Here is a 71,620-nt window from a genome sequence, read left to right on the forward strand (position 1 = left end):
GTTTTACAGTCTTACCATTTTCTGCCTCTTGAAGATCTCTCTATAGCTCATAGATATTTTGATGAATACTCGTAGATATGTTTCGGGGTAGCAGCTATTTGTCTAATTTTATATTCTTTACTGATTTGCCTCTTTGTTAATCATATAGCAGTACAACTGACTGTTTATTTCTTTTACAGGTGGACACAATGATTGTACAGGCCATTAGCTTGTTGGATGATCTTGATAAAGAGCTAAATACATATGCTATGAGGGTCCGTGAATGGTATGGTTGGCATTTCCCAGAACTTGCAAAGATTGTACAAGATAACATTCTTTATGCCAAGGCTGTGAAGTTGATGGGTGACCGTACAAATGCTGCAAAGTTGGATTTCTCTGAGGTAAGGAGTGGCTTCTTTTTAAATGCTTCAAATGAGTTGAACTAAAATAGTAGATTACTGTTCATTCAGTAATATTCATTAGTATGTTGGCTAGCTTGCTTGTTGGAATGAAGCTTGTGAGATCTTGTAGTCCAATAAGCAATCTTACTTTTTACAAGATTCATGCTTTATTCTTAATTACATGAGACAAAATTCACACTTTTTGTATGACAATGTTTACAGATACTCCCAGAAGAGGTTGAGGCTGCATTGAAAGAGGCATCCATGATCTCCATGGGTACTGAAGTTAGTGATCTTGATCTGGAGAATATTAAAGATTTATGCACCCAAGTTCTGTCATTCTCTGAGTACAGAGCTCAGTTGTATGATTATTTGAAGAGCAGGATGAACACCATTGCCCCAAATCTTACAGCTCTTGTTGGAGAACTTGTTGGTGCTCGGCTTATTGCTCATGGTGGTAGCTTGATGAATCTTGCGAAGCAACCTGGAAGTACAGTTCAGATACTTGGTGCTGAAAAGGCTCTTTTCAGAGCTTTGAAGACAAAACACGCAACTCCAAAGTATGGGCTTATATATCATGCATCTTTGATTGGACAGGCAGCACCAAAACACAAGGGTAAAATTTCGAGATCTCTTGCTGCAAAAACTGCATTGGCTATTCGATACGATGCTCTTGCAGATAGCCAAGATAATACCATGGGTTTGGAGAATCGTGCCAAGGTAATGTTTGTACTAATTATTATCTTTTTTTCAATCTTGCTCCTTATGTAGTCTGATTATTATCATATGCTACTTTTTTAGCTTGAGGCACGCTTAAGAGCCTTAGAAGGGAAAGAGTTGAGCAAATCAGCTGGGTCTGCTAAGGGCAAACCTAAGATTGAAGTTTATGACAAGGATCGTAAAAAAGGAGGGCTGATAACACCAGCTAAGGTTTGGGACTGTCCTTTCTTCTACGCTATACTTTCTTGGTTTGCTTCCAGTATTGACTTTTCTTTATTCAGGTTTACAATCCTTCTGCTGATTCTGTTATGGGACACACTGAGAATGATGAAAAGAAAATGAGTATAGATGAACAAACCGAGGAAGCAGCAGGTGAGGAATCCCCTGTTACTGAAGGAGAGAAGAAAAAGAAGAAGAAGAAGAAATCTGCTGAAACAGAGGATGGCGCAGAACCTGAAGACACTGGGAAGAAGGAGAAGAAGAAAAAGAAGAAACACGCAGATAATGAAGTGGAAAATGTAGAACTCGAACAAAGTAAGAAAAAGAAGAGGAAACACGCTGATGTTGATGAGGATGAATCAGAAACCACGGAAAAAAAGAAAGAGAAAAAGAAGAAGAAGAAGAAAGCTGAAGAATAAGTGTCACAGCGGAGACATTTTTAGTATCAACAATTTTGTTTTTGGGCATGGGCGGCGTGTTTTTAAGTTGTACAATGATGTCGTTATTAAGTTATTAGTGCTCTGTAATGCAACTTAGGATTCTGTTAGTTAAACACCATGCTTTTTAATCCTACTATGGATGCTTTATCGCTACTTATGAATATTTGCTATATGCTATTTTACATGTTTTAAGCCACATGATTTCAAGTTTAATAGTGTGCCACAATTGCGTTGTTGGTGAAGTGCCAAATTGCTGAATTATGCCTTGTTTCTATTTTCATGTTTGCTCCACTTCAATTGCATGGGGTGTTGTTATACCTTTTTCTTTTTCATTTGGTGTTTTGTTTTTGCATTGGAGCTATGACTAAATTCAAATTGTGCGTCCGATGGCCATTCTAAGGTGTTGCTTATGTGAAAGGTCCATCAAAATGAAGAGGAGGGAGGAAGAGGCCATGACTTAACATTTCATTTTTGAAAATGTAGTTATGTAGTTTGCTTAAACCAAACTAGAAAGTACATCTTTAACCACAATGACATGCTACAACAGCATAGAATTCTTTATCCCAATGATTTTATTTGTAGAAATTGAAATACTAATAATTTTTCCAATATAGTGTTTGATTGAAAAGAGAAGTCTTCTCAAAAAATTTTGAAAACTTTTGAGAAAAGCCATTTCATGTAGCGATTTACAATTATTCTTTGTAGGGAAAATTACGCGGATAAGTAAACCTATAATAGTTAATTAACTAACATAACTATAGTTTGAATTAATTACCACTCGCAACCTCTTTTTAGCTATAATTATGTGCACTTCTCTCCTCTCTTCCCCTCTCTCTCCCTCTTTCCTCTCTTATATATATACAAATACAAATTATACATATACATATACAATTATATGACAGTTATACATATACAATTTGCCTCTCTCCACTCTCTGCCCTATCTCGCTCGCCTCTCTCCTCCCTCTCCTAATCTCGCTCTCCAGATATATAAATACATATGTATACCAGTTACATAATATAATTATATGACAGATATACATACAATTTGAGAGGTATACAAATACAATTCACCTTTCTCCACTCTTTGTCCTCTCTCGCTTGCCTCTCTCCTCCCTCTAACATGTAGCTACGAATAGATGCGTATTTAGGATTTTGAGATGATGAGTGCACTATTACGAAAAGATGGATCTAAGAAATAAATTTGATTAGTTTAACATTTAGGTTCTTATCACTGAAAATCATTAAAATTTTAAAATTATAGGTCCAAAATTTTTTTTTATCTATCTAAACAAGATAAATGAAAGATTCAAATTTCTAGCCTCAGAGGTGCACCCAATCATCATCGCACGACATTATATGATACTTCAAGTGTGGATTCACATATCTATGTTTAGATATATTTTTTAAACTCTAACACTACTATATATAATTTTAGGAGGGGAGCATGGGTTCACGTGAACCCGGTGACCCCCTCCTGGATACGCCTCTGGCTACGAAGCATAATAAGCAAACTATAACTATGAAACCTAATTAAGTTATTTTCAGTGGCTATTTGCGAAATTTTCCTTTTGACTTTAATTTTTTCAACTCACACATATTTTTGGCCCTTTTCCTAATACAAAATTGAAACCAACCTTTATCTTTCGATTTCTTTTTTCTTATTTTAACTCAACTTAATAAGTTATATGGTGCCATTTTTTCTATTAAAAGCTCAAAGCTCCACGCATCTGAATTCTCATCCTCTCGTTCGTCTCTACAAATCGAAAAGCAAATTAAAGTTTAGCAGATTTCATTGAGCAGGAAGAAGAAGATGTCGTCTATTGGAACCTCAAAGGGTGTATTAGAGATAGTAAAGTTCGCAGTATACGTCTCAGTTCCAATTGGTCTCATGTACATATTCGCCAACAACAACAAAAATCTTCAGAAAATCATGGGACATGTAAATTTCTCCTCTCTTTTTTCTCCATTTATTGTAAATTTTCCTTCTTTGTGCTTATATTTTTCTGGGTTTCTAGTTTTCTTGGGGTTTATGTTTCAGCTCGAGTCAAAATCTTTTTTCCAATCAAGCTTTGTTGTCTACTTTGATTGATTGTGAAGCTGATTTGTAGAAACGGAGAAATTGTTGGAGGTGGAGTTTATTGAAGCTTAAAAATTCAATCCCTTTTACCTTTTTGAATGAAATGGTCCCAAATAATAGATACATATGATTTGTATATTGGATTGATAACTAGTTTGACATTGAGCCTTAGCTGATTGATTGAATGTAATCAGAGAGGGGAAATGGGAAAATCGCGCTCGAAATAGGTGTTTCTGCTGTCTAGGATTTTTTTAATTGAAGGAATTGGGAGGTGGGTTGGGGAGTTTGAAATGTAAAGTCTTGATGCATCAGTTAAGTCAAGTGAGGAGAACACTATGATCTTTCATAACAATTGAAGAAGATTATGTAAATTGGAATGTTTTGAGTGATCTGTATTTAGTAATTTTATATATGTGAAACAACAAGCTTGAACAAGTTGTTGAGAAATATCCTGGATTGACGAGTGTATAATGCAGAACCTTTTTTTGATAGGTAAAGTATGTATTTTTGGCATTTAGAATAGCCAAGCACTGAGCTAGTGCTGGCAGTCACCAAAAGGGTATGGGCCTTGTACTAGAGTGTATAATGCAGAACTAAGCAATGAAGAAACTGTGGAAGTGACTAGAAAGAAGCTACTTCTCTTGTCGCAATTTATGTAATGCACTTTCCCTTTTAGTTTGTTGCAAAAAGTGTGATATCTTAGTCTATCCCAAAAAGAATGATACCGTTCTATATTTAGAAATAGTTTAACTTCAACCGTTTTATTTTACCTATGTATAGGCACACAAATATCTATGGCTTGTTTTAAACCACAAGTTTCAAAAGTATTTCGTTCTTTCTTGAACTACATGCCAACTAAAGATCATCATATAAAATGGTATGGAGGGAGCATAAAAGAGGGTGAAAGAGCGACAAAGAGGAGAAAGTGTGGCATGCCACCGAAATTAAAATAGCAATAAGATAGCAAAGAAGATGAGTAGAAGTGTGGGAAAGATAGAGTTGTTGCTCCACAGAGGATTGGCCATTTTGACATAGATTCTATGTATATAGCTACTTCTTAGATCTTGCTTTCATTTTTGGATTTGGATAGACTATCATGTTCTTGGAAGATTCATAGGCTCATTAAAAGACTTCCACATGTATTACGGTCTCTGTACAGTTCGACACCTGAAATGTATGTCTGAGATTCTGGGCGGTAAATATTTTACTTGAATGTGTTTCTTTAGGTGTTTTTTGGTTAAATCGAAAGGAAGGAATACACAGGAAGTAGTAAGCCCGATCATTTCATTTAACTGACATGAATTATTTTACCTTCCCAATCCTTTATTTAACCATTTACACCTCTAAAGAGGCCAGCCACTATAAGTGTAGCTTAGCTATGAATACTGCGCGCAATTTGCGTGATCCTCAAATGCGATAAGTGCAGGCCAAGTATGTACTTTGAGTGGTGAAACGACAATGGTTACAAAGATGTTAAAAGAAGTCTGGATATTGTGAGGCTTAAAGATGATCATTTGTTCATAGTTAGTAAGATGTGTCTTCTACTTTTGGTGGGTATTATAGTTGGATCATCTATGCGCTTAGACCAACTATTTCTTTGTTTTACAGTTTACCTCACTGAAAATATATAGTACTAATTTTTCTAAGCCATAGTAGCATTATGAAGATGCATTCAGTTGTTTCTGGTGTCATACTGATGATGCAGCCCATCTTCAGTGCTTCCAAATCTCCAAATATTTTATTTCAAACTGATGATGCATTCATAAACATTTGCATTTTCTGTTTTAGGTTGGCTAAGTTATCTGAAACTTTATGTAGGTATGTTTTTCAGGGTGTAATCACAAATATTTTCAAGCTGCCATCAATAGCTTATTTTTCAGGTTTCATTTGTGTTCTCTTTGAAGTTAATAGTTATTATAAGCCCATGTAATTCCCAAGTCACGTGAGCCAAATAATTTCCACTGCTTTGGTGGTTTCGGTCTCGCATTGGACAATGTTTTGACATTGCAATGGCTTCTATAGAAGCACAACAGAACAACCACCCCTTTGTTGATAGACGAAGTGCTTCATTTCAGATCAATTCTTCTCTGCAATCCCTTTTGGTGATTGCTGCCAAATTGACTTTCAAAGTTTGTCCCTCTCCGTTTCTCTCTCACTCTCTGGTCTCTCATTCTAAGCTAATCATAAGTTGTATATACACTTGGAAAACCTTGGGTAAGCCCCTAAAGTAAATATGGAAATTGCTTGACTAATAATGAATTCCTGAACTGACAAAGACCTAACTTTTTTTGAAAGGTTATGTTGAAAAACCTATTATAACTCCTTAAATAGATAGTTTTAAGAAATTTACTGTCCCTTTCCACATTCTATTAGCTTCCTGCATATTTTAGTCATAGTTACCACAACTGAAAATTTAGGAGCTGATAAAAGAAATTTCTCTGAGCATTATATTTAAAGGGAAAAAAGGAGGTAAATTGGAAACACATGGTCATAAGAGACCTAGTTATGTTTTACAAATTACAAGCAAGGCAATTCTTGTGAGCTAGACTAGGTACGTTGGACGATGGAGATAGTTCAGATGTCATCAGGGTTATGATGTCACTTAAATATCAAAACTATTTAAAATTTAATTGATATGACTCCCCCCCACCCCTATATCCCCCATCCCCAAAAAACAAAGAAGATAATTTGGTGGATGTGTTTTATCACAAGAGAGGGCTTATGCTTTTCATTCTGGGCTTTAGTTATTCCAATTTCTCCTTTCAACCAATAGTATTCATTAAGATAATATTCATTTTTATGCATTTTTTCTGATTTCCTATGGATTCAACTTCAAGTCCAGTTCAATTTCAGTACTATATTCTATCAGTATGATGTAGATTTAGCATGAAGCTACCTCAATTGGAATTGGCTCTTTACTGAGCAGATGCTGTAACAACGATCATCTCCAAATCATATTAAATATCTGAATGAATTTTTACCATGCTTGGTGTTGTAACTCTTTGCAACACAGTTTCAATATATATCTTTGGCTTACAACTTCCTTGTTTTTTGCTTGTGAAGCGTGAATATGTAGTTTATCCTACAGAAACTGTAAGGCCCCAATCGCCCGAGGAACTGAGGGAGATTGCAAAAGAAATAGGTCGGAAGAGAGAGAGGGACCAAGCAATGCGGAGCTGAGGAAGATGTGCAACCCACAAAACGAAGAGGCGTAGAAGAATTTGTAGGTCTGTTAGTAATGCTTGCACAAAGGAACATCCAGAGTCCTTTCTGTTCAGCGAAGAGATGGATGTGCTAACTAGTGTTCACCAATAAGTGAGTTTGTTGCCAATAAAACTGTGTAGCAAAGCCAGTGATTGTATACTGCCATTTCTGTGTTTGATGTATCTTCTTTAATATACTTGTAGCAGTTAAACAGAAGTTGGAACACTCCCTCCCTTCACAAAAAAAGTGTTTCTGTCCCCTTTTTTTCTGTGATTATAAGTTCATCAAGCATTTTAACATCTCAATTTGTAACGTAGCATCATTAGTAGTGTGAACTATCTTCGACCACTTGCTCGAAAATATTTCAGACTATGGATGTGAAATGTTTGTATGGAGAAGACACATTCATCTAATGTTTCATTAGTTTTCATGATACTAAAAATGCAACCAGGATTGGTATCCCTTTGCTTTTGCCTTAATCAGGGATTTGGGATTCGAGTTGTTGGATTAGAAAACCTATCTATAAAGTGTTTCTCCACCTTTAATCACACTATTTGTTGAAATGTAAGACAATCTCTTCTTAATGAATATTCTGACTCCGCTACTGAGTTTGGCGTATGTCTTAGGGGAAAAGGCCCTTCTTTAATATTGACTGGACATAATTAAAAGGATGTCTACGTCTGTTTATCTGTATTAGATGCATGGGTTCCACACATGGAAATTTCAGCTAACCTTTTCCCATTTAAAGTCTCTTTTTTCTTCTGTCTTTTCATATTGATCACTTTCCTTTCACTTTCAGAAATTATAATTTGTGAATACAAAGTAATTTAAGGGAAGCTTACGTTACACATTTTAACTCTTAAAAAAATGTAAAAAGCTATGTCCTTACACTATAGCATATAGAAGAATAAAAGTAGAAAAAAAATTCCAATTTCAGTAAGTTGCTAAATTTTGAAAGTGCATCTTTTTTTTTTTGAAATCTATCGAAAATAACCTCTTTATTATGTTGTTTATAGAATTGTAAAGTTAACGCACTCACAATGGCCCCAAAGAAGATCTTTCGTGGATTGTTTTTTAATGACGGTGGTGTTCGTGTTGGCTGATGCAACATTCTACCAAGACTTAGCGAACACAAAATAAAACATTCAGATTTTTTTTTTATTTTGCCGGAATTTGAACTCTAGTCAACAATGAATTTACAACTTCCAATAAATTTTTATGGCATGCTTCTTCCAAGAAAATGAGATGAAGAATTTTAATTTGTTGTGTTATTTTCTTGGTATCCATTGACTTGCATGAGTCAATGGGTCTTTCTAAAAGTATAATTAAAATAATGAGTCTTTTCTTAACTAATGAAAATTCTAGTCATCATAAGAATTTCCTTGCAGCTTGGGGTAGCAGAAAAAAAAAGAGAAGGTAACTTCTTGTTTTTTTCCCCTTTTTTTCTTCTTCTGCACTGAAATTTTGAGATTTTTTGGGATAAATTGATTTGTAAAATCTTTCAATACTCAAAGTAATAAGTTTCTTGTGAAGTTTATGCCTTAATCAGCAATGGGGTTCTTCATTCTTGCTTTCAAATATTAAAAAAGGTGGATTTTCTCTGGTTTTTATATTTACTTGCTTGAGTTCATAATTCTTGAAGTTACAATTGTTAAGAAAGAGTAAGCCTTAGTAGTGATGTAGTTGTTAGTTATGTTGCTCGGACCCTCCAAAAATGTTGAACATTCATGTTGAATCCTCCAAAAAAAATTTTAGCTTTTTGAGGATCCGACAACATCTGGAGGTATTTTTGAAGAGTTAGAGCAACATAGGCTGTCGTAAAGTTACATAATTGTTATAATTTTGTTTCATTTCCTTTTGATTATCTTCAAAGTGTATAATTTGCACTCACTCATCTCTTAGTTCTTCTTGAAAGAATAAAAATCCATTTTTTTCCAGGTAGAATTGAACTTTGTACACATTTGTTGAAAGATTAGCATTTTTAGCTTCTTTTCTCTTGTTTATTTATATGCAAGTACCAAACTTTCATGAGGAATATTTACACTACTTTGTTGGTTTATGTAGAATCTCAGATTTTCATCTTCGGGAAAGCTGCTTTATTTGTCGAAAATCTGAAATAGTGATTAGTGAGTAGATTGTTGGAGTAGAGACAGTATGTTGAATGCAAAAGAACTTGCTTAGCTTTCATAGATTTAGTGATCAAGTCAGGAGAACAAGTGTCATTTGAATTTGATAGTTGTATCGTAATGGCGGAGTTAGTTCCAATTGGGACTATTTTGGCTGTGATTAGTAGTCAAGTAATGAAAACCGCTCAAGCTGCGAATGATGTAGTATTTGAGAAGGAGAGTTTTAAGGTTCTTGGGAACTATCTTTTGGACATTGAGCCTGTCTTGAAAGAATTGCAGCTGCAGAAGTTAAACGATTCCCCGGCTGCAAGGCAAGCTTTGGAATCCATTGAAGCTGACTTAAAGAAGGCTAATGACTTGGTTGAGAAGTATAAGAACCGAGCCCGTTTCTACTTGCTGGTCAAGTGTAGGAGCATTGTTAAGGAGGTACAGGAAGTCACTAGGGACATTGGAAAATCTTTGGCCGCATTATCCCTTGTCAACATGGAAGTCTTGTCAGGGATTTCAGAAGAGGTAACTAGGCTGCAGAATGAAATGCAAAGAGCTAACTTTGAGGCATCTCAGTCGCGGCTCCAAATTGTTAACAAGTTAAACCAAGGTCTATCGGATCAGATACATGACCAAGAATTTGCTAACAATATTCTTAAAGAAATAGCAAGGGCTGCTGGGGTGCCAGTGGAGCCAGCAGAGATAACGAAAGAGCTAGACAATTTCAAAAAAGAGAAAGAAGAAGCTGCTTACCGGAAAGAGAGAGCTGAAGTCTTGTTTTTGAATCAAGTCATTGAGCTTCTTTCACGAGCTGATGCTGCAAGAAATTATGAGGAAGTCAAAAGCCAATATTTCCAGAGAGTTAGCATTATAGAGGGATATGATCCTAGAGAAGAATACATTCAGCCATTTAAAGCTTTTATTTGTTGTATAACAGGAATTATAATGGTAGATCCTGTAAGCCTATGTACCGGTACTGCCTGTGAGAGAACTTCTATCCAAGCTTGGTTTGACTCGGGGGAGAAAATTGATCCGGAAACAGGTGAAGAGCTGCAGGATTTGTCGATCAGGCCAAACCTCCAATTGAGACAACTAATCCAGGAGTGGAAAGAGCTCAACTATTGCATCATAATCAGGGCTTGCAAGGGGAAATTGCTTTCTGGAGTGGATGCATCAATTGAGGAGGCTCTTGCACAAATGCAAGAACTAATGAAAGCAAATTCGATAAATAAAGAATGGGTGACAATCGGGGGACTCACTGAAGTTGTCATCTCCAAGCTTGGCATGTTGCGTAATGGATATCTGCAAGATAAAGTGATGATTACGTTAAAGGACGTCGTAGATGGTCATGCTAGAAACAAGGTGAGTGAATTTCTTTAAATATCAAAAAAGAAAATGTGAAAGTAAGCATACACTCTCAGAAATGGCTAATTCCATAGCTTATTCATTCATGTAATTCTGCTTTCACCTAGAATACTATGGCCTTTTACTTTTGTTCCTTATAGCCGTATCACATATATATTTCATGCAGGACTTAAGTATTTTGTCTGAAAAAAATGAACAGTAAGATTTTTGTTTAATTTCTCATTTAACTGTTTGCACTCTAGAATTATTGATTAGTTTATGCATTGTGCTGTGCTTTGCTTGTTGCTTGTGGTTACTAACATATGCTTGGCCTACTTTTCCATGCTTAGTTGTTTCTAAGTATAGGACACCAGGATAGTGCAGAACGGACGTCAGGGGGTGGGGGTAATATATGGCTTATCAGGTGGATCATTTGATATCATCTAATAGGGGCTACCGGAGTTAACAATGTTATTGACTTAATAATTTAGGTCCTATTTAGCGTTGGATTTTTGCTTTTGTCAATGTAGTTTTAGTCTTTGAGGTCACTTGTCCAAAGCAGAGTGTTGCATCCCACATTGGCTGTGGAAAGGAAAATTGGACTCCTTATATGGTCTCACACAATCCTCACTCCTCACCTCTTGAGCTATCTTTCGGGATTGAGTTAGGCCCGAGGTCCATTTCTCATGATGGTTTTCGAACCAGGTCTGTCCGTGTTTGGTCCCCATGCTATTTAGTCTACGGAATCACGGTCCATTTGTTATAATCCTGTCCTCGAGAAAGATGTCTTTTCTAGTTTTCCTGAATTTCCCTTGTTTCTCCTTAAGCCCGGGGCTAGGATCAGGATGTATGAGCAAATATGCATCCAAGTCTTAAGCTTTGTTCCTAATCAAACTGTTATTCCATATAATTTATAGGACGTATTCGTTGAGAACCAGGGGTTTGAGAATGTTGTAGCATGCTTCGGAAAAAACTATGCCACTTCAACCGCTGCAATTGAGCTGATATATGAGGTTCTCCAAGATCAGTCTAGTTGGAACTTGCCTTATTGCCAGAAGCTTTCTCAGCAGTCCAATTCAATCTTGCTTCTCGTCTCCTTTATCAAAAATCAGGCCAGTCCATCAGCTGAAAAAGCAGAACAAATCCTGTCTAAGCTTTGTGATGAGGAAGAGGAGAACATTGTTAAGGCTGCTCGAGAGGGATGGTATGGACCACTTATCGATACGTTACACCATGGTAAGCATAGCTGCAACACTCTTATGTGTTATATGTTACAGTTGCACATGGATATAGATAATAATCTTAATATATCAGCCTAGTTCCAGCATATACATTTTTTTTTTTTTTTGAGTTTTATGTTTAGTTAATATCGTTCAATTATCTTCAGGATCAGCATCTTCAAGAATGTCAATTGTTAGAGCAATTCTCGGTTTGGAACTCAGGGATGAAGATATGAAGCTTCTTGGGGAGAAAGGGGTTATTCTTCCTCTGCTTGAGATGACATCTGGAAATATTGAATCGAAAGAACTTTCATTATCTGCACTTGTGAAGCTATCAAGCTTTTATGACAATAAGATACTTATAGCTGCGGCTGGAGGGGTTGCTATCGTTTTAAAGCTAATGATTTCATCCCATGTACGTTCAATTATCATCGCTAAGTGCTGTGAAGTTCTAGCTAATCTATCTGGCAATGGTGATGGAGTTAAGTTCTTGATCGATGAAACTGGAAACCAACTTGTACTAGAGCCTGTAATCGCGTACTTGCTGGCTTTTCAACAGAATCTTACATCCTCCTCGGACCCTGTTCGTAGGCATGCTTTACGTGCACTATTAGGAATCTGTCAATCTCAAGCTGGACTTGTCAAATCAGCAGTTCTCTCTGCCGGTGGTGTTTCAGCTGTCCTTCCCCTTCTTGATGATCCGAACCAGGAAATACGAGAAGCAGCAATCAATCTTCTTTTCCTCTTCTCACAGCACGAGCCAGAGGGTGTCGTTGAGTATCTTCTTAAGCCAAGAAGATTGGAAGCTTTAGTTGGTTTTCTTGAAAATGATAGCAAAGGTGATGTACAGATGGCTGCAGCCGGTTTACTAGCCAACCTTCCTAAATCGGAAACTTCACTCAGAGAGAAACTCATAGAATTAGGTGGCCTAAAGGCAATCATTAACATCTTGAAATCCGGTACCATGGAGGCTAAGGAAAATGCTCTTAGTGCCTTCTTCAGGTTCACAGATCCAACAAATCTCGAGTCTCAACGTAACGTGGTTGAGCTTGGAGCATATCCTATACTGGTAAGCTTTCTCAAAGCTGATTCAATAACTGCACAAGCAAGAGCAGCTGCACTATTAACGGATCTATCAATGCGCAGTCATGAACTCAGTGCATTATCTAGGAAAGCTTCTTGTTTCTGTATTGGACGAGCACGTGCTCCTATCTGTCCTGCCCACGGGGGTGCCTGCAGCGTGAGCAAAACATTCTGTCTATTGGAGGTAAATGCATTGCCTGATTTGGTTAAACTCTTAAAAGAAAAGATACATGCCACGTCTTATGAGGCGATTCAAACACTCTCAACTCTGGTTTGCGAAGAATCGCCTCATAGAGGAGCCAATGTGCTGCACAAGGAGGATGCAATATCACCAATCATAGAAGTTCTAAACTGGGGATCAGAATCTTTAAAGGGAGAAGCTTTAGGGGTCCTGGAAAAAGTGTTTATGTCGAGGGAAATGGTGGATCTCTATGGACTAACAGCTAAGTTACATCTCGCGCGTTTAACAGGAGGTAGAATTTATGAAGATGGACATCTCCAAAGAAAAGCTGCTAGAGTCTTGTTACTTATCGAACGTCAACCTAGATCATCCAGATCTCTCATTGCAGGAATATCCGGTTAAGAAAAGCGTTGTCTAAAGTCGAAAAGCATGGCCTTTGATCTAAAGGCTACACTTTTATGGTGTTGTTTTTAAAGGCCAAATGTGTTTTAGTGAAATTTCATGATATGTTACTACGTTCTTGTGTTGTATGTATGTTGATCTTCATTATAACATAATTTGTTCTGTTTTGCTTTGAAACCTTCAGTAGAGAAGTCTATGCACACCAATATATATACCTCGATATCGCTTACAAAAATTCATGTGTATGCCAATGAAACTATGTAACGAAAAATCCTGCATACACCACTGCGGGTTTGCCCCTTGTCTCCCGCTCAAAGTTTCTTGTAAACCTGTCACAAAAGGCGTGACAGCTTCTAATAACTCGTTCATTTTTGTATTTTAGAATAGATTCCGCCCCTAAGGCTAGCTCCTACTCCTCCTCCTTCTCCTTTAGGATAGAATCCAACCATTACCAAACTAATACCTATTCCGTTTAGTACTTCAGGTGCTTATGTTGCGTATAATGTTAATCCCGTAGCGGAAGAAGCAATTAACTCATGGTTATTAGGAAACAAGTACCTGTCTACACAATCTCAATCATTATAATTTTGTGGGGGCAAATAACTTATCAATTTCAACAAGTTTTTTCTACAATTAGTTGTAAATCAGTTATGTTATTAATGTATTCACAATAATGGTCTATGTTGAACTGTTGCATGTCACTTACAGAGATACAAATTGCAATAAACACCTTTTTTTCTTTCTTTTTTATTACTCTTTAAATGATATATTTTGGTGAAACATCCACCTATAGAAACCGTTTAATTATTTATTTTTTAAAAAAACAAAATCGACCTTTCGAAAGTCTCTTGATTTTCTCGGGTTTTAGCGCAATTTTTTTTTAAAAAACCGACCTCTGAAGTCCAATCTCTATTGAGGTCGGCTTTTCTAGGTCAATTTTAGACGATTCTTTTAATAGTATTGACTATTCACAACAACTTATTCAGTATAATTCCATAAGTAAAGTCTGAAAAGAGTAAGATGTATACGTACCTTACTCTCTTTGTAAGGTAAAAAAGTAGTTCCGATAGATCATCCTCGACTTAAAAAAAAGAAAATTTATTCAGAGTGGATGATTGATTGTTTCTAGATACAATAATCAAAGCTTAGGCAAAGCAAGTTAATATCACAATCAAAGATGACTTATTTTAAGGTATTCTTTTTCCCCTCTCTTTAATTTATTTATTTTCCTTCCAAGAATAGATAGAACATGTCAATATTAGAGTGGAAGAAAATAGAAGATAGGAAGACCTTTTGTGAGATCTAGAAAACCTACACCTAAGTAGTTTTTAGGATAAGAAAATGTAACCATATTTTGGTTGAAACTATAAATTCTCATTTATTTCTTCTAGAGTTGAATATGAACACAATATAATGGGTTTGCCACATTATGGGACAGATGGGGAGATATGACTTCATCAAATCTAAGTCTAATTATTATTCATAGAAAAATAGTTTGTGTAACAAATTGGACCATGCATACATGTAAGAAACACTCATCATCATCAATTTCATATTAGTTGTTCATTTTTCTTTTTACACGCTCTTTAAAAAAAAAATATATATATATATATATATAAAGAATAACTCTACTAATTTGCCTCTTACTTAAAAATTATTTTAGAACTTTACAAACTTGTTTACACTTTTACAAATACTTAATATGAATAACTTTTATGAGACCGAGAAAATAACATTGAGTGCAAGCATATAACTTATCACCTACTTTGTGCACATGGAGAGGGATGGATCAATGTCAATACTTGTAAGTAAAATTTGTATGTCCCACAAATCACAATACTCTTTTCTTTTTGGGTGGGATGGGGTGGGGGTGGAGATATTTGTTAGGGTTTGACCCTGATTTTCTTATTTTATTTGAATTTTATTTTTTTCTAAAGAAAAGACAAAACATTATCAGAAATGTTTTTACTTTTCATGAAAGAAGAAAATATATTTTTCTTCCATATTTGGTTTATTCTTTCCTTAGAAGAAAAGTTTGGAACTCTATAAATTGAATACCCTCTTCTCATAGCAAGAACAAAATAGAATCAACAATGTAGTCGTTTAAGAGTCTTGTTTATGGGGAGATTTTCTCTTAAACATATTTATATTTTTTTTAATATTAATTTTCAATACGTAGGTCGTTTGACCGAATCATATCAATAATATATATTTAGTATACTTTTATTTGCCGTCTGATTTATCAACCATATATGATTTGCAATTGTAAGCTTCCGCATGACGTCTAATCACCTTCATAACTCAACAAGTGGTATCAGAGCACATGATTCAATGATCCAATGGTTGAACAAAAGTGAAGACAGATTCAGGTGGTTCAAATCAATTTGCAACAAATTCGATGATAATGGAGATTTTTGTCCAGCTACACGTGGAGAAAAGATTTAAACCATATTTTCAACATTTTTGTTGCTGTATCTTTAAAAATAAAAATGAAATATTTTAAAACCATTTTTAACCCATATATTTTAAACTTTATTTTTAACCATGACAAGCAGCAGTGTGATGAAGACTATGTGAAGAACAAAAATTATCATGCATGTGAAGAAGGTGGATCAAATTTTGTCAAGAAAATCCAGCAAAAAGGGGAGATTTGTTAGGGTTTTGCCCTGATTTTCTTACCTTATTTGAATTTTATTTTTTCCTAAAAGAAAAGACGAAACATTACCATAAATGTTTTTACTTTTCATGAAAGGAAAATATATTTTTCTTCCATATTTCTTTATTCTTTCTTTAGAAGAAAAGTTTGGAACTCTATAAATTGAATATCCTCTTCTCATATCAAGAACAAAATAAAATCCACAATGTAGTTGTTTAAAAGTCTTGTTTATGGGGAGATTTTCTCCTAAACATATATATTTTTTTTAATATTAATTTTCAAGATGTAGGTCGTTTGACCGAATCATATCAATAATATATCTTTAGTATACTTTTATTTGTCGTCTAATTTATCAATCATATATAATTTGCAATTGTAAGCTTCCGTATGACGCCTAATCACCTTCATAACCCAACAAGGTGGTTAAGCTACATTTAGTTAGTATATTCAATTTAAGATTTCAAATACATATTTTACAAAATTCTAAGGAAGTTTTTCACCTAAAAAGTGTTATGTGCAAAGTTAGATTTTGTATATGCTTCAAAAGTATGTCACTAAAAGAAAAAGAAAAAAGAAATTAGGGCCAAACAATTCTGTCGCTAAATAACAAAATTTTGTCCCTAATCCTATTTAGTGAAAAATTACTAAAAGATTCTACACTATTAGATACAAATTATTTAGTGTCCGATTAGTGACAAATTTCGTAACTAATTTTTACTTAAAAGAAATTGTAGTTTTAGTTGTTTTGAAAACACTCCATGTGATCTAATGCTATAAAATCTCCACAATCTCATATTTAGAGTTTGTACCCAAAAACAACAATGAAAGATAGAGACTTCTCCATATAAAAAAAGGTTATCAAAGATACCTTGCATTATTTTCTACACTTTCTTATTTAAGGATTTTTTTTTTTTCTGAAAATGGAGAAGGCAGACTCTTTAATTCATCTAAACAATTGAAAATGTCCAAAAAAAAATTGGTGGAAGTGAAGTGTTTGGATTAGTATCTTTAATTTTAGAACATGTTTATATATTATTTCTATCTAATAAGTCATCTTTTCTATATCCAAATTATCTATTGACTTGGCATTGCCATAATCTTCTCCTATGGAGTATCAATTTTGACTTCATGCTGTAAGCAATTGACTTCTTAATTATAATAACATTTAAAGTAGCTCATTAGTTTCAAAGAACACCAATTATCCCTAAAATTGGGGAGTGCTTAAATATTGACACCATCAATTTTATTTTATTTTATTTTTTATTTTATTTAGTATCTTTAATTTTAGAACATGTTTATATATTAAATGTAGAATTGATTCACATCTATTTTTGTTTATTTACGTATTTGGGTCATCACAAATATTGTACTATGTTTTAAAATCTTTTGGACAAATTAAATGTATACCAAAACCTCAAAAACCTTGTTGAAACAGTGAAGAAATAGGATTAACTACTTTGTATATATTAAAAAAAACTCACTGTAATAAAAAGAAGATAAAAGTTACAAAAAGGGTGAATTTGTACTTTTCTTAAAAAGAAAACCTCTAGAACTTTCTTGAAATTGCCAAGAAACTCACTCACATAAAACTCTCCATTCTTATTTAACAAACAAATGTCCATATTCAATACTCTTCCTTAAAAAATATTTAATAATAATGATGTAATATTATTTCCTCCGTTCATTTTTAATTATCACATTTTATATAAGAGTCAAATTACATGAATTTTTTATCAATATATCAAAATGTATTTTATCATATAACAATATAAGAAGTTTCGACATCTAAATTTTATTTTTTTATATTAAATTAAAATGATTCAATTTAACTCTAAGTATCAATTAAATTCACTCTAAATAAGTACCTTGTATCAAGTAAAAATGAAGAGAAAGAGTGACACCATAACAAATGAATAATAAATTATCACCCCCTTGTATTGAGAGTAATTACTTCCTCAAATATCAACACAAAAAATCATAAGAAAGAACTAAAAGTCACTTGAATATAAAAAAATACTTTAAAGCTTGATTTATAGCTTTATCGTAAAAAAGAACTGAAATTCATTCGACTAAATGAAAAAGATTTCGTGTGAATTTGAATATCTTGTCTGCCTCTCCAAACAAAAGTGTAGCACAATTTATCACATGAATTCCATCTTCCTACTAGCTCCCAACTACAAAATGAGTTATCAATAATATTACCAATTATTTATTAGTGTTATTGTTATCCCTATACGCTGTATATACGTAGCACATATAAGTCAAACTTTAATTATGAATTTCATTTTCTAATAAGCATTTAAAGCAACGTGTGATTGTGAACCCAACGTTATTATATCTGTCACCAAGATATATTACGTGGGACTTTGATAGAATAGATAAGATTTTTTCACCATGAATAGAAGCTTAGAATTGCGCCCAATTGCGAATGAAATATTTTCTTTTATAATTAATGAGTGCTTTTCAATTGCTTTTAATTGTAGATTAATATTTATTCAGGCGAATGCAACTTTATACTTTATAGTATTGAATTTATCTTCTAAAGTTGATATTTACGATACAACGTATGAATTTGTATGAAAATTCACAATAAAAATGCGTTCTAGATCTAGATTGGGATAATTTTAAATAACATATGGTTATTTCTTTGAAGTTTTCCAGTCAAAGGCTGCCCAGCTGCAGCACTACAATGTGCTCATGAATTTCATATTCTATCAGTATTTTTTTTATTTTTTCGTTCGATGTTCAATATTTATATTACAGTCTGATTATGTTACGATTGTGTATTATAGGACTCATTCTGGGGATAACGCTCTCAACAAAATTCTTTTCAAATCCAAAACCTTAACTGAATTTAATATGAGATCTCTGATTTAAGGATAAAGGGAAATCAGGGGTGTAGCTATAGCCACACCAGGTGTCCAACTAATGTTTTTTTTCTTTTATTTTAACGGCCACACACCATTATTCTTCGACACCCTTAATAAAAAAAATTGACTACACCGGTGACCCAACCATCCCATCACATCCTATTGATATATATACTCTACCCTTATTAAACTTGGGCTTCTTCATTCGTAATCGCATGTAAATACTGTTTTTATTAGTTTTTATTTTTCATGTTTTGGCTTAACATCTTTTAAATAGTAATAAATAAATAACAATTTGCTATATCATTTTTGAATATAATTCTAGCTTGGGTGTCACCTTCTCTTTCTTTAAAACAATTAATGGAATTTTCCTTCTCATGATGCTAAAATATAGTCTAAGGTGTCACCTTCTCTTTCTTTAAAACAATTAATGGAAGTTTGATTAATATTAATTTAATAAATAAAATAATACTCCATCTGTTTTTAATTACTTGTCCACTTTTGAATTGACACACTTATTAAGAATACAATTAATGACATAGTTAATTTCAATTATGAAGTGGATAAATCAAAAACTTAAAATTTTCAAAAAATTTTACCTTTTTCAAATTAATTAATTGAGGGTATAATAGGTAATTTTTTTTTATCCTTTCTTGATTTGTCAAAATGAACAAGTAATTAGGGACAACTAAAAAAGGAAAAGTGAACAAGTAATTAAGAACAAAGAGAGTAAATGATAAAACAAAGGCTACTTACGAACCGTCGTTGTTTAGAAGAACAAACTTAACCTATAGCTGCTTGGGAGTGTGTGTTGAACATGACACTAAAAATATGGGTGGAAACTCATTGGTAACCGTGTTTACACTAAATTATTTATGGTTACGTAAGATCTTATTTATTCTCATTAATGTTATTTCTATATCTAAACATTAAATAATTAAGATTTAACATTATTTATTTTTCAATATTTGAATGTCCATAATTTATATACTTTTAAATATAATAAATGTACAATTCAAATAAAAAAGTAAGTAAATATTAGAAAAATATTAAATTAATAAAATGGTATTATTATTATTTTCCTTCCTAGAATAGATAGAACATGTCAAATATTAGAGTGGAAGAAAATAGAAGATACGAGGACCTTTTGTGAGATCTTAGAAGATCTACACCTAAGTAGTTTTTAGGATAAGAAAATATAGCCATATTTTGGGTGAAAACTATAACTTCTCATTTATTTTTAGAGTTATTTAAAGAGCGTGTGAAAAGAAAAATGAACAATTAATATGAAATTGATTAATATTTCTTACATGTCCAAAAAAATTGGTGGATGTGAAGTGTTTGGATTAGCATCTTTAATTTTAGAACATGTTTATATATTATTTCTGTCTAATAAGTCGTCTTATCTATATCCAAATTATGGGCTATTGACTAGGCATTGCCATAATCTTCTCCTATGGAGTATCAATTTTGACTTCATGCTGTAAGTAATTGACTTCTTAATTATAATAACATTTAAAGTAGCTCATTAGCTTCAAAGAACACCAATTATCCCTAAAATTGGGGAGTGCTTAAATATTGACACCATCAATTTTATTTTATTTTATTTTTTATATTATAAGATTATCCAAATGATATATACATGTAAGTCTTTTAAAATATAAAATTTATAATTTAAAAAATGAAACATGATACCTACTATAACAAATAATGCTTGACATAATAATGTAATATATATATATATATATATAAATAAATTAAAAGTCAATGATATATATTTCCTAATTCTTACATCTCATTAGTATGCAAAATAAATTTAAGGGAAATAAAATTCTATAACATAATAATTGTAGTCCTCAACTAGCTAAGTCATATACTATGACATAAATGGAAGTTGATAAAAATAAGTTCACTTACTAATATTCATTTTGCTTTGGTTAGAAACTTACTAATATTCATGATATATATTAATTGGTATTTTAGAAGTAACTTTTTTATTCTATAAAGTGTTTGTTATTGATTTTGTGTCTTGATTAATATATAATAATCGATAAAAAAAATTACTATCATTGTCCGCTATAGACCCAAGGTAGCTAGGCTCATTCGATTAATTAATCAATTAGTTTTTGGAAAAAAATGTCTGAAATGTATCCGAACATTGATTGAAATTATTGTAACTATCTCGAACTTTGGAAAGACCATTTTACTCCGCCCTGCACTATTTAATAGTGTATTTTAAAGGTATATATATATGCCATGTGGACATCATAAATATTGCATCATTATAAATATTTATGATGTCCACGTGGGCAGGAATGGCTCAAACCCGTTGGTGGCCTAAGGCTAAAATCAAACTAGAGGCCTTAAAAAAAATAATTAAAAATTAAAAATATTTTTATTTTAAATCTATTTTTCTAGCTTTTTGAGATGCAAAGTTGTTAATAATTTTTGTGTAGTCAATCTCTTCTAATAATTCTTTTTCAATCGATAATATAGCCAAACCACTTCTAAAATTTATCTAGAGCACCTTTTCTAGATTTTATCAAGTTATCGACTTTTCTTTTTCTTTTAAGTTTTGAATGACCGGATTCATATTTTCTAGTTGACATATTAAAATCTAACAAATATTTTAAACACTATTACAATATCAAATAAAAAATATAATAAACATAAGACACAAAACAAAAATAATATTAGAAATTAGAATGATATTATCGGATTCAAGAACTATGAAGACTTGATTTCCGAAAATGAATTGGGCTGCTGCAATATATTTTTCTCCAAATTTAAAATATAAACTATCAATAGAATAAGTAAATTCTTAAGTTTTGAATTAGAGAGAGATATAAGATTAGAAAAGAGAAAGAGAAAAGAAATAGAAGAGAAGAAGAGAGGAGGATATAATATATAAAAATAAAATTAGAAAAAGAATAAGGTAAAAAAAAAAAAGATAACTTGTACATTAAAAAAAAAGTAGACAACTTTTTACTCCCTCCGTCCCCATTTACTGCCCATATTTCCTCTTTTAGATGTCCCTATTTACTTGTCCATTTTGACAAATCAAGAAAGGACAAAAAAAAAATTTCCTGTTATACCCTCATTTAAACTTCTTGAAAATTTAAACTCCCCCCAACATTGATTAGTTATCTTGAATAAATTTATTTTGGAATCATAATTAATAAGGGCAAAATTGTAACTTCACTATGCTAATCATTGTTGCCTTAATATGTGTGTCATTTCTAAAGTGGACAACTAAATAGGGACGGAGGGAGTATTGGAAAGGGAAAAAGTAATTGTCATATCTATCACTTCATTAACGCCGTTTGCATTTGTTGTCTTAGTTCTTTTTTTTTTTTTTAGTTTAATCCTACCTAATTAACTAAAAAATGAGCCCCCCAATTTATTGGGGGCCTAAGGTCAAAGACTTTTTTTTATACCTTACTAGCCGCCCCTGCACGTGGCTACATATATACCTTTAAAATATACAATTAAATAGTGCAGGTTGGGTAATAGGTCCTGCTCAAAGTTTAGGATTGTTACAGCAATTTCGGTCAAAGTTCAGATATATTTCGAACCATTTTCCCTTAGTTTTTTAAAAGATTTATCAGAATATAAATGAATAATTTCGTATGATTTTTTTTTTCGTAGAATTGATTCGCATCAATTTTTGTTTTATTTACGTATGGATCATCACAAATATTGTACTATATTTTAAAATCTTTTGGACAAATTAAATGCATAATCGTGACAAATTAAGGATAAACCCAAAACCTCAAAAACCTTATTGAAACAGAGAAGAAATAGGATTAACTTTGTATTAAAAAAAAAAAATCACTGTAATAAAAAGAAGATAAAAGTTACTCCCTCCGTCCCTTTTTAGTTGTCCACTTTAGAAATGACACACAGATTAAGGCAACAATGATTAGCACAGTGAAGTTACAATTTTACCCTTATGACAACTTTTCACTTCAAAATTACAACCACTTATTTGAATTAAAGTGAAATAAATTGGAGGGAAACAACATACACTTTTACAATTTTCAAGAAGTGTAAATAAGGGTATAATAGGAAAAAATTTGTTGTCCTTTCTTGATTTGTCAAAATGGACAACTAAATAGGGACAACCAAAAAAGGAAATATGGACAAGTAAATAGGGACGGAGGGAGTACAAAAAGGGTGAATTTGTACTTTTCTTAAAAAGAAAAAGAAAAGCCTCTAGAACTTTCTTGAAATTTGCCAAGAAACTCACTCACATAACTCTTCATTCTTATTTTTAATTATTACTCTTCCTTAAAACATACTCCCTCCGTCCCATTTTATGTGGCAATATTTGACCGGGCACGGAGTTTAAGAAATAAATTAAACTTTGAAATGTTTACCAAATTGCCCTTTTAAAAAGTAGACTCAATTTCTCTCTCCTCATAAATGTATTGGAGTATTATTTTAAGATTAAGTGGGACCAACAAAGATAAAAAAGGAATTGTACCTTTAAATACTTTCCTTATAAGGAAATGTGACATTCTTTTTGGGACTGACCAAAAAGGAAATGTTGCCACATAAAATGGGACGGAGGGAGTAGTATTTAATAATAATGATGTATATAATATTATTTCTCTGGTATTTTTACTTATAACGTTTTGTATAAGAATCAAATTACATGAATTTTTTATCAATATATTAAGATGTATTTCATCATATAATAATATAAGAAGTTTCGATATCTAAATTTTAATTTTTTATATTAAGTTAATCTATTTATCAATATATTAAGATGTATTTCATCATCTAATAATATAAGAAGTTTCAATATCTAAATTTTAATTTTTTATATTAAGTTAATCTATTTCAATTTAATTTTAAGTAACAATCAAATTAACTCTAAATAAGTACATCATATCAAGTAAAAATGAACCGAAAGAGTGATACCATAACAAGTGAATAATAAATTATCACCCCCTTGTGTTGAGAGTTATTTTTTCAAATATCTACACAGAAAGTCATATGACTGTAAAACAAAAAACTCTTAATTTACCACTATATCGCAAAAACGAACCGAAAAACACTATAAAAGAGATTTCGTGTGAATTTGAATATCTTTTCTGCCTCTCCAAACAAAAGTGTATCACAATTTATCACAATTCAATCTTCCTACTAGCTCCCAACTACAAAATGAGCTATCAATAATATTACCAATTATTTATTAATGTTATCCCTATAGGCTATACGCTGTATACGTAGCACATATAAGTCAAACTTTAATTAAGAATTTCATTTTCTATAAGCATTTAAAGCAACGTGTGAATCCAACGTTATTATATCTGTCATCAATATATATAACGCGGACCTCTGATAGATTAGATAAGATTTCTTCGTTTTGAGTAGAAGCTTCGAATTGCTCCCAATTATGAATGAGTTTTTTTTTTATAATGAGTGTTTAATTTTCAAGCTTCTGATGATTGCCTTGTGCGGAGCTAATCTGAATTAGTATTTACCCCAAAGATAGAAGCGAATCAAACCTTATAATATTGAATTCATCCGAAGTCGATATTTACAATATAAAGTATAAATTTGTATAAAAATTCACTATAAAATTGCCAAAAAAAAATAATACATGCATTTGCTGTTGACTTTGCTTTCTAGATCTAGATTGGGATAATTTTAACTAAGATATGGCTAATTACTTCTTTGAAGTTTTCCAGTCAAAGGCTGCCCAGCTGCAGGACTACAATGTGTTCATAAATTTCATATTTTATCAGTATTTTTTTTTATTTTTTCGTTTGATGTTCAATATTTATATTACAGTTTGATTATATTAAAATTGTGCATTGTAAGACTAATTTGGGAGATAAAGCTCTTAGCAAAATTCTTTTCATATCCAAACTTTTAACTGAGTTAATATGAGATTTCTAATTAAGGATGGATTGATCGATCCCAACTATCTTTTCACTGCCCATTGATATACTCTACCTTTGTTAAGCTTGAGCTTTTTCATTATTTGCCCTATATATTGGCTTAATACATTTTTAAAAAGTAATAAATAAAATAACAATTTACTATATCATTTTTAAATATAATTTTAGCTTGGGCTAATTTATTGTATGTTTTCCTTCTCATGATGCTAAAATATAGTCTGAGGTCATGTCACCTAAAGTTACGTGTATTTATGAAGGAATTAATCTAAAAATAGTCACTCACTTAATAGCTTAAATTAAAAATAATCACCAATATATAATTGATATATGATATATGTATAATTAGTATATAATTTATGTATATATTAATTAAAATAATTAAATAATATATCTGCAAAAATCAAGAACAATTTATCTTTTAGTTTCTAACTTGCCTTATTATATTAACGATAACTATTTCTCAATATATTTTTTCAAAATATTGAATTTGTTATATTTAAAGAAACTATATACAGTAGTAAAATTGTTATTATATTTTGAGAAACGTGTCTAAGTCTATATAAATAAAAATGAATAAAAAGAGTACTTTGGAAAGTTGTTCTGCCCCATATGATATTGGTAATCTCATAAATTAATGTTTTCAATTTGACGATTCTTATGATTTATAATTTGTAAAGACTTCACAAAAATAATCATATGAAGAATTCCCTAACTAGCTAGAGAATTTTTCACATGGAATGAATTCTCAAAAGAGTATGGCAATTAGGCATATAGACCGATTATACGACTAAAAAATACTCTCTGTCCCTAATTACTTGTCTACTTTTGAAGTGATATACCTATTAATAAAATAATTAATGACATAGTGAAATTACCATTTTACCCCTATTAATTATGAAGTGGATGAAATAAAAATTTAAGATTTTCAAGAAATTCTATTTTTTTCAAAGTAATTAATTGAGGGTATAATAGATAAAAAAAATTTGGTCATTTTTTTATTTATCAAAATAAACAAGTAATTAGGGACAGCAAAAAAATAAAAAGTGGACAAGTAATTAGGAACAGAGGGATTTGAATATTAAGAGTATACTCATTTTTTTATTATTGTATTCATAATACATTTGGTTAAAAACATTCATTAATTTGAACTTGGTTAGAAATAAATTCAAGTGGTTTATTTATTTTCAGCATTTTTGTATGTCACGTAAGATTAGTAAATCATAGTTTAGATGGTCACCTACTTGAGAAACTTTTATTAATAGTATAATCCTGTAGATGGTTCACCTACTTGAGAAGCTTTTATTAATACTATATAATATAATAACAATAAAAATATTTTAATTTAGATGGTTAATCAACAATATGTTTGGGATTTAATTTTGTAGGCCATTTTATTTTGGTACCCAACCCTAAGTAGGGTTGCTCAATGACTTCTCTTTCTTTAAAAATAGTAATGGAAGTTTGATTAATATTAGTTTAATAAATAAAATAAGTGATAAAACAAGGGCTACTTACAAACAGTCGTTGTTTAGAAGATCAAACTTAGAGTTATTTATTATTACATATATAATCAACTAGATTTTTTATGTGTATAAATTTTAGAGTTAAATAAAGTATTACAAAAGGATTTTTGTGTTATATATACACTGACAACGTTGTAAAGTTTTTATATGATCAATTTAGTTAACAAGAAAAAGGTTTTATTTATTTTTCCTTAAAAAATAAGAATAACATGAAAAAAGTACTTGTCTAGTCCCTTCATTAAAATTTGTTTTACTTGTTAATGTTACTTAAGTCTTAATCATTTGGACAGTATCGTACGTTAACACAACAATATCGTAATAAGTTGACACGACGGTTAGTAATTTCATCACATTATCCCCATATTTTTATTTTCACAAAATCGCACTATTTGAAGTGAAAAATAACAAGATTTTGCTTAATTACAAAATATAATAGTATTTTCATTTTAAATACATGATACCCATACTCATAAGTAATGTACCCATACGTTAATTTGTTTCCTTTTTGCTATGTTTAAGAAGAATGACTTTTAAAAAAAAAAAAAAACAATGGAAATAATTTAATTTAAAAATTTTCATTTTATAATTAATTATACTTACTAATGACTTATTTATAGCCACACAAATAAGTATTATAACGTGTATAATATCAGAATTTTTAAAATTTCTATTTCTACACAAATGTTATGACATATTTAATACCATAAGTTTTAAAAGTAATTTTTTCTTCTTAAATTTCGTGACCAATTAAAGAAATTTATAGAAATTAACTGAGCACGAAGTTTAATTTTAATTATTATTTTTTTATTTTTCATTCGGTATACGATATTTGTAGACACGTAATTTTTTACCGAATTTAAATTTTACACCATTTTTAGTGGTTAAATGTTTATTATAAATTTAAATTAAATATTTTATTTTTATTAGATTTATTTTAAAATATTTGAAAACTACAAAAATTTGAATCACATTTTAAGCTAAGTTTTTTTTTTTTTTTCAATTGTTTTAAAAAAGTAATGAAAATGAACACACATATATATATATGTGTGTGTTTTCTTCTATTATTAGGTTTAATGAATAATCGTATATTACTTTTTTTTTATTATAACTTTAGATTAGATTTTGTTTTCATATTAATGTAGAGTAGTTGACTAATATTTTTATAATTATTTCTACATATTTAATTTTTATTTTATTTATTTTTATTTTTTTAAAATAATAATTTACCTATCAACACCCATTTACCCACTACTCCTCCCACTCAACCCCACTACCCCACAACACCCCTATACACACACGACACTACACACACCCACACTCCACTATATTACCACACCCAAACGAACAACATAGAAAAAAGAGAAAAAGAAAGACGTACAGAGACAGAAAAACGAAGGAAGAAAAAAGAGAAAAAGAAAGACGTACAGAGACAGAAAAACGAAGAAAAAAAAAGCAACATACAATCAGCAAACATAACCAGAATACCAAATTATTTTTCTTCAAACGCACATAGTGACAAACGCACTGGAATAAAAAAGAAAAGAAAAAAGAATGCACTATACATTCATACCAAAAGACACTCGTACGTATAGAAAAAGAAAATCAAAACATCAAAATGCTTTTTAATTCCTTCCAACCACACACTTAGAGGTTGAGTTCGAGGTTTGCTTTCGTGGTTTCAAGTTCGTGGCTCCTTATTAGGATTGTTTCCTTTTCGTAAATTGAATTTTCGCAAGAGGTACCATTTAATCTTCATTGTATAATTGGATTTCATTATTATACAAGATGTGATTCTAATATCATGAAGTTGCTCAAATTTATGTGTGTTTAATTTTAGCATTATAATATTGACATATATTTGAACCTTTTATATCATTAAATTTAGAAATAAAATTGTATAACTTGTGATTATTTGTTCTAGTGCTTGTGCCTCATTAATTTTGATGAATTATCTGTTGAGTTGTGTTCAAATAAGTGATAAGTTATTTTTGTGCAATAATATGGGTGTTGCTTTTATCTTTTGAGTGCTAACTTAGTTCTTTTTTCTTAATAAATAAATATATAAAATAAAAACTAATAAGAAAATTTCAACAATGAGTAATAACTATTGTGCACATGTTTACGATGAAATATTATTATTATTATTATTATTATTAATATTATTATTATTATTGTGGTCGGTGGTAGTTCGGCACCACTTGATTCACGCTTAAAAATTGGCAGACTAATTTTTGTAGGCAAATTTAGATACGCTAAAAATAGTTTCAATTAAGAATGTGGTTACACATCTTCTTTGAAACACTTAAAAGAAATTCAAGGATGCGCTGGTGCACCTTGACCAAATTGTTTAATAATTAATTTATAGTAATTTAAATCAAGAGGTGTAAATTGAGATTATTAGGTGTGAGGTACTCGAGAGAAAAAGGCAGTTATGCCTCTAAATGTCAAGACCAAGAATGCGGTTACGCATCTAGGTTCAAACTAATAAAAATTCAACAATAAAAAAAATAAGCAAACCATGGCCTATAATAATGTATCCAAAATAATACTAATAATAATTTAGCATAAGTATAAGTCAATAAAAGCGACCGTGCTAGAACCATGGGACTCGAGGGATGCCTAATACCTTCCCCTCGGTCAACAGAATTCCTTACCTGAAAATAATAGTTCGTAGACCAAAACTAAAAGAGTCATTTCCTATTGATTAGGGATTCGAAAAGGTGACTTGGAACACCACAACTCAATTCCAAGTGGCGACTCTGAAACAAAAATAAAATAATCCCTAAATCAATACCGTCACTTAAAATGGAAAAACCCTTCCGCCTCTGTGCGCGAAAAGGGGTGTGACAATATTCATATTAGAACTCGAATAATCTAGATTTGCATATTCCTATCAAATATTTTTTCATACCTAGAGCTTAAATTCAAAATCTCTGATTAAGAAATCGAGGAGCAGCTCCATTGACTCAATCGACCATATCCTTTTTGCCTGAATTTTTAATTTATTACTGTGTGACAAGGCAAATGCAATAATTTATGGCAATTAACTTTTAGGGTGGCCAAGAAGAAATCATAGTTGGTGAGACTAAGTCAAGTTCCAAAAATATATATATAAAAACTTATACAAGAAAATGCCTCTAGTTTTCCTTCTGGCAAATTTAATTAAATGATATAGTAGGGCTAACAATTAAAAGTTTGTTGGGGTAGTTGTACCCCCCACCCCACCCCCCATAACCCCCCCACCCCACTTTTCTACATACTCTTTAAATTCTCATACAACCTTATTTTTCCTTCTCAACACATCTCTTTTCCTCAACTCTTTTTTTCTCACTTGTGTACTTCTTGTTCACATTTGTGGCAAAAAAATAATAAAAATCCAAGAAAGTCACTTATTTCTCTAAGTTATAGTTGATAAATTTGTGGGGTTGGTTCAAAAATTCCAATAAAATGGGAGATGAATCAACTAGAAGAGTTTCAATTGAAGCTAATCATCATGATGATCAAAGAATTAATAGTAATAAACTTCCAAATTTTCTATTATCAGTTAGGCTCAAATATGTTAAACTTGGCTACCATTATTTGATTAGCCATGCTATGTATTTGTTCCTTATCCCAATTTTAATTGCTTTATTTGCTCAACTTTCAACAATTACTATGGAAGATATGGTTCAATTATGGAACCAACTAAAATTCAATCTTGTCACAGTAATTTTATGCTCAGCCCTCATAGTTTTCTTGGCTACACTTTATTTTATGACTAGGCCACGTAAAGTGTACCTAGTCGATTTTTCGTGTTACAAACCCAAACCTGAAGTTATGTGTCCTAAGGAATTATTCATGGAGAGATCAAAATTAGCCGGAATTTTCACTGAGGAGAATTTGGCCTTTCAAAAGAAAATACTAGAAAGGTCAGGTTTAGGTCAAAAGACGTATTTTCCAGAAGCGTTATTGAAATTGCCACCAAATCCTTGTATGGCTGAGGCAAGAAAAGAAGCTGAAATGGTTATGTTTGGTGCAATTGATGAATTGTTAGAGAAAACTGGTGTGAAGGCTAAAGATATTGGGATTCTTGTGGTGAATTGTAGTTTATTTAATCCAACTCCATCACTTTCTGCTATGATTGTTAATCATTATAAGCTTAGAGGAAATATTTTGAGTTACAACCTTGGTGGTATGGGATGTAGTGCTGGATTAATTTCAATTGACCTTGCCAAGCAAATGCTACAGGTTTGTTCCTTTGCTAGATTTATATTTTTTCCGTTTAAGTTCTATGTACTGATAGTATAGTATATGATTTTTTTAACGAAAGTTAAGTTACTTGCAATAAATAACAAGTCATTTTTTAAATAAAGTGGTCAAAATGTCATATAATCCAAAAATAAAATAGGCAACATGCTATAACATGTTAAATTATATTAATAGTATATATATTTACTCTTTGCAAGAGTACTAATTAAGTTACTTCTAAGAGTGCTTTGGCATGGTCTTTAATTACATGATGCACTAGCTTTGGTGGTATGTTATGTTGTATGGACTTTTAAAATATGTTTAAGAAAAAGGGTCAGAAGTCAGAACCTCTAAAAAATACTATTTTTGAAGGATTTTTGACATATACTGAACAACATTTTGAATGAGTCTGAACAATATAGGTGAGATGCACATCATGTTAGGTAATATGCAAGCAAATCTTGCTCTCTTTTTTCTTTTTTGGTTTTTTTTTAGTAAAATATTTACATGATATTTAGTTTCCTTAAAAGAGAAATTACTATGTAATTAATTAGAATAAAATGAACATGACTATAGTGAAATGGTACAAAAAAATTCATATATTAGCTGACTCCAACTCATTTGAGATGTAGACATAATATATAATTAATTAACTCACTTTAGACCATCAGATGTGACATGATTTTTCTGAATTCAGTATATTAAAAAAGGTTCAAGTGGACATAGTCAATTTAATGTCTGAATATCTACCAACTGCATGCTAGCTAGCTTTTAATATTGTACTAAAATATTAATTTCTAGTGTATTTAATAACTTTACAATACTAAATTTTTTTTCATATGTTATTATATCACACGTTGTAACAGGTGCAACCAAATTCATATGCACTAGTAGTCAGCATGGAAAACATAACACTAAATTGGTACTTTGGTAACAATCGATCAATGCTAGTCTCAAATTGCATTTTTCGTATGGGTGGTGCAGCAATATTATTATCGAATAAATCGTCCGATCGACGACGTTCAAAATATCAACTCATACATACAGTACGTACACACAAAGGTGCAGATGACAAGAGCTATGGATGTGTGTTCCAAGAGGAAGATGATAGTAAAAAAATTGGTGTCGCGTTGTCTAAAGACCTAATGGCTGTAGCAGGGGAGGCCTTGAAAACGAACATTACAACTCTAGGGCCAATTGTTCTCCCTATGTCCGAACAACTATTATTTTTTGCGACATTAGTCGCTAGGAAAGTGTTGAAGATGAAAATAAAACCGTATATTCCTGATTTTAAGTTAGCGTTTGAACATTTTTGTATACATGCTGGTGGTAGGGCAGTGTTGGATGAGTTAGAAAAAAATCTTGAGTTAAGTGAATGGCATATGGAGCCATCAAGAATGACACTTTATAGGTTTGGTAATACTTCAAGTAGTTCATTGTGGTATGAATTGGCATATACTGAAGCTAAAGGGAGGATTAAGAAAGGTGATAGGACATGGCAAATTGCATTTGGTTCAGGATTTAAGTGTAATAGTGCTGTGTGGTGTGCATTAAGGACTATTGATCCTGCTAAGGAGAAGAATCCTTGGATGGATGAAATTGATGAATTTCCAGTTGAAGTGCCTAGAGTTGTGACAATTAATGATTCTTGAAGAATGTTTTGTTTAACCCTAAGAAAGGGGAAGCAAAGGAACTAGTTTGTGTGTTGTGATCATTGTAATATTACCTCACTTTGTTGTTAACAAAGGAACTAGTTTATGTGTTGTGATCATTGTAATATTACCTCACTTTGTTGTTTTTGTTGTTACTAGGTGGGTGTGTACCTTGATTATGATTTAAGAAAGCAATACAATATCTTCTATATACATGTTTTTGATAAACGTGTCATTTAATTTGACATCAGTTGATATCTATATATATTCTTCAACTTCAGATGTGCACAAGTAGAAACTTAAAACTTGTATGAAGTTAAATAAGACACACGTGGCATTCTACGTAACGATTCACGTGATATACACTTAAATTGATTTGTATTATGCAACGTAGGACGCGTATGTCTACTTAGCTTGTTTAACTTTATGCAAGTGTAAGTGTACTTGTACCGCACACACAAAGTTAAAGGCAATAAATATCAGTTAAGATTAAATTAAATTCTACATTTAGATATTTAATGTATTATGACTGACCTTATAAGTCAAACAGTTTCTACATGCTCTGATGCTAGCTCCTATTATAAATAATGTCATGTGAATTTATTGCATCTGAGTTTTCAAAACATGTCACATGCTTCAGTAACTAAGGAGCATACTGCATTTATTGCTTTTCTAGATGAAAATTAGAGTTTTAACTAGCTGATGTAATTATACATGTAACTTGCTACTCTTTCTGTCTCAATTTATGTAACATATTTCGCTTTTTGAGAGTCAAACAATTTAAGTTTGACCAAGAATTTGCTCATGGAATCTTCAAATTTTTCAAAATGAAATTTATATATTTGTAAACTACATAAAAAGTACTATAAGTCACAATAATTGATAATTCAAAAATATTTAAAAGATATATGAAAAATTTACGATCATAAACTTGTTTGAATCTTGAAATCCGAAATGTGTCACATAAATTGAGACAGAGGGAGTATTAATTATAACTTTTTATAGTTAACGATATATAAAAATCTGATAGAAAATATTATTTGACTCAATTTTTTGCTGATTTTTCTTTTTTGAAGTGAAGAATACTTTTCTTTAATTTCACTTTCAAATTATTATTTTTCAACGTCAAACATATCAATATATTTCTTCTAACGAAAGATAGTCAATTGAATATTCTTCCATCGAACAAGGATACAGTACACTAATAAATATGAATATGAAAGACGATTGACAAGTGGGAAACCAACTTTTTCTTTGCTAATTTAAAGATGAGGGAAATGGCAGCAGAGAAAAAGCTGGAGAACCACTTGATGTACCTCGTCCCGCCTCGCCTTATTTAAATATTTTCTTATCGTGATCCATTAAGGATTTATTTTTTTTCGTCCCGTCCCAGTTGTCATCCCTCTTAAATTGGCGATCACAATTAAGAATAAAGAAAAAGAATAGTACTATGCACCGTTGAAAATGTATACATTAAATGTAGTCGGTATCAAATGATTAATGTTAGAGGCTAATTGTAATCTAAATTATGTAAAGCACTAAAGGTGGCTAAGAAAAATATCAAACCAATTGTGTGGATAATTATTTTTATGAGTAACGATTAGTACTCTTCTTGTCACATATTATATAATTGTGGAAAACCTTATAAGTATTAATATTAGCCAATTAGGTGTGAGAGTTCAATCAGTCTAATATTTATTGTATTCATAGGGAACTTAGTAGATTTATATCAATCGTTTTTGCTTGAGAAATAACGACTTTATTGGCTTCTACACTTTACCAATTAAATTACTAGTTTTGTCTTTAAATCCCTCAAAAACAATCCTAGCTTTACTTGACTGATTACACCTCCGATACACTCTCAATCTGCCACATAATATAGCATTGGTCTCAAACTCTTGTAGAAGCATGCGATTCTTAATAAAAAAATCGAGAGAAGTGTTAAAAACATCCCCTAACATGGGCGAGAATTTAAGTTCACTTAGTCAAGTAATTAAAAGAGTGTCTTTAAGGCTATCAATAGTTCAAGGATCAAAATAATAATTTGCGTCAAGTTTAAGGATGTTTTAGATGCTTCTCCAAAAAAAACACTACTTCATAGCTCTGTTCACTTTTACTTTATTATATTTAGATTTGACACACCTATTAAAAATATAATAATTGACATGACTATTTTACCACACTACCCTATTAATTAATATTTAATATTAGATCTTAAAAAATGATTCGAGGTTATATACAGAAATGCAGTACTGAAAACAGTTAAATTCATTGAACGACAAGAGAAAAACTAGTCTGACTCGAGATGGATAATTCAAGATTCTCCTCAAGTGAAAGATGAAAAAGTTGAAGATTAATTCAAGATTCTTCTACAAATTGCAATGATGATGTATGAAATTTGTCTTATTTTACTCTATATGCTTATTATTATTATTATTAATCCATTTTTTCTTATTATGAAATATATATTGATAGCCAAATGTCATTGTCTTTATGTTTCGAGATTGCATTCTTGTCACTTAAAAGAGTGTATTATTTTTGTGCAAATTAAAACTTTTCGCTTATTGAACCTAGTATAAGATATGGAACTTGGGCCTAGCCAAAGGAGTCACTCGGTCATGTCATGCCCAGGGTAGATCAAGAACGACATTGATAGAGCACAATTGGGGTGATATATTCCATGTACATGTATGGAATCTAAATCTAACCTAACTTCAAAAACTAACTTCAAAGGGTTATAAATACCTCACACATTACAACTTTCTAAACAACTTACACATACAAAGGAGGGTATAAATATAATTTAGTTATTCTTAACGGATTAACAATCAATGTGATAAAATAAAATTGAGTAATTCATACCGCATACTATTGAACCATTAATTATAAGTTTCAATTCATCCATCAAACGTTAATAAACCATTACAGTATGAAGAAAAGAAGTTCCTGATATATAAAGGTTGCGGCCTCAATTTTATCAACGAACTTTGATTCTAATAAATAAAATATATATTAATAGTGCACCCATAAAAAATATAGTAGTGTCATTGTGCTACTGGTAAAATTTATACATATATTAAAATGAACAAGTAACAAATAAAAATATATTAGATAAATAAAAATGAATGAAGGAATTACTTTACTATAAAATTAAATTGGAGAGCTCAACCCAAACACTAGAATATTAATTAGGTGGGAGAATACGCTCAATCAACCTATAAGGGATCTTTGAAGTTTGGCGTTTAATGAAAATTTTTATTTGCTTTGATTTATTTTAATCATTAGAGTTTTATTTGATTCATAAATTTTAGTTCTTTTTTTCTAATATATTTGAATTACTTGAGTTTATATTATATAGAGTGATCATCATTTGTATTTGCATGGTGTTTTTGGCAAAAAGTAAAGACAACTAAAAGTACTCCCTCCGTTCTTTATTTAGTAGTCATGATTTTCTTTTTTAATTGTATATTTTTTTAATGCACTCTATCGAACTATCTCTTAAACATTTATGTCATTTAGCTCAAAAAGTAAAAGCAAGAATAGTGGCATGTACATTAATATTGAAACAATAATATATAAATTCTCAATAAAGTAAAAGAACAGAATTTGAAAACTTTGTATTCCCAACTCCATCCATTTAATAATCATTTGATAAAGTGTATAAGGATAATGCTTGATGTATTATTAATGATCACACCAATAATGCTTAATATTGTGCTTATAATAAAATTATTTTCCTTAATATTTATATCATGTTTTTTTTTTATTAAGAATAATGCTAAATGGCCAGAAATTTAAAAAGTTTATAATATTCTTTTTATTTTAAAATAAACTGACCTTTTTTTTTATTTTTTAATTAAAATGTATTAAAGTTAAAAGAGTAAAAATGTTCAAAAAGATTAAAATATATATATATATATATATATATGTTATTTTACCATTTTAGCCAAATTCTGGCCGAAAGATTTTTTTTTTCTTTTATTTATTATATACTATGTTTTAATATATATTTTTTCTAATACACTCAACCAAACGATCTCTTAAATTTATGTCATTTAGCTCAGAATGTATCGCAAGTATAAGGTATGTTCACAACATTGAAACAATATATAAATTCTCAATAAAATAAAAGAACAGAATTTGAAATGTTGAGAATTTAATTGTTTCAAAAAGAAAAGAGGCAACACTTTGGGAACTACATGAATTGATAAGAAGAATCCTCTATCTCCTCAAAGAGTGTTCAAAGTCATGCCAAACAACACATAGAATATACTCTTATTTCTATTTATATGTCATTATTTTAGATTTTACAGAAGCGAACCCAAAATTTGAAGACTCCAAGTGCATCAATATTATGAGTTGATAAAAACAATAAAATGTGATTTTAGCTAGGGTCGAAGCATGGGCACGTGGGCGGACACGCTCGCTTGTACCAGTAGTACTAATACACTGTTTTGTACATTTAGTTTCTTCTAATTTTTTAAAATAGATATAATATACATCATTTTAAAGAAGTTAACAAGTGCACTTGCACCCCCACCTATACATATACATATGGGTACACCTCTGCCCTCTATCGTACATTTATTTAGTGTTTTCTTAAAGTAAAGTCATCAATAAATGAACATCGTAAATTAATAATGTGAACAAGAATATCAAAGAGAGGGAGTAATAACTCAAAAGAAAATAATAACCAAAGCAACATACAGCAAGAGTAAAATTAACCAAACAAGCTAAAGCATATGTGCATATATTTAGTAAAATAAAAACGAACAACTATTATTAGACGGAGGAAATAAGTATATATTAACTAATCATCTTCAATTTGAACATCTTTCAATGGGTTAGGCAGCTTCACATAGATCCCAATATATACTCTCAATTGTTGAGTCACTGCTATCAATCGATGGTGGATCGAGAACGACATTGATAGAGCACAATTGGGGTGATATATACTAATATACCATGTACAACTATGAAATCTAAATCTAACTTGACTTCAAAAACTGTTATAAATATCTCACACATTACAACTTTATGTACTACTTACACATACAAAGGGTATAAATATAATTTAGTTATTCTTAACGGATTAACCATCAATCTGCTAATTTTTTTTTTGAGTAATTCATACCCTATACTATTGAACCATTAATTATAATTTTCAATTCATCCATCAAACGTTAATCAACCATTACAGTATGAAGAAAAGAAGTTCCTAATATATAAAGGTCGCGGCCTCAATTTGATCAACGAACTTTGATACTACTCCCTCCATCCACTATTGTTTGTCAGGTATAATAAAATTGTTGTCCAAAATTAATTGTCAATTTAAACAATCATTTTTTTTCCAATTCTACCCTTAATAATTACATAACAATTTTGTTTAAAAAAGTAGTCATTTTAAAGTTACGAGCTACTTTAATATGAAAAAAAATTGTTTTTACAGTTTTCAAAAAGTACTAACCATTTTAATAATGATTGATAGTAGGGTTATATTAGTCAAATTACACCTTATACCAAACTAAGCCCATAAAATATTTCTCCAAAATAGCATTCCATCTTCGATTCCATCGTTCTTTTTACTTGTCATTTGTACGCTTAGTAAAATGTAAATTTCCAGTTCATATTAGATAAATTGTTGTTTTATATTTACCTTTTATTTAATGAGTTTCTTAATCACTTCACAGTTTTTAGGAGAATACTATGAGAACAATCAAAAAGGGAAAATGGAAAGTAACATTTTTTAGGAAAAACTTCACAAAATATACATTAAAGTAGTTTCATTTGCACCAAATATAGCTAGATTTCATTTACACAAACAATGCACCAAAATTAGTGATACAGAAACATATATATATACGTTGTTCATACAATAAAGTATAATACTTTGCAAATTGATCTTTTCAATCTCCAAACAATTAATCAAATCTCCTCCGAGTTTTTTTTATATATTATTTACTTAAAATGATTCACATTTTGTAATATATTGATTTTAAAAGTCAAGCTTTTGAACATCAAAGAAAGCACAAATTGCAGTTGGCTTGCAATTGAAAAATGAGAAGTAATGAATGACCATTTTTGATAATAACAATAATTGGCCTATTTTGAGAAAGGATTTATGACTGAAAAGTCATTTTGCTTAATTAGCTCTTTTCTTAAAAGGTATACCGTATATAACAATTTACTTAATCTGGACTAAAGGAAATATTAATTGAAGGCCAAAGGCCAAATAAAATGATGAAAATTATGATTAAACTACTAGGAAAATGTTGATATTCATTGAACGGGCCAAGTCCAAAATTAAATTGAAAGTGAGAAACGAAGCATCACACTCCTATTTCGAGATAGAAGATCAAAAGAGCAACGCATGACGATGAAAACGCTCTACATACTTGTAATTAATACTACGACTTATAAATTTCTTAATCAAAACTCTTCTATATATAACTCAATCTTCCAATATTATAAATCCACGATTATTGAAAAAGAGAATAATAATATACAATATATGGATACGATCAAAGTTGGGGCAGTTGGAGGACGTGGTGGATCAATTTGGGAAGAAGAAGGAGATGAATTAGTTGGAATTTTTGTTTCTTATGATGAGGACATAGTTTATTCACTTCAATTCCTGAATTATGTGAATGGCAAATTAGATATGTCAGCTAAATACGGTACTAAACAATGTGAAATGTACTGTGCAATTATGTTGGATTATCCATCGGAATTTCTTACTTCCATAAGTGGCTCGTTTGAACGTATCAACAAAAAGTTAACAATTTTAAGATCGATAAAATTTTGTACCAATAAAGGTTCTTATGGACCATTTGGTACTCCGTCAACTGATGGCAATAATATTGACTTCAATTTTGTAATAGGAAATTATCAATTTTTTGGTGGATTTCATGGCACATATAATTGTAATGGCATTGAGAGTATTGGGTTTTATGTTAAGAACATTTCATCTTCTCATGTAATCAAGCTCAAAGATTCTCCAGTTAAGGTTAAAGAGGAAAAATAAGAAGATTAATTATATTTATATAAATATGATATAGTATAGTTTGTATTGTTTATTTACTCATTTTGTTTTAGCTTTACATAATGTATTTGGTGTTTGGTTAATATGTATGTATGGATCCTCTACTTTTCCAAAATTTCGATTTATTTTGTTACTATTTTTCAAATAAAAAGAACTGGATTTGTCATTTGTTGTTTCATTTAGGACGTAGATATATAGAAATGATAAATTTTGTAGTTAAATTGTAAAATTCGTCATCAATACTATTTAGAAACAGATTATTGAAAATAATTTAGTTAAAAATAATTTAACAACATAAATTTAGCCACGAACAATTTAACAACATATTAGTGACGAATTTCATTGTTAATTTTAATTTCTCTTTTTTTTTCAGGGTGTTGATTGTGTGATAATTTTTTATTTTTTTATTTTTATTTATTATATTATTATGATTGTTTATCACTTTTATTTTCCTTAGAGAATCATCAAGCACTTTTTATAAGAATAATATCGTCCGGAAATTCGAATAGTAGCTAGTGGAGTAGCCATTATGAAATTATTCGATTTCAAAAGAAGAGGGTTAGTTGTTTTCATTTAAAGAGTGTGAATAACGCAGACTAGGTTATGGTACAATGATTTGATTATGATAAATATTCTATTGGGAACGTAATTCACACGTCTTTGCAATGCGTGATCCACACTTAGTCGCGGTATGAATGACAGGACCATAATTTATTGATTCTTCATCCGTCCTTAATTCAGCTTCCCCACCATTGCTGTAGATGGAGGCTATGATAGATTCACTTGAATCTAAATTAATCAGACTCCAATACAAATACATATAACGAACCTCTTCAACTTCAATATAAACCTCTTCCCCATCGCCTTGCTGCTGCTTACACCACCACTACTTCACTTTCTGTCCTTTGCTATAATTGTAAGTTTCTCTCTTGTTTATTTTCTGGTACTATTAATCTCTCTCTTCATTTTCCTTTTATTCACTTCATATTTGACTTCCCCTGTTTTTTGATCTAGTGTTAACCCTTATCCTGTTAGTGTAAATATTAATTTTTTTTCTTCCTTTTTATCTTGTGTAAATTAGAGCTAGATACCACTACTTAGAAACAAAGAGTTCTCACACTGCGAATCAATGAGAAATTCATATTGTATATAACAACATGAACAACATACCTTTAGTGACAGGAAAGGTAAAGTGTACGCAAATCTTACTATAAATGCATAGTGAACAAAAAATTATCAGATAGTTAGTTCAGTATAAGGTAAATTGTAAATATTACGTACAATTTTTATATATCAGGTAAATCTAGTGGAGTTGAGAAGCAAGAGAGAAATATGGAGATGATAAAAGTTGGGCCAGTGGGAAGCAATGGTGGTTCCATATGGGAAGAAAATGGACGAAGCGAAGTTGCTGGTATTTTTGTTTCCTATACCCAAAACACTATTCAGTCGCTTCAGTTCCTCTTCTATGAGAATGACAAGTTTGTTCACTCAAAAAAGCATGGCAGTCCACACTCTGAAAACTTTTGCGCACTTCTCTTCGATTATCCATCAGAGTTTCTTACTTCGATAAGTGGTTCCTATATTGGCGATCGGTATTTATCAACAGGTTTGGATGCTATTAAATTTAACACCAACAAGGGTTCTTATGGACCATTTGGGCGTACGGAGCCTACAAGTAATAGCAAACAATTCAACTTTCAATTACAAAATCATCGTCTTTTTGGTGGTTTTCATGGCACCATGAGTCCATCTGCCGTTGAGAGTATTGGGATCTATGTTAAGCCAGTCGTATCCCCCATGATTAACTTGAAAGGAGGATCTCTGAAAGGATCTCTTCGAGTGTAAAGGATGAAAAATAATTGTAGTTAGTCTTATTTTACTCTATGCTTGCTGCTTGCTTATTATGTAAGTTATATCATTTATGTTTTGTGTTGTAAAATAAGTTCCTCCACAAAAGTAGTCATAATATAGTCTATCCTTGTTAGACTTCACTAAGTGGGATTTAACTGAGGCATGTAGTTATTGTATTGTAAAAATATGTTATTGTAAGATGTCAACATACTAGTTTTATCATAAATAACATCTCTATATCTCTAAGTAGGAATAAGGTATCTTCATACTCCAATTTGACGAGACTGCGTTGGATCATTAATGTACAGAACATAAGCTTACAAGTAATTTAGATTTAAACAGTCTCTTCAAGCAGCTTCCTTGGATTAAAATAATGTTTTAAATTACTTAGTCGAGAGAAGGCCCAAAATAGTCCCTCATCTTTGGGTTTAGTCTCAAAGTCATTCTTGAGTTTTCACATGAAGCACTAATAGTACCTCATGTTTGCAACATTGGTGCACTTTTGGTCCTCCCTAAACTTTTGCCTATTTTTTAACATTAATTTGGTTCATAATTTTATGTAAGGAATGTTTAATCGTCATTTTATATATTTATAAAATGAGCTAGCAAATGTCAAGCAACCCGGGGAACAATGGCCGATGGATCAAATGCCTTCACCAAGTCCAGTTTCCCAGTTACTCGAGTTGGATAGCTGGAATTCGGGAAAGGATTTAGAAAGTCCCAGTCAAGAATTGAGTTCCAGTACAAATGTGAGTGACCCTGATTATTGACCACATAGAAGGTGGATCGGAATATCAGTGAATTGGAAAGAATTTGCTAAAATATGCTAACTGTCATTAACAAAAACACTCCATTCACTCACAAAATCAAGAAGACGTTTTAGTCAGAAATATATATCCTAATGCTGCTGTATAGCTCATCTCAAAATTATCACAGCTATACTAAGATCATCTACCAAGAAGAAAAACATCAATGGCGAACTAGAAAAAATAACGCACACGAGGAGGAGAAAAAGTCAATAAAATGGGTCAATGTTATATTTTTAGCTGGTCGGGTCAAGTGGGTGGATAGTTAAATGGTTTAAATGATATTTTTTATTTTTAAAATTTTGGTTTTTTTATATAAATAATTTATATTAGCAAATTTTAATTAAAATATCAATTTAATAGGTGAGTGACTTTTTGAAATTAAATTAAGATTTTCTGATGTCTTGCTTTGCATCATTGTTCACCAGAAGCATAGCGCTCTAGCTGGTTTCAAACTCTAGTTTGATGGGTGCATGGATCGTTTGACTTATGCCAACAGCACAAGAGCATTGCTATACTCTTCATGGTATACTGTTAATTATATCCTAATTTCTGTCGGTTTTTTAAAATAGACATACATATATATATATGTGATTTTTTTTTAAAATTAACGTGTGCACGTGCACCTTCAGTGATAAAGGTGGGTCCGCCTCTAACTAACCTCAATGAACTGATATTATTATACTACATTTTTCGATCAGCCCCAGATTTTAAGAAGTAAGTGTGTTCACACACCAATCATTATATGACACGTGTTAATTCAACTAAAAATAAAATAAAAAATTCATTTTAAGTTTTTTCTTTATCTCTCTTAATTTTTGATTTATTTTAATTTTAATTTTAATTTTTTTCTCTTTTTTTTTTCCTTCACCTCCCACCCTCACCCCACCCCCACGTTAAGTTGAACCCCTCTCCCCTTTTTTTCTTTTCTTTTTCTTCTTCTCCAATCAAATTCTTTATTTCAATGATTTTTTTATTTTTTTAAAAAAAAATCATACTATTTTCTAGACTTTATTGAATTATTGATAGCAAAATTAATTATTTTTCTAAGAAAAATTAAAATTTTGAAGGTATTATCAATTACTCCTTTTCATATAACTTCAAAATTAGAAATAATAATTTAAAAAGAATCAATAAATTCCCCGAAAATTGAAAGAACTTGATTGAAATCGGATAAAAAAATTATATGATACCTTGTAATCATCTTGAAATCTAATGGGTTTATCAAATTGTTTGAAATGTAAGAAAATATTTAGATAAAGTTTTAAAATTAAAGAGAGTAAAACTAATAGTAGTTAAAAAAAAAGGAAGGTGAAGTTATGGTAAAAATGGTGACATTGAAAGTGAGAAACTTCAATGGAGATGACATTGAATTTTTGAAGAAGAAAGAAGAAAGAAAGAGAAAAAATAATTAGGAAAAAAAGTTAGTAAAATAATAACAAAATATATTTATAATAAATACTTGTAAAAATAAAATTATATTAGTTATTTTGGTTGTTCACTATCTTTTGAGAGAGTGCACTCTCTAAGGTGGACAAAAAATGATGTAATAATATCAGTTCAAAATTGTTTAGTGAGGTAATAGAGCGCCCGCATAGTTCAGATGTCTTTTTGAAATTCGGGACAAATTCATATGTCACTTTATGTCTTTTCTCTTAATAATTAACGCTAAATAACAATCAATCATCAACATGGTTGGTGTTTGGTTATTATGTAAGCTTTGTCTTTTTGAGTTTTATATGATTTTAGAATAAAGTTTATATTATATGGCAAGCTTCGATGTCTGATTCCTTATGGATTGTCAATCGGTTTGAAAATAAATGACTCACTACAATTTTATCATCCTTTTGTCCTTCTGAAAATGCTTCGATATCAATAAATGCAATGACAAATCAAGAATATCCATCTATAAATTTTTAATGCTAGTGTTTCAATTTGATTTAGTGTTATCAGTTTTTTTACTAAAAGATAAGTAAAGATGTGGTTAACTTAAAAGTCTTTGGCATTATTGTTCAAAACTACTTATTTCTAGAAGTATTTTTTAAAAATAGTTTTTGTGTTTGGTTATTTTATTTGAAAACTATTTTTCATAATCAAATTATATTTGTCTATTTTATTTTTTTATATGAAAAAATGTTTTTGAGAGTCGAATTATGAAAAGAATGGCAGATATACTTTTAATATTAAAATTATTTAATAAGGAGAAACTATTTTAAATGCTCATTAATTTTTTTTTATATTAAATTGAAATGTATATATTCAAAAATTTCGTTCAATATGTTACCTTTTTTTTGGAGGACTGAAATTTTTAATTGTTATTTTTTTTTGTTTTTTCTAATCTTGCAACAATATTATTGTTACCTTTTATTTAATTTTGCAAATATAATACAAATAATAATAATATGTAGACAAAAAAATAAAATAAAAAATCTTTTATATAAAAATAAAAAATAAATTCTTAAATAAAACTTAACTAAACTTATGAAATAGGTTAATTAATTAATAAAAAAAAAATTATAATCTTGCAAAAATATTATTGTTACCTTTTATCCAATTCTGCAAATATAATAAAAATAATAATAATATGTAGACAAAAAATAAAATAAAAAATCTACTATATAAAAATAAAAAATAAATTCTCAAATAAAATTTAAATAAACTTATGAAATATATTAATTAATTAATAATATATATATATATATTCTTACTTCTTTGTTTATGGTAAGAAGTATCAATTTTTAACTTCTTTCGAAAGCAGAAAAATTATATCTGCTTCCATATTTAAAAGTAGCTTTATTGATTTGTGAAATATGGTACTCCCTTCGTCCCTTTTTATATGTCATTCCTTTCTATAAATAGTTGATCCATAATACTTGTCATTTCATATAATTAATGCATAAATTACCATATTGTTCCTTTTTTACCCTTGTGAGTTATTAGCCTTAAAAATATATATTTGACCAACTTAGAAAAGCTAATTAAATGATTCATGTTCATTGGTTAAATTAATTCATATTCATTGATTGAAAACATGAGTTTCAAAGAAAATTAAACAGAAAAGGCCCTAAAATATCCTCGAAGTATTGAAAATGGTACACAACTACCCCGCATCCACCTATTGGCTCCCAAATACCTCCCCATCCACCTATTAGCTCACAAATACCCTTCTCATTTCCCCTTTGGGTCCAATTTTAGTCACTTCATTAACGAAGCATCATTTAAAATAATTAAATAATCCTTTTAATTACGTGGCACTTTGGTTGCAATTTAATTATTTAATATAATTTTAAACCCACCCATTTTTAACTAAACCCGCCCCAATACTTATTAAACTCACCCGCCCCAATACAAAAAGAACCCAACTAATAAAAAAAACCCTAAAACCTTCGTTCCCAAATTTACACTACATTTCCCCTACTTATTTCCTAAATGATCTTTTTGCAAGATGAATCATACTATTGCATCACTGATGCAATCACAAGTTCCAATTACCTTCAAATGATATGAAAAGTAGTTCTTTGCTTGTGTTCACTACGGGATAAGAAGTAGAGTACAGTACTACAAAAAGCCTGAACAAAAAAGGAAACAAAATAGTGAAGGGAAATTAGCTACATAATTGGAATGCTATGTTCCTTTCAATTATAAAACATGTTATTTTCCAGTTTTAAGGTCTTCATCTTTTCAAACTTAGCTGAATATGTTTTTGGGATAAATTTATCAAAAGAATGTTTTAGGGAATAAAATCTTATTTTGTAACATCTCGCAAATTTAAATAACTAGGAAGAAGTCAAGAATTGAAAATAGTGATTTTAGGAAATAATGAAAATCTGGAAATTTGTTTAAGTTAAGGATGAGTTTTAGTCAACTTCAAATGAACATAACTCCTAGCTCAGGAGGATTTAGGTGTGTTTCCAGATATCGTAGGAAAGATCTTGAAATAATCTTTCCAACGGCACCGAGTTTGAGGGATTCCGAGTTCGTATGAGTGAATTATGCCCTTTGGAAGTTGGGCTGTTTAGATAAGGAAAGTCTAATCCGAATTTTGGAAGGGTATTTTAGTATTTTCCTTGCAAAATTGTTTTATTTTGTTTTTTGGTAATTAAGTTAGGATCTAATCAGAATTAGATCAGTTAGAAAAGTTGATGTTCACACTAGGACTTGGAGAAAAGAGAAAAGAGGAGAAAGGAGAAGAAAAGTTCAAAGTTCGTCGATTTCTTGGAGATTTTCGTGTGGATTTCGTCAAGGATTTAATCCTATAAGGTATGTGAGGCTTTTATAACGTTGGGTTCGTTCACCCACGTGCCAAACATGTTTATTTCAGCGTGAATTCATCCTAAAAGAGTTTAAAAGTTGATGTTCTTGATATGTATTCTTGAATTTGATATTGTTCTTGAGTTAGGCTGAAATTGAGAAGTTTCTGAGATCATTACGTCAAATTATTGAGTTGGTTGAAGTTAGGTTCTTAGGTACATTTGCTGGGTATCTGTATCTAAAAAGAATTTGGGAAAAGAAATCGAGTTTGGGCGAATTGTGGCTGGAAAACGAAGAAGAAATTTAGTCGGGCAAATCTGGGCACTGGCTCCGCGTCATGGACCTGCTCCCCAGATTTGGGAAAAATGCTTTTGAGTCACGGAGCGGTCACGGACTGTTCTGCCTCAAAAAGTATTTTCGCAACCAAAATTTAAATACCTCTCCTCGTCGCGGACCCATCCTCAGACAGTGATTTTTTTATCTTTTCTCATGTTTAGCTATCTAAAATCATTCCTAAACATCATGAGATCTTTCCTATCACAAATCACAATCCTTGAATCCATAATTCAATTCAATGAAAGTTAAGAGTCAAGTCAAGAGAATTTTATAAAGTTTTCAAAAGTCTTTCACAAACGTTTTAACTTTGTTTTAAGACTTAAATTTCAAGTTAAGAAAAGAGTAAAGAGTTGAGTTCATTTCTCAAAAAGCTATAAGGGAACTAAATATTCCCAAGAGTTTATAATGTTTTCACATTTGAACAAGAAAGGAAAACACCGATTTTCAAGCGAGCTTTTAAACTAAAGTTTTGAGTAATTATCTCAAACCAAAAAAAAAAGTTTTGATTTTTAAATCATATGAGCTAAGTATATTTTGGGAGTAGTATTGAGCACCAATATGGGGATGCGAATTCATATTAACTCAACTCTCCATGAACCATGTAGTTATCATGGGTAGAAAGGATCATACTTTTTATATGACTCCTTAGTGCTTTTTAGCATAAACTAGTGGATCAATTTAGTTAAGCGCTCTATATGAGGACAAAATATAGGACAGTTCTGACAGTGTGAGCAAGACGTTGTATCACCACTTAGGCTCATAGTGGTGGTTGTCGATTAGAGAAACTCTCATAGAAACTATATTACTTTATTATATGAGTAAAGTTGGGTTTGTTATTGCATTTTTTTTAACGAACTAAGTTGTTTTTCTAGTATTTTAAAGGCTTTCTATATACTGCATGTGTTTTATTGTTTTATATTGAGTTAAGTTATTTATGAGTTGAGTAAAGTCAAGGTAAGTGTTCCTTTTAGATCCTTTTCAAGCTTAAGTTGTGTTTAACATTTCAACTCGCATACTCGTACATTCAATATATTGATGTCAGTTGACCTGCATCGTCTTATGATGCAGACGCAAGTAACCAGGATCAGCATCCAATGCCTCGTTGATCATGTTGAGCACTTAGAGTCAGTTGGTGAGCCTTCTTGCATTTCAGAGGACTCTTTTATCATTTGCTTTCTAGTTTTCAGTTGTTAGGATGATCGGGGATCCTGTCCCAACATCCCTCTTTGTTTTAGAGGCTTCATAGACAATTAGTAATTCAGTTGTCTTTACATTATCATTTCATATGTTAAGACTTGAGTTGTCATTTTGGCCAAGTTGAATGTTGACTTTTAAACATTCTAAGTTATTTTATTTAACGATTGAGTAAATGCGTTTGATCATTGTAATAATGCTTAGAGTCTTCCGTTGAGTAAGTAAGGCAGGCCAAGGGTTCGCTTGGGACCAGCCACATCCAAGGTATAGGCTCAGGGAGTAACATATTTATTTTATCAAAATAGAATAAACTCACCAAATGCAAAATTGTTGGGTTTGATCCAAAATTGTTAGGAAATAAATTGGGGAAATGGAGTGTAAATTTGGGAACGAAGGTTTTAAGGTTCTTTCTGTATTGGGGCGGGCGGGTTTAATAAGTATTGGGGCGGGTTTAGTTAAAATGGGTGGGTTTAAAATTATATTAAATAATTAAATTGCAACCAATGATTGAGCGCCACGTAATTAAAAAAATTATTTAATTATTTTAAATGGTGCTCCGTTAATGAAGTAGCTAAAATGGATCCATAGGTGGATGGGGAGGGTATTTGGGAGCAAATAAGTGGATGAGGAATAGTTGTGTACTATTTTTAATACTTCGAGGATATTTATGTCCTTTTCTGAAAATTAAATAAGGATAGAAGGATCTAAGTTACATTTTTATTTTTTTTTTACCCTCCCTAGGAGTTTCCACCCCTTTTGCTTCCTTGGTGACTCAAGCTCGCAACCTTCGAATTGAGAGTGAGGGGTGCTTACCATCCGAGCAACTCACTCATCGGATAAAGTTACATTATTTTTTAATGCAAGTGAAAAAAAATGATATATAAAAATGGACGGAGGGAGTATTAAACATGCTCTTAGTCAAAATTGGTGTGCTTGCCTCCACTTTTAGTCCTTCATCTTTTTGCTTCCACCTCCCGATCGCCACCACTACTTCACGTTCAGTCCTTTACTGTAACTGTAAGTCTCTTTGTTAATTTTCCGGTGCTATTAATCTCTCTCTTCATTTTCTTTTTATTTGATTTCCCTTTGTTAATTTTGGATCTATTGTTATTTGTTAATGCTTATCGTCTTAGTTTATACAATTGCGCGGCTGATTTTCCACCTAACCAGACCGATGGGTGTTAGAAAAAGTATTAACTATAACTGAAGAAGAAGATGACTTTGAGGCATGGAGAAATCAATTTCCTTAGAGATATTGTCCGTATACATATTGAGGAAAAATACAAACAATTCCCTTTAGAATACTGCAAAAAAAATTCCTTAATAGATATGTCTGTTTAATTTAAACTTTTATATATTACAAAATAACAATGAGAAAATGCACAGAAATAGTGGGAACTTTCTAATTTTTGTATATCTAAACTTTACTATTTTTTCTTTTTTCTCCCCGATTTATCGGTGATCAAATATAAGTGGGAATAGGCATTGAACATTGTTTTTCAAAAGGAAGATAGTGATTTTTTTTAGTAATTTACGGGCAACAATTTTGTTTACAGTTTTTACTTTGTGGTTGTTGTTGATGGTATTTTAAGTTCAACTCTTCAAGCTTAATTCAATTTTCTACTGAAAATGTGTATGACATCCTCAATTAATTAAAAGTTGTTAAGTTAGTGTTTTTAAAAGAAATAAAGTGTATATTCAAATTTTTAAAGTGGTATATGAATATGTTTTCATTGACATATAGAGAAGAACTCATGTGAACTAAAGATATTCAGGCTCGATTAGAAGTGACAATGTGTTTGGAATAGATTTTGTAAATGGTCTGTAAGAATTTCACCCTAGTTTGGATAGCAAAATAACCAAATTCCCCTCCATACCGGAACTGTTATCGCTGTTGTTTTCAGTTCTTTTTGGTAAAACTTTAGTACTGCTGAACTGGAAAAGCTACTGGTGCCTCTCTTAGTAATAAGAACACTTCACGACTCTGTTTTATGGCTAGTTTTCTTAGTAAACAAAAATGTTGGACTTGCTTTGTTATAGACTTATATGTGAGATGGCTGAGAAGAACTACAAGAGCGTGGAGGGACAGTTTCGTGTTCAATGGTAGAGGATATGAATTGAACGAAATTGTTAGTTCACTATAAGCTAAAGTCTAAATAAAGATTTAACATTTTGCTCTTTTGTTTTTGTGCTTAGATCAGTTGAGAAGCAAGAGAGAATATGGAAATGATCAAAGTTGGGCCAGTTGGAAGCCGTGATGGATCGATATGGGCAGAAAATGGACGAGGTGAAGTTGCTGGGATTTTTGTTTCCTACGGCAGAAACACAATTCAGTCACTTCAGTTCTTGTTCTATGAGGATGGTAACTTTGTTCAGTCAAATAAGCATGGCAGCCCCTACTGTGGAAACTTCTCTGCAGTTCTCCTTGATTATCCATCAGAGTTTCTTACTTCGCTAAGTGGTTCCTATGTGAACGATGGAGGTTTGGAATCTATTAAATTTAACACCAACAAGGGTTCCTATGGACCATTTGGGCAGCCTACAACTTATGCTAATCACTTCAACTTTCAGTTAGGAAATCATAGTCTTTTTGGTGGTTTTCATGGCACCATGAGTCACTCTGCCGTTGAGAGTATTGGGATCTATGTTAAGCCAGTCGTATCCTCCATGATCAACTTGAAAGATCTTCGAATGAAGGATGAAAAATGATCGTTGTTCGTCTTATTTTACTCTATGCTTGCTGCTTGATTATTATGTAAGGTTTATCATTTATGCTTTGTATTGTAAAAAGAAGTTCCTCCACGAGGTAGTGGTAAGGTCTTCGTACATTCTACTCTTTTTCGACTCCACTTAGTGGATTTTACTGGGTATGTCGTTGTTGTAAAATGTTAAATCCCCGTTTGCTATGACATTGAGGTAAATCAGACCCAATTTTCATTGCCAAATTTCAAATTCATGTTTAATGTTTTGGTTAAAATTATCTTGAAGATCTTTTAATTTAACCAAGGAGGTGGTGTATTTTCTGTTGAGTATTATTATGAGAAACTTTTGAGCTAGGGGAGGAGTTTATTTTTCTATCAATCTTATTCAATTTTGATAAATATAAAGATTAAGACAACTCGAATTTTATATCTAAAAAATTATTTTAAATAATACACAAATACTAAAGACTTTTTATGAGGTAGGAAAAGAGAAAATGAGGGAGAGCATTACAAGATAGGAAATCGAATTAGCTACTAAGATTTTTCAAATATAACAGACAAATTTTATTAAAAATACCATCTCTACCTTTAAGATTAGGTAAAATATGTGTACATCTATCTTTGTCACACCTCATTTGTGACTTGTGAGATTACACGCAAGGTAAAATATGTGCACATCTATCTTTGTCACACCTGACTACACTCGTAATCAATTTTGCGCCTGAAAATCCCATATCGAGGATAAAGCGGCTCCCTGACAAACACAATTCCGTAGTTGGAGAACTCGAAGCCGAGACACGTGGTTACCACTTAAATGATGCCAACGAGGTGGACTCTAATTTTTCATTTTCAATTTAAAAGACGTGGCTTAAACTCTAGCCAGTCCCTCCAAAAATGTCCTTCTCTCTTCTCCGAAACACTGCACATCTCTCTTCACTTCCATTCCCAATTCGATTCATCTCCTTCACAGCAATGCCAAAAGCACGAAAAAATCCTCTTCTGCTAAACCCAGGTACCCAAAAAAGAGAAACCGCTTTTGAATATCTTACAAGAATGTGTTGTGTTGTTTTGTTTTGTTTAGTTAAATCTTGGAGTATTAACATCTTGTTTCAAGTTTTAATCTTGAAATTGAGCTTAAAGTTGTAATCTTTTTCATTAATTTGGATGTTTTCTTGCAAATTCTCAAGATGGGTTTGTGTAATAATCATCAAAGATTGTTAATTTTAGGTTCTGAAGATGATCGTGTTGTTCCCAAGAACAGAGTGAGAAAAAGAAGAGTGGAAATGATAGCTAAAGAGGTGAAGACAGAATCTCCAGATAAGAAAGTATGTTCTTTTTTCTTTATTCATTAGTAATGTTTTGGGTTTTTTCTTCTGTATAATGGAGGTTCCATTTGTTTATGATTGTGATCATTCTTTTATCTTGCCAAGGATTTGTAATATTTCTTTATTGGCATATGTACAAGTGTGCACTTAATTTTATAAAATTAAACAAGGATACACGTGTCCTATGTGGTATAATACATGAATACATGTTGGATGTCATGCATAACAGATGTGTCTACTTGTGCACGCCCAAAATTGAAGACATAAATATTGGTTGAGGCCAAGTTAACTCACACATTTTTGTATTATCTTCGTAGCTCCATTTCTTTGAACAATCTTATTGTACTATTAATCCAATGATCGTCTCACTTTGCTTGACCTATCTAAGAGTGATCAAGCAATTTATTAAGTTTGAATTAATTACTATATACTAAGTTTGACTCAAAGATTATTTTGTTATATCATTTCGTGAAAGAGGAATTTTTTATGTGGTCTATGTACTTCACTGACTTTTTAAAATATCAAATACTATAGATCCTTGGTTCTTGAGGTTGCCGGAGGAGAAACGAATCATGTGATTTTTTAACTTGTTGCAGTTTCTCAGGCATCCAGAAATTGAAGATTTTGCAAATAAAAGTGACAATGTTTATTCTCAGTCAAGTGAGTACCAAGAATTTCTGTTGTTATAGATTTCATATTAATATTGAACGTTGCACATTTAGTTGTTAACTATATCTCCATATAGAAAGGTTGATTCTGCTGTTAAAAGAAAAAGGACGTTGTTCCTTATTTGTTTGCAACTGTTTTTTTAATCATTGAGGATAGTTCTCGGGTTTAACAAACCTTATGGATAGTAAGCCTTAAGATCTGGCAAATTCAATGCAGTACAACCTCCTGCCAACTGGGAAAGGGTCATTGAAGGTATACGCAGCATGAGATTATCAGAACATGCACCTGTAGACTCCATTGACCCAGATGAAGGGGTGACTTCTCTTCAACCTAAGGTGCATACATCTTTGCTGACTTGATGCTTGGTTAGTGGTTGTATTCTTCGACGGTGTTGTACTTTCTCTAATAAAAAAGAGTAACTATGTTTAGTTTTCAAGCAAGGAGGTGATTTTCTGGTATATAATGACACTAGAGCCCTTTTGGGAAATAAACTCAACTTGTTGCTCTTTAGGATTTTCCTTGACAAGCTGGATTTGTTGAAGGGCAATTTTGACATCTAAATTAAGGGAAGGCCAGATATACCATCCAAGGAGAGAATTGAAAATTAAATGATCCAAGTTCTCTCAAATGTAATCTAGAACTGAGTGTTCATGTATAAGAATAAGTTGAGAACAGAAGTGTCCTTTTACTTTCTTTTTTTTTAATGAGTAAGCTCGTATAATATTTTAACACTTCTGATAGGATGCTGATGTTGATTTACTATTTTCTTCTTCACAATCTCATCAGGAAAGAAGATTTGCTGTTCTGGTTGGTTCATTGTTATCAAGCCAGACCAAGGGTCATGTTACTCATGGCAAGTGTTGAGATTACTAGTGTTGGAAGTTTCAGCTATATGATGCTCGTTAATAATGTGATTATCTCTTAGTAGGACTACATTTATATTCTCTTTGTGATAGGTTGCGTCTCTTGAATGAGTTAGTAACATATCCATATATATTTTCCTCTTCCTATCTTAGAGGTTTCTCTGATTACTTGAAGTCAGATATTAATTTTCCAAAATTTATGAGGCTATGCTATTCTTCTCTGGCTTCCTATTGGTATGTAATGATGCCCTCTGAATCTGCAGAAGCGAATCAACGGCTCCTCGAAAATGGTTTGCTGAGTGCTGACACAATGGATAAAGCTGATGAAGCCACCATAAAGAGCTTGATATACCCGGTATGTGTTCTCAATGATGTCAGTTTATGATATTACCGACATTTGCCATCACGCTGAGTTACTTAACAACTTCTATTGTCAGGTTGGATTTTACACAAGAAAGGCTCAGCACCTTAAACAAGTTGCAAAGATTTGTGTTTCTAAATATGATGGAGACATTCCAAGTACAGTGGACGAGTTGCTTCTACTTCCAGGTGTTGGTCCCAAGATAGCTCACCTGGTAGGAAGTTATGCTTCTCTCATTTTCTTTTCACTGCACATTTCCAAGTTACTCAAAATCACTCTTTCCTTTAGGTTATGATTATGGCATGGAACAAAGTTGAAGGGATTTGTGTAGATACCCACGTGCATCGTGTTAGCAATCGGCTTGGTTGGGTCTCACGGCCTGGAACAAAACAGGTATGCTTGATTCTATTTAAGATGAAGCTTCACTGCTATAATGAGCAACTAGAAAATGGGACATACTCTATGTCATGTGTGTACAAATATTTTAAACAATTTTCTTGGGTCAACCTTTCCATCCAAAGGGCGTGTCGTCCAAATCATCGGTCTGGTACTAGATGTAGCCTTTCCCCGGGGCAAGATGCCAAAGCAGATATCCTTGTTACAAGAATTTGTTAGTGAGAGAGGAGTCTACCTTTCCATACCTTTCTATTTGGGTCCCTGGGATGCCCAAGTAGGTGGATCTCTTTGCTGGGTTGGCAACAAGGAGAGTGATATTGAAGATGGAAAACTCGAGAAAAAGGAGGATTACCTTTAGTAGTTGGTGCTTTCATGTGCAGATGTTCGTGTTAAGACAAAGACCATCTATTGTTACATTGTCAGGCGGTTGTACATCTGTATTTGGTAGGTCTAAGTTGATTTCAAATACAATGGGCAATGTCAGGACTCAGGTATAGTGAAAAACATGTTATTTATTATAGTCCCAAAAGCGGGATCTGGAGAGGGTAGAGTGTACGCAGACTTTACCACTACCTCGAGTAGGTCCCACCGAGTCTAATGCAAGGAATTCATGATTACAAAATGTTTAGATAGAATCATAGAAACTACTAATATTTTTAGATGAAATACTCACAGCACTAACGTTCCTACTTGTTTGACTCTGTCAGGCAACTAGATCCCCCGAAGAGACAAGGGTCTCCTTGCAGCAGTGGCTTCCTAAAGAAGAATGGGTTTCCATTAATTTACTTTTGGTACGTTTTCCCATCATTCTTTCTCCAATTATATCGCTGTCAGAATCAATATATGAAATGTGTGCTTCTTGCTTCTTTTGTATATATTTAGCTGAGACCTAGAGCTTCGTTTTAGAATTTCTTTATTTGGCAGCAATTTTTAAAAAAAAACACTGTTATCGGCAACACAAAATGCTCTTTTATCTTGCTATCAGTTGCACTGCATAATGAAATTCCAACAATATGAATACTCGTTCATTCTCAAATCTCTCAAAAAGTTTGACTTGCTACCTCGAGCTAGAGTAAAGGTTTTCTGGACCTGCACTCCATGTGTGGAAACAGGTGATAAATTGAAAATTTTAATCCGTGTACTAGTAATACCTTGTTTCGGTTTCATGTCTGGTCTTCCACGATAATCATATCCTCTCCCTAGAAGAGAAACTATTTCCTGGTCTTCAATGTTCTTTGATAATCAATTACCAAAAAAGTACACTTTGAGTTTGACTTGCTTTTACAACAAAAACTGACTTCGTGTCCAATATTAAACTAGTCAAAGTAAGGACATGTCAACTACTAACAAGGGGTGTGGTGAGACAGATGGATGTCATCTCTCCACCCTTAATCAAGGGTCTCAGATTCAACCCCGGGAACAGAGAAATCCCAGCGCTTCCCCAATATGGGCCAATGCATGGTTGAATCTGGATTAGTCACCCAAATGTATACCAGAAAAGAGGAACGGACTGATCAATTGAGATGAATTTTATCTGCCCCTCTCTAGTGATTAACTAAAGTTCATTTGGATTTTGAAAAACAGGTAGGCTTTGGACAGACCATATGTACTCCTCTGAGACCTCGCTGTGCAAAATGTACAATCAGTAAATTCTGCCCATCGGCATTTAAGGAGATATCAAGCCCAGCTTCCACTTCCAAAACACGACGCCCCAAGAAAGAACTGTGATGACAAGGTTGTTTAGCTGCTAATGTGATCAATTTTTAAGCTCTATTTTTTTTAATATTAAGTCAATTTGAGCTCAAAAGATAGTTGATCATACTATTTTGTATAGTATTCTTTTGGCAAGTTCAGTCAGTCCTACTGATTGATTTCTACAGAACTAGCTAGGTATACATTCTGATATTTTGTTAACCTATGTTTATAAATGGAGACCAATGCCCTATGAAAAAAATTACTTCTCTTTCAAATTTATTTGACTCCACTTGGTTTACATGACACTCTAACTTGAGGTTTATTTGATCAAGCAAAAATGCATTAAGGGACTATACTTACCTCTCTAATTTTACTTCCTATGCAGTTTAGTTAATGCATGGAACTAATATAATTTGAAAGTTTAACAAGTGTGCAAAAAGTTAATAGTGACAAATATTGTTAGACAGACGGAGAGTTGAGTTATATTTATGGTAGCTCCTTAAGGGATAGGGGTGTGTCAAGTCAATTAATGAATAAGTAAAATATTGGATGGAGTAATAGGGAACACAAAATTGGAAAAGTGTAACTTCAAGAATTAAATTGGAAGAGAGAAACTAGGAGTCAGATTCTTCCTTTTAATTATTCTCGAGATGAAAAGAACAAAACCCAATGTGTGACAATAAAGGCCTCTAGAAAAAAAAACCTCTCTATATAACTTGATATTTCAATTAATTACTCCAATTGATCAAGAAATATGGATATGGTCAAAGTTGGTCCAGCCAAAGGAAAAGGACAAATTGGAACCCTTTGGGATGAAAAAGGACAAGGACAAGTAGTCCAGATTTTTGTTTCATACAATCATAACACAATTTGTACACTGCAATTCCTCTTATCCATCAGAGTTTCTTACTTCGATAAGTGGTTCATTCCGATCATTGAGGAATGATGATAGTATTTTGAGCTCAATTACATTCGCAACCAACAAGAGTTCCTATGGACCATATATAGTCTGATGTTTTAATTATTGAGAAACAATACAAATATGGAATAAAAAGGTAGTTTTGTTCAAAATTGTATCAAATCAAAGGGAAAAAAACTTTTACTTGATTTTGACAGCTAGTCTAACGTGGATATCAAACATCGAAACATAAAAGGAAAAATAAAAACTCGTATATTATTAAATATTTAAGTACATACACTTTAAACGACCATCATAATTAAGTATGACACCACGTAACAGACACAAGCCACTACTTGTTAATTCACTTACAGCGAGTAATATCACGGTAAACATGCATGACAACCAATTGGGACGGGTGAAATTTTCTACCATTAAATTTCTTGTAAATTACATTTATTGATCTTGAAAATGAGTGTTGAATTGCTAATGGATCGGGTCAAAAGTTCGAGACTAAATACTCCTTGTTAGTCTATTTGTTCATTTTTACTTGTTATTGTTTGATTTGGAATATCCATTAAGAAAACAATTATTAATATAAGTATTTTATCAAACTATTTCTATTAAATTATGTTAGTATTAGATTTTTCTCCCGTCCAACAATACTTGTCCATTTTATGAAATTCATGGATAATTTTACACATAGTTCATAATTTACCTTTATCATTAATTATAATTATTTTCATGTTACATTTTTCAAGACATTGTATTTATTATATTCAAAGGGTGATATAGTAAAATTATTCTTCTATTTATAGTTTCTTAAGGGATGTGCCAAGTCAATAGTGGACAACTATTGTTGGACTAAAAAATAAGTATTTAATGTTCGAGGGTAAAACATGGAAAAAAATTTGTCTTTTCTTAATATGTCAAAAATGACAAGTAAAGATAAAAATTTATGGAAATATCTTTTTGGCCAGAAAATTTGGTCAGATGGCCAGAATGGTATTTTACCTATGTTATTTTACCTTTTAATACATTTTTACCTTTTTAACTAAAAAATGGAAAAAGGATCAGTTTATTTTAAATAAAAAAGATATTATAGTTTTTTTTAAATTCTGGCCATTTAGCATTATCCAAAATTTATTTTAGAAATACGTGACAAGTAAAAGTGAACAGATGGAGTGTCTTATTTTTAAGATCACCATTTAATTTCTTTGTTTGTTGAGTGTCCAGTAATTAACTACTCCCTCCGTTAATTTTTAATTGTCATAGTTTCCTTTTTTAGAGACAAACTATAAGAATTTGACTAATATTTTACAATGTATTTTCTCATCATATTGATATGCAAAAAATTGCACTTTATAGTACTTTTCATATAGTTTTTGAATATCCAACTTTTTTGTTTAAAATATCAAATTAATATAATTTAATTTAACTTTAAAAATTAGTCAAATTAACTTTTAAAAAACACAACATGACAATTCCAACAATTCTATTGACCTTTGAAAAATTTACTTATTTTGAACTATGAAAAAAATGTCAAACAATTCACTTAATATGGACAGAGGAAGTACTCTATAAACGAATAGTCTGGTTCCTATTTCGAGATTTAAAAAAAACAAATACCAAGGTATGAGGACACTGAAGGGCCTCTTGAGTCTTGACTACTGAAACGTCTCAACGAAAAAAAAAAGCCTCTTTATATGGTCTGATCTTTTAGTTGCTGCTATTGATCAGAAAGGAAGAGATATGGATATGATCAAAGTTGGTCCAGCAGGCAAACAAGAACGATCTGCAACCATTTGGGATGAAAAAGGACGAAGAGAAATAGCACAGATTTTCATTTCCTATGATTGTAACACAGTTTATTCATTTCACTTTCTATTCTACGATGAGTATGGCAAATTACTGTCTCAAAAACACGGTAGCGAAGGTGCTGGCAGTTCAAACTTAGATTCAGTTGCTTTTGATTATCCATAGGAGTTTCTTACTTCGGTAAGTGGTTCCTTCCGATCATCGATGGATGGAAACAGTACTATTCTCAGCTCAATTGCATTTGGAACTAACAAGGGTTCGTATGGACCATTTGGGAATCCGTCGTCTACTAATGTCAAACATTTTAACTTTCAGATAGGAAATCAGTTAACTTCTGGTGGATTTTACGGTAGCACAAGTGGTGGTTGCATTGACAGTATTGGAGTTTTTAAGAAGAAGACGACAAAGAAGACGTATTTGCTATCTACTCTTTTTACAAGAAGTAAAAGCAAGTTAAGAAGTGCGAGAAGAAACTTCATATCCTTGAGCGCATTTTTCATCATGCTTTGTGTGTTTGTTGTTTGTTTGCAACAAAGTTGCTACTTTGACTCCCATTTCTCCAAATGTATATTAGCTTAATTATGTGTATTTCTTGTTAAACGTCTCACCAGTTTCTTGCAGAGCAAGTTATTAATTGGCATTTGATAATATGATCATCGTCCAAATCCTCAAAAAGGAAGTAGTTTAGAACATTTTCTTTAATATGACTAACATATCACACAAAAATATCTTTTCAAAAATATTTTGACAATGTTTTTATAAATAGGTCAATTTAGACCGCATCAGGCCAATAACATTTAATTGCACAATTTACCCTCCAAATGGGTTGTACTTTAATTTTTGCCCTAAGCAATCGAAGTTATGACTTATGCCTAGCTAGACATAAGTTCTTTAAAGACACATGCATAACTTTAGCTCGAATGTATGCCCGTCTAGACACAAGTTCTTTAAAGGCACATGCATAACTTGTAAGATATGATACAAAAATCTAAGCTAACCCCTGCAAAAAAAAAAAATAGTTTGCCTAGAGAGGTAAAAAGAGGAAATTTCGCAAATAACCATTAAATAAACTTAATCACGCTCCATAGCAATAGTTTGGTAATTACAATTTGTAGTACATGTTAAAGGGAGGAGAGAGGCGAGCAAGATTGGGAGAGGAAACGAGGGTAGCAAGTGGAGAGAGGCTAATTGTATTTGTATATCTATCATATAATTGTATATGTATATGTATAATTTGTATTTGTATATGTATAAAAGAGGAGAGAAGCGATGCAATTATAGCTAAAATTGAACTACGAGTGGTAATTAATGAAAACTATGACTATGTTAACTAATTAACTAGTATATGTTTATTTATCCGTGTAATTTCTCCGAAAGACCAAAACTAAATTAGGAACAGAAGTGCAAATGACCCACTTTTAAATTGCTGAATCAGGCCAATCAAAATGGGTAACATTAACATGAGAAATTAAAAAATGAATCTTATTTTCATAAGTGGAGTCAAATTCCTATTTCGAGATTGAAAGAAAAAATAGTAACGTGTGACGACAGTGAAAGGGCAACCTTAACCTCATAAACAAAGAATCAGATTCCTAATTCAAGATTAAAAGAAGAGAAACACTAACTACAGTGAAAAGGGGTAACCTTAACCTAATAAGCAAAGAATTAGATTCCTAATTCAAGATAAAAGAAGGAATTCCAACATGAGAGGTCTCAAAGAAAAGCTAATCCAATTGATTCATACAGAAGAGATATGGATATGATCAAAGTTGGTCCAGCAGGAGTACAAGTAGAAACCAGTTGGGATGAAAGGGGACGAACCGAAGTAGCCCAGATTTTTGTTTCCTACAATCATGACACAGTTCGTTCACTGCAATTCCTCTTCTATGAGAATGACAAATTCGTAATGTCAAACAAGCATGGCACTAATGAATGTGAAAGCTTTTGTGCAGTGACATTTGATTATCCAACAGAGTTTCTTACTTCCATAAGTGGTTCATTCCGAAAAGCTTATGGATATTCTATTTTGAGCTCAATATCATTTGGAACCAATATGGGTTCCTATGGACCATTTGGAACCCCGACAACTGATGCTAACAAATTCACCTTTAAGATGGGAAATTATCCTTCTTTTGGTGGTTTTCACGGCAGCAAACACCATCATGGTGTTGAGAGTTTTGGAGTCTATATGAAGCCCATCACAACCTCAATGATCCATTTTAAAGATCCTCCAGTAAAGGTTAAAAAGGAAGGAGTTCAAGAGAAGAAGGTCTAACTCAAGCTGCATACCCTTTCACAAATTTCTGAATAATGCAGTTCGTATTAATTTTCTCTATTGCTTATGGTTGTTTCTACTTTTCATATCAATTTCAGTTGGTGTTACTTGCTATATGAGAACAGTTTTCCTACTCTAAAAGTTGGATATAAAGAAGATGGCTAAAACCCTATTCTCTATGGTCAATGCTGTAAATTACTTTCAATTTTAATTACTCAAATAGTGTGGAATGTCTTTTATGAAACTTGTTTTTCCTACTCTCATAAGACAAGTAAAGCTTACGAAAGTTGTCAACTTGCTTGCATGAATGCTATCATTCAGAACAGCAGTATTAAATCTAATACTGATCATCTTAGTTGGTCAAGTTGTCCTTTTATCCAGACTCAGAGATATATTATGAAATCTATTTCATAATCAAAGGCAGATCAAGAATTTAAAGCTTATGGGTTCCTAGAGAACTAAAATTATTAAAAAATAAATACTATTATAAGTGTCCAAGGGGATTGAAAACCTCATCAAGGAGGGTAACAAAACTTCAAGTGGTTCCATTTCTGCCACTGAACCTCTTGCTGCTTTGTTACTAGGTTCCCAACACATATTTCTTATATATTTTCTCAATATACATACTGGATATGCGCAAATGTTACTGGGTTCCCGAAAAACCCCTCCCAAAGCCCTAGATCCGCCCCTGTTCATAATGAGACGGATAGATCAATTTCAAAGCAGACACAAGGGGCGCAAAAGAACTTTAGTTGCTGTCATACTCAACCTGCACTACTATAGTTTATCTACTATGAGAAAAGTAATCAATTTAATATGTGAAACATATACAAGTACATCAATCATATGGTATATTCTCATCAATAAAGTAAGCAATATCCGATTCATTTACCACACACATTACGGAGGCTAATTTATTTTGATGTACGAGTCGGAAAATGTGAGGACTTGAACTTAATTCTTTTGGCCAATAGACTTGGAAACCTAATAGCTCATGACCTAGATTGAAGGGTCAAAATAACAGAAATTTTGAAGCATTAAACCGAAGAAAACTTAAAGGAGTTCATTATATGTAGATAACTGCAATGGATAAGAAATAGTGATGCAAGAATTGTATTTCTTAATTTTGTATAAGCAAATAGTGATTCAAAGTTCTAACAGCTTCGAATAAAATGAAGGCCAGAAATGGCAAACCTATAGTAACATATATATTGCACTTCTGAGGTCAATTAAAAGTTAGGTTTAGAACAAATCACATTTAAATCTATGTACAACATGTTTCAGATGAATTATCACCAAATAAAGTACCTTGTGTGTTTTGATGTTACATGCCCCAGATCCCTCGAGCTGATGCCATTTTGTTGCTTGGCCGTGATGTCAGTTCGTACAGTATCCTGGAAAATATGTCTGAGTATCTTGGGTCACCAAAAAGCATCTCCGCAAATGCATTTTCATGCACTATCAGGAAGGGCTTGTTCTGTGGCTCTGAAACAAGGTTTTCCAAAATCGTTGCTGCTTTCCTGCACACTTCTGGCACAGGATGTGGCATCTTAATGACCTTCAACAGTCTATCAATAGCCCTGAAGTTTAATGTTGTGGATAAGTCATTCAGATAATAACTTAATAAAAAGTTATGACTTGGTCAGATTGCCTGACTCACCATCGTTCACTAGCAAGCTTCAAACGGCAGTCCATATTTATTTCTGAAAGGTTATATAATGCACCAATAGCAGCTGCTTGAGCATCAATGGCCGGTTGGCTCATGATATCAACTAAACGTTTATTAATCTGCGAGCCACAAATTTAAGTCAACAGGTTTTCTGAATATTCACAGAGTACATTTAGGAACTCTAGAATAGGGCCTGTCAAAAACAAGATCAACCTGTGTTGCAGAAGCAAGTAAGAAAGGTTCATTATCAGGATTTATTATAAGACGACCAATTAATTCAGCAGCAGCACAATGCCAGGCCTTAACAGCAGATCCTAGCACTCCCATGACGGCCTGTACTGCACGTTTCTCCCTGCATAAGGATCAAGAAACTCAATTACTGTGTTGACATGCAATAATAAAAGAGAAATAATAACTACAAGTGATACTCTTACGTCATTTTGATAAAAGAAGGTTTTGAGGAACTGAAGATCCGAAGATCTATCAATGGACCTATATTCACTATAGTCTCGAGAGCATTTGTGACAAGTTCTTCATCCTCTGTTATCATAAAAGAGAAAAGATGACAAAATGTATAAGAAACGAGTTTAACGGAAAATTACAGAAAACACATGTTCAGGCATAGAGAACTGCATTTTCTAACATACTCCAATTGCTTTTTCTCTGCTCAGAATAGGACCTATCTAATTTAATTTTCTTATATCTTCTTTTTAAGGTATCCTTTAAAAGGCCAGGAAGCGCACTGGGATGCAGGGTGAATATAAACAAGTTTATTGAAATTATGGAATAGGGAAAAAACAAAGTCCAGAGATTGGGAACAATTAAAAAAATAGCAAAATCAATGTGTTACACAATGGATAGGTCACTTCTAATATACTCCAAGACCTTTCTTTAGACTTCACCAAGCTAGTGGAGAAACATTAAATTCAAGCTTTGAATTGGAAGCATCAACCAGAAAAGCACGAGTCATTCAATAGTTTTGTGAGGAGGAAAGGCTGAACAGGTCTGAAAGCTATATCGCAGTCTGGAATATGTTCTGAAGGATTCATATAGGTTTTCAATGGAAATACAAGGCATAATGAAGAAGCCGACTCATCAAGAAAGACAATTAACATCTTATAACCATCAAGACTTAAGAAAAAAGGGTAGTAAATGTATTAGGTGAGGGGACCATTACAATACAAATAACCATATCACAAATGTCAAGCTTGTAAGCACAACTGCACAACACAGAAACCATATATATCAACATTATAACTTCCCAAAGAAAAGTGCCACGTCATAGATGGCAAGCTTGTAAGCACAACATAGAGATCATAAATATCAAACTAAACTTCACTCCTACCTGTGACATAATCTGCCAGACATTGGAATAGAGTTTCTAAGCAATGTCTATGCTGGCCCATGATGACTTCATTATCTGGCATAAAAGAGAAGTTGCGAACAACGTTTGAAGCAGCAACAGCAAACTGCTGTTTTTCAATCCGCCCCTCCTCATCCAAATTAAATAGGCCATCTTCCTCAAACCACAAACCCGTGGGGCGAGACTTGGTAGAACTCTTCTGAACAGATGACTCTCTGTTGGCAGCTCCAGAACCAGGATTACAAACCATTACAGAGATCTCATGCAGTGGAAATAATTAACGTAAAAAGATTAAAGTAATAAAGGCATTGAAAAGAAAGAGATGGGGTTTTGAAACCGTCTAGAATTACCTAGGATTGAGAACAGATTCATTCGAGTTCAATGCTTCATATTCAAGTCCAAATCCAGTAACGACTGAATTTGCACCCAAAAGCCGGACACGCGGTGCCTTTACAAGTACCCTTGGTAAGGCTATATCACGCCAATCATCTATCTGTTTAATAGAAATATTGTCATCATCAGCATGATAATAGAATAAACAGTAAAGAACAAGCAGAAGTTACATGGGAATCATGTTGTGTGGTAGATATCAAGAAACATACAATTTGAAGCAGAGCATCAAGCAATCCAGGAATTTTGGCGAGAGGAGTCGCATCCCTGCGGACTTCGTCTTTCTCCTTGAATGATAGCAGAGTGAGGGTATTTAATGCCCATGTCAGCTCCCTCTTTAATCCACTTTGAAGAGCTAGAACTATTCTTTTATTATTCTGTTCTGGTAAAGTTAAAAAAAAAACATTAAGATAACCAAATAATGAGCATGCAAAGAATAAAGGGGCTGGCATCATCTATTTCTACAGCCTTATCAGAAACCAATGCCTCTATTTTTTTCTCAATTCAACATGTAAGTCCATTTTTTCAGTAAGTATCCCCTTACATAAATTCTGTTCCCTTTCAGACGAATTATATCTTTATTAGTTAGTTGAGATCAAAAACAATCTGGTTCACTTGGCTTGGTTGACCATATAAAAAACAAATACCTCCCTGCCTACACATGCTAATCCTAGGCATAACTCTTTCATTTAGTTCTAGATCGAGCTGGCTAGTTCGGTGATCATAGAATCATAGATCAGTAGACAATCCACTTTTTTTTTTTGAACATTGGTAAAGTTGTATTCTTCAGCATTAAGGACATGCTGGCCACCTTCAAAATTTACAGCCCTAAGCGAAATTACAAGATCCCTATTAATTCTATAATTTGATCTACATCCACTTTATCCAACTCCCATAATTGAATCTACATGAGTACATAATGCATGCCGTCAAATCATGTGCGTCAAGATTTTTAGATACCCTCTTACAAGTAAAACAAATTCTGCATTACATCTTCAGTCAAATAGGCTGGTCATGGGAATTTGGTCTTCCATGTCTTCAATTTAACAGAATTTTTTTTTTGATAAAGGTAATGTTAAAATGTTTCAATTTAACAGAATTTTATTAATACCCTATATTGTTTTGTAAATAAAAAGAACATAAACTTTTTATGTCAGAAAATGAATATTAAGGGGGCAAAGCAAATAAAAGAGAAGTCGCTCCCAAGTTCAAAAAACTTCAATGGAGCAGTGAGTTTGTCCCTAGGTCACGCTATACTCTAGGATTCACGGAGGAGATAAAATTGTTGGAGACACAGTGATGAGATTCTTTCTATCGTATTCGACTAGGGGGCTATCTAGATCACATCCCAATCAAGAAGATGATCCTGTGAGTTGTTTCATAACATATGGCTTCAAAAAATTAGTCAGTAAACATCTGCGTCATGACTTCTTTAGACCTTTGGGTAAAAACGAAAAACTTACTCCGACCGTCAGCCGAAACTGACACTGCACCAATCCAGTTGGAATTGTGTCAATTGCAACATCATCTTCATTAGCAAAGATATAATACCTACTAATTACAATTACTTCCGTCCCAATATACATGATACACTTAATAGCTTTGGGATGTCCCAAAATGTTTGACATATTCCATTTAAATTACTTTCACAACTTTCAAGAATTCAAATTTCAAAGTTATGTGATAGTTTCTTTATCAAATTAATTGTCAGCCATGACTATAATATTTTCTTACTATAACACTAGTATAATATACAAGTCAAAATTCGCAAAACTTCCCGTCCAACCAAATTATGTCATATAAAACTGGACAAAAGGAGTGTTTCACTCAAAAGGTGTTTAGAATACATGCACTACATCTTGTTACTTGGATACTAAATCAGGCCCTGGCGTAATCAGCACAGTTGAAATTGGTATGTTGTATGCAATTTGGCCAGTTCCTTTAACAGACATATTGACTGACGAGTGGAATCTCAAATTGACAACTATGACATTTTCAGGTTTTAATCAATGCAGTAGATGAATATACTCAGTGTACGACCCCAACACCCCCCAAAAAAAAACAGCAAAGGGGTAAAAATTGAAAATTTGCAGCAACAACAGCTATGATACCAAGAACAATTTTCTACTGAACATCTTCAAGGCAATGATTTTAACATGTGAAACTTCGGCATTTGGTTGGATGAAATAAACCTATCTTGGATATTTGGTTCAAAAAGGTGAATTTGTGTCTTCAAGGGTGGAATTTCATCTTCAGGAGAGAACCAAATGACAGGGAAGTGATGAGGTTAGCGGAATTCCTCAACATGGTTGGACACTTTACTGGCCTTCAGGCATATGAGGATATGCTTTGGTGGAAAGGCAACAATAAAGGAGAGTTAAAAGTGCATTCAGCTTACAGGCTGATGGATCAATCAAGCCAGTAGAGTCCCATCTGGCCCTGGAAACAAATATGGAAGTGTAGAATCCCACACAAAGTCTCATGCTTTATTTGGCTGCTAGCTACAGAAGCTGCCCTGACTCAGGATAATGTAATGAAAAGGGGGATAACCTTATGCTTTAGGTGTTTCCTATGTGGGGAAACCTTAGAAACTGTAAACCATCTATTTCTACACTGCAAATACAGTCAGCAGCTTTGGAGGATTTTCTTGAGCCTTAAAGGCATATCCTGGACTATGCCTAGGAGAGTTACTGAGGACTTGTACAGCTGGGAGGAGGCAGGTGCCCTTGCAAAAGACAAAACTAGATGGAGAATTATCCCTGCTTCAATATGGTGGGCAATCTGGAAAGAAAGGAATTCCAGATGTTTTGAAGGCATAGAAAATAGTGTGCAGGATGTTTAACTAAACTGCATTTTGTTGTTATGTTTTTGGTGTAATCAATTATACTCAAATGACACTGCCTCTATAGTTGATGTTTTAGACTCAATATACAAATAGAGTAGGAGTGTCTAGAGTGCATTTGTATATAAGGTTTGAGTACAACCCATGTACTTTTGTGATATAATACAACGTTACCATTTTCAAAAAAAGGTGAATTTGTGTCTTACTGGCTATTTATCTTTTTGCTCTCTTTTCAATTTTTTATCACAGTCAATTGTGATTCTAGTCTTTTTTTGGAGTTGAAAATCTATCTGCAATCGTTACAAGTTCTTGGAATAATTAAACATTGCATCCCTAGCCGTCATGGAACAACTTTAAAATCAAAACTGAACAAGAGCACAACCACATGGTCCGATGTGGATAGACCGAATCCCGCACCTCTGTCGTGTCGACACGGGTTCGACAGCAAAAATGAAGAGTTCGTGCAACTTAGGGCATAACTGGACCCTTGCTTCCATCGCATTCTATTCTTAACTATATCCACATGGATTTCCAAAGCTAGTAGGTCCTTCGCCCAGCCTTTCTCCATCTGATATTAGCCCTACTCCCTCCCCTTATAACACCTTTTTTTATCTTATAAGTTATTATGCCTTCAATCATCACATTGCACGCCTAAAAATCAGTGCATATAAAAGTTCAAATACGACAGTCATACCACATCTTTAATAACTGAGAAATCCCTATGTATGTAGTATTGGCGCATAGTTCGAAACTCGTTGGATAATGGGCTAGCCCCTCAGTTCTTTTTCACTAAAACACCAGGTTTTTATGTGTGACAAAGTTTGGACCCACGATCCCCTTGCCAGCGAAAGCAAGGGGTTTGCCTTCTGGGTCGAGCTCGTCGCACCGGGCTTGCCTAGTGCGGGTTACCTCTCCTATGTGGTTTGCGAGCTATTGCATAGGAGTAGGAGTTTACCTTATGCGCGCACCCAAAGGGTAGCGGCTACGGGTTTCCCTTGTCATAAAAAAAAAAGTTTGGACCCACGATGTACGCCTAACGCACACAACACTCACGCTCTTACCACTAGACCTAGCTTCAAGAGCTATACAGCTAGACTATCTTAGTGATGTTCTCTTATTTAAATGGTCAACACTCTTGTATAAGTTATTGAAATGGTCCAAATAGATGTAATTACATCACCTTACTGAGTTTTATTTTATTTTTTATTTTTAATTATAATGGCGGTATCATGTTGGGTTGAGATCAACTTAAATGATGAAACATGGTCAATGAGGATTTATATAGCCAATCCCGACTTGTTTGGGATTAAAACGAACTGTTGTTGATAATGATAATGTCTAGGCCACCTTGTACGCACCTCGAATATTCTAGACATGCTACCTCCCACCAGTATTAGTATCAGGTAGCTATGCCACCAAGATTTAGACAACTTGAAAATTAATCACCTCTAATGTTTTGTCTCTCTCTGGGGATTATGGTATAATATTCTCTTACTGAATGTTTACTTGTAATATAAAAATTGTCTCCTTAACGGTTATTTATCCCATTGCTCCCTTTCACTTCCTTACTCACAGTTTGTGATTTTGTTGTGTTTTCGGGGTTGATTTTAGAGATACTTTTCCAAAATTTACCGCTCTTGAAAAAAGTGGATTTTTACAGTCCTGGCAATACATTAAGATATAGAGTCAAAGCTGAAGAAGTACACATACATACACACACACACACGGTTCAAGCTCAATCCTTTCAACTCAAAGACTTGATGGTGGTAACAAACTTGAGCTTGAGCTTGCCCAATTAGCTCGGTCAATGAAAAGAGTGTAGCCAATTTAAAAGGAAAGGTAACATTGTCGATAATGTCGTTTGGATCACTTAATGCTGAAGCTTGGACAAGTGAACTGGATCTACTTGCATGTGGAGCTTTTGTTTTGTTTTGTTTTGTCTTTTAGTAGCTCAACAGCTTTAGATATTGTCTTGATTAGTTAGCTTGTCAGCTGGTAACCTGTAACAGAGATTTTTAAAAGCGAAAAGCACAGATAAAAAAACACAAGGTTCATGGGTCTTGAAAAGCGCACGCTTTTTTGAAGTTAAGCACAAAACTATCGAAACTAGAGAACACCAAACATATATGAACTTAGTACTATAAGCCTAAAATTGCAGTTAAAATCAATACAACAATGCCGACATCAATCTAATTCCTCAAAGTTGAAATCTCAAGAACCACCCACTTTTTGCCTAATCACTTTGCATGTCATTGTTTGAAGCGCACATTTATCCTAAGCACATGGCCTCACCCAATAAGAGACAACCTCTTGTTTCACATCGCTTTGAGCAACAAAGAGATTGCTTTTAACAACACAGGCGATAGTGGGCTGCCACGTAGGTCGTAGCGGTTACCAAGTTTTACTTAGATTACTTTGTATATACAGGCTCAATGTTCAGATTGTAATTATTGGATGGAGTGAAATTCTCTTTAGCCTATAGCTTTGTCCCATTTTCTCTCCAAATTTTTGCTGTTTGATTTCAGAATACAGTATTAGTCTATTAGAGTCATAGCCATACCAATTCTTGGTTTACTTAATGTTATGGGCTTCCATGTTATATCGTCCACGCTCCAAATGTCTAACATTGAGTATGGGGTATTAGAATGCCCCACATTGGTTAGGTTGTTGTTCCTTACACAGTCTTCGGTATCCAAACATCTTGACAGCTTTACAGATAAATTCCTATCAAACAAAGTCACACCCTAAACCATTTATTTCAAATCCCCAAGTTTAACATGTCTATTTTGCTCTCTAATTCTCAGTCTCCTTGTCACGAACTAAAATTGGAATATGACCAGTGCATAAAGGCTAATATGATGTACAATTCACAGCAGGAAAGATCAAAACTTTAACTTGTCTAATGAAGAGTTAAACTTGAAAAAACACCAAGATAGATAATTCACATTGCCGGATCGCTATGTGAAACGTATATACAGTTCAGTATTTTATATTTACGAGCAAGATCTTGAACTAACCAGCGAAGGCGGAGTGAACTTGCAGGGAAGGGCCAAGGAGTGTTGACGGAGCTGCTGAATCAGCTGCTGCAGCAGCAGCTGCAGCGGCGGCGGCAGCTGCAGCAGCGGCGTTGCTATTTCCGCTTCCAAATGGCCGACCTCTTTTCGCCGGCGGTCCGACGGAGCCACCTGATGACCCGCTTAGCTTCGATTGCTCTCTTTTCTGCATTTCTTTCTCCTGTGTTGCTCCACTGGTCCGAAGATTTCGGGTTTCGGATCATAGTAAAACGATGGGTTGAGTATTTAAATTGACCCAATGTAGAGCCCATTAATGTAAAGTGTATCAAATAAAGGGGAAAATAAGCAAATACCCCATAAAAGCAAAACAATTACAAACATATACCCCTTTACATTCATATCCCACTAAATAATTACACTATATACCCCATTTACTAATTTCACTTAACTGATACTAAATCAATATCATATATACTGTATTTGTATCATTAAGGCTGATAATTTCGCTGAATTGATACTAAATCGGTATATATATATATATATTGTATTGGTATCATTAAGGCTGATAATTTCGCTGAATTGATAATAAATCAGTATATATATACTGTATTGGTATCATTAAGGTTTGTTGTTAAAAAATTACTCATTAGTTAATGATACTATAAGAGTATATATATATATACTCTTATTGGTATCATTGATACCGATTTAGTATCACTTAAGCGAAAATTATCACCCTTAATGAATGGGGGTATGGACTGTAATTATTTATGAGAGAATGGATATTTCAGGAATTACTTTGAATTTGGGTATGAACTTGTAATTATTTTAGATTTTATGGCCCATTTATGTAGTTTTCCCAAAATTAAAGGATTTGGGACTATTTCGAACCGTCATCAAGACAGTTTTAGAATATTATGTCTTAAGAAATTCATGCACTGAACTTACGGTTAACACGGGATAGGGCCTTCGCCCTTGTTTTGTACATTGAGTTTTCTTTTTAGTTCTCTCACTTCGTTCGAGTTAAATTTTATCTACTCTCTTACGAGAGATTTTCTTCAATATATTGTGTACGAGACTATTAGAACAGATAAAACTTCTTTTTTCGAGCAACAATTGAAAGAGAAAATATTGATTTATTTACTTGCACATAACTTGTGCCTAGCGAATTCTCTATGATTTAAAAAATTCGTATACTGAACTAATGTTTCAAGAGACAGGTTATGTTTTTAGGGCGTAAGCTTAGTTTTGAAATTATGTCTTAAGAAGTTCATACTACTTAACTTACAAGAACAAGTTATGTTTACTGAACTTGTGCCTCAAGGAAAAAAATTTCATGGAGAATTTATGTTCGTAATTACTTCCTCCGTTTCATATTTTCTCTGTCCAACAGTAGTTGTCCACTATTGACTTGGTACACTTTTTAAGAAACTATAATAGAAGGGTAATTTTACTATATCATCTTTTGAATATAATAAATATAGTGTATTGAAAAATATAATAAAAAATGACTATAATTAATGATAATGGTAAATTAGGAACTAAGTGTAAATTTATCCATTAATTTCATAAAGTGATCAAGTAATATCCCAAAATAATATAGTGGATAATGATTATTTGACGGAGAGTAGACA

General features: G+C 32.3%; 8 protein-coding genes across 9 annotated transcripts in view; 7 read left to right on the forward strand and 1 right to left on the reverse strand.

Moving 5' to 3' along the window:
• Window positions 1–1,912, forward strand: part of LOC125870666 (probable nucleolar protein 5-2) — a 3,824-nt gene extending 1,912 nt beyond the window's left edge. The window contains exons 6-9 of the mRNA XM_049551161.1: window positions 180–380; window positions 603–1,100; window positions 1,182–1,310; window positions 1,382–1,912. Coding sequence (XP_049407118.1) covers window positions 180–380; window positions 603–1,100; window positions 1,182–1,310; window positions 1,382–1,738 — 1,185 coding nt within the window. The 3' untranslated portion in view covers window positions 1,739–1,912. The remainder of the gene's footprint in view (window positions 1–179; window positions 381–602; window positions 1,101–1,181; window positions 1,311–1,381) is intronic.
• Window positions 1,913–3,449: 1,537 nt separating this feature from the next.
• On the forward strand, window positions 3,450–7,049 carry LOC125870691 (uncharacterized). The gene is made up of 2 exons (XM_049551188.1): window positions 3,450–3,700; window positions 6,902–7,049. Exons 1-2 carry the CDS (start codon window positions 3,572–3,574, stop codon window positions 7,016–7,018), a joined length of 246 nt encoding a protein of 81 aa, XP_049407145.1. The 5' UTR covers window positions 3,450–3,571; the 3' UTR covers window positions 7,019–7,049.
• Window positions 7,050–9,017: 1,968 nt separating this feature from the next.
• LOC125870657 (U-box domain-containing protein 24-like) lies at window positions 9,018–13,553 on the forward strand. Its single transcript, XM_049551145.1, has 3 exons — window positions 9,018–10,518; window positions 11,418–11,736; window positions 11,888–13,553. Exons 1-3 carry the CDS (start codon window positions 9,289–9,291, stop codon window positions 13,384–13,386), a joined length of 3,048 nt encoding a protein of 1,015 aa, XP_049407102.1. The 5' UTR covers window positions 9,018–9,288; the 3' UTR covers window positions 13,387–13,553.
• A 16,093-nt stretch (window positions 13,554–29,646) lies between these two features.
• Window positions 29,647–32,439, forward strand: LOC125870667 (3-ketoacyl-CoA synthase 20-like). The gene is made up of 2 exons (XM_049551162.1): window positions 29,647–30,574; window positions 31,441–32,439. Exons 1-2 carry the CDS (start codon window positions 29,795–29,797, stop codon window positions 32,224–32,226), a joined length of 1,566 nt encoding a protein of 521 aa, XP_049407119.1. The 5' UTR covers window positions 29,647–29,794; the 3' UTR covers window positions 32,227–32,439.
• Window positions 32,440–38,728: 6,289 nt separating this feature from the next.
• On the forward strand, window positions 38,729–39,366 carry LOC125870689 (inactive protein RESTRICTED TEV MOVEMENT 1-like). The gene has a single exon (XM_049551186.1). It carries the CDS (start codon window positions 38,738–38,740, stop codon window positions 39,248–39,250), a length of 513 nt encoding a protein of 170 aa, XP_049407143.1. The 5' UTR covers window positions 38,729–38,737; the 3' UTR covers window positions 39,251–39,366.
• Window positions 39,367–40,105: 739 nt separating this feature from the next.
• On the forward strand, window positions 40,106–50,630 carry LOC125870688 (inactive protein RESTRICTED TEV MOVEMENT 1-like). The gene is made up of 3 exons (XM_049551185.1): window positions 40,106–40,184; window positions 40,566–41,224; window positions 50,513–50,630. The coding sequence occupies exon 2, from the start codon at window positions 40,601–40,603 to the stop codon at window positions 41,111–41,113; it is 513 nt and encodes a 170-aa protein (XP_049407142.1). The 5' UTR covers window positions 40,106–40,184; window positions 40,566–40,600; the 3' UTR covers window positions 41,114–41,224; window positions 50,513–50,630.
• A 630-nt stretch (window positions 50,631–51,260) lies between these two features.
• On the forward strand, window positions 51,261–55,899 carry LOC125870681 (endonuclease III homolog 1, chloroplastic-like). The gene is made up of 10 exons (XM_049551178.1): window positions 51,261–51,420; window positions 51,636–51,733; window positions 52,330–52,393; window positions 52,619–52,737; window positions 53,189–53,255; window positions 53,529–53,620; window positions 53,703–53,840; window positions 53,915–54,019; window positions 54,730–54,813; window positions 55,607–55,899. Exons 1-10 carry the CDS (start codon window positions 51,303–51,305, stop codon window positions 55,748–55,750), a joined length of 1,029 nt encoding a protein of 342 aa, XP_049407135.1. The 5' UTR covers window positions 51,261–51,302; the 3' UTR covers window positions 55,751–55,899.
• Window positions 55,900–61,808: 5,909 nt separating this feature from the next.
• On the reverse strand, window positions 61,809–70,261 carry LOC125870672 (armadillo repeat-containing protein LFR). Of its 2 annotated transcripts, XM_049551168.1 has the most exons (9): window positions 70,085–70,261; window positions 69,990–70,054; window positions 64,343–64,512; window positions 64,091–64,233; window positions 63,723–63,955; window positions 62,812–62,917; window positions 62,591–62,729; window positions 62,369–62,496; window positions 61,809–62,288 (listed from the first exon to the last, which is right to left on the reverse strand). In XM_049551168.1, exons 1-9 carry the CDS (start codon window positions 70,195–70,197, stop codon window positions 62,033–62,035), a joined length of 1,353 nt encoding a protein of 450 aa, XP_049407125.1. In that variant the 5' UTR covers window positions 70,198–70,261; the 3' UTR covers window positions 61,809–62,032. The 2 variants fall into 2 exon arrangements, with proteins under 2 accessions (XP_049407125.1, XP_049407124.1); XM_049551167.1 differs by having other exon boundaries at window positions 69,990–70,261.
• Between the last annotated feature and the right edge of the window lie 1,359 nt (window positions 70,262–71,620).

The sequence above is a fragment of the Solanum stenotomum genome, chromosome 7 (genome assembly GCF_019186545.1).
Source record: "Solanum stenotomum isolate F172 chromosome 7, ASM1918654v1, whole genome shotgun sequence".
Classification (NCBI taxonomy): domain Eukaryota; kingdom Viridiplantae; phylum Streptophyta; class Magnoliopsida; order Solanales; family Solanaceae; genus Solanum; species Solanum stenotomum.

Coding starts and splice junctions, on each gene's coding strand:
- LOC125870691 (XM_049551188.1), top strand. CDS start 3,572: ATGTCGTCTATTGGAACCTCAAAGGGTGTATTAGAGATAGTAAAGTTC. Junction 3,701..6,901: donor TTCAGAAAATCATGGGACAT/GTAAATTTCTCC, acceptor TTGCTTGTGAAG/CGTGAATATGTAGTTTATCC.
- LOC125870688 (XM_049551185.1), top strand. CDS start 40,601: ATGGAGATGATAAAAGTTGGGCCAGTGGGAAGCAATGGTGGTTCCATA.
- LOC125870689 (XM_049551186.1), top strand. CDS start 38,738: ATGGATACGATCAAAGTTGGGGCAGTTGGAGGACGTGGTGGATCAATT.
- LOC125870681 (XM_049551178.1), top strand. CDS start 51,303: ATGTCCTTCTCTCTTCTCCGAAACACTGCACATCTCTCTTCACTTCCA. Junction 51,734..52,329: donor CAGAATCTCCAGATAAGAAA/GTATGTTCTTTT, acceptor AACTTGTTGCAG/TTTCTCAGGCATCCAGAAAT. Junction 52,738..53,188: donor TGACTTCTCTTCAACCTAAG/GTGCATACATCT, acceptor CAATCTCATCAG/GAAAGAAGATTTGCTGTTCT.
- LOC125870657 (XM_049551145.1), top strand. CDS start 9,289: ATGGCGGAGTTAGTTCCAATTGGGACTATTTTGGCTGTGATTAGTAGT. Junction 10,519..11,417: donor ATGGTCATGCTAGAAACAAG/GTGAGTGAATTT, acceptor TATAATTTATAG/GACGTATTCGTTGAGAACCA. Junction 11,737..11,887: donor TATCGATACGTTACACCATG/GTAAGCATAGCT, acceptor AATTATCTTCAG/GATCAGCATCTTCAAGAATG.
- LOC125870667 (XM_049551162.1), top strand. CDS start 29,795: ATGGGAGATGAATCAACTAGAAGAGTTTCAATTGAAGCTAATCATCAT. Junction 30,575..31,440: donor TTGCCAAGCAAATGCTACAG/GTTTGTTCCTTT, acceptor ACGTTGTAACAG/GTGCAACCAAATTCATATGC.
- LOC125870672 (XM_049551167.1), bottom strand. CDS start 70,197: ATGCAGAAAAGAGAGCAATCGAAGCTAAGCGGGTCATCAGGTGGCTCC. Junction 64,234..64,342: donor TTGATGCTCTGCTTCAAATT/GTATGTTTCTTG, acceptor TCTATTAAACAG/ATAGATGATTGGCGTGATAT. Junction 63,956..64,090: donor GAATCTGTTCTCAATCCTAG/GTAATTCTAGAC, acceptor AGCTGCCAACAG/AGAGTCATCTGTTCAGAAGA.